This window comes from Triticum urartu, chromosome 1A, assembly GCF_056163025.1.
Source record: "Triticum urartu cultivar PI428250 chromosome 1A, HENAU_Tu73, whole genome shotgun sequence".
NCBI lineage: Eukaryota > Viridiplantae > Streptophyta > Magnoliopsida > Poales > Poaceae > Triticum > Triticum urartu.
This window is the reverse complement of record NC_141873.1, coordinates 163414284-163485611: the sequence shown is the minus strand read 5'-3', so window position 1 is coordinate 163485611 and position 71328 is coordinate 163414284. Positions and strand designations below refer to the sequence as shown.

At 49.3% G+C, this 71328-nt stretch overlaps 4 protein-coding genes and 1 pseudogene across 4 annotated transcripts in view; 1 reads left to right on the top strand and 4 right to left on the bottom strand.

The window, feature by feature from the left end:
• The window catches only part of LOC125526448 (uncharacterized), a 17778-nt gene extending 13604 nt beyond the window's left edge, over positions 1–4174 (top strand). The window contains exon 2 of the mRNA XM_087516594.1: positions 3306–4174. Within this exon, the coding sequence (XP_087372720.1) occupies positions 3306–3729 (424 nt within the window). The 3' untranslated portion in view covers positions 3730–4174. The remainder of the gene's footprint in view (positions 1–3305) is intronic.
• A 30679-nt stretch (positions 4175–34853) lies between these two features.
• LOC147990471 (putative F-box/LRR-repeat protein 22) lies at positions 34854–42775 on the bottom strand (annotated as a pseudogene).
• A 6302-nt stretch (positions 42776–49077) lies between these two features.
• On the bottom strand, positions 49078–49545 carry LOC147990470 (uncharacterized). Its single transcript, XM_087538240.1, has one exon. It carries the CDS (start codon positions 49543–49545, stop codon positions 49078–49080), a length of 468 nt encoding a protein of 155 aa, XP_087394366.1.
• A 75-nt stretch (positions 49546–49620) lies between these two features.
• LOC147990469 (uncharacterized) lies at positions 49621–51323 on the bottom strand. Its single transcript, XM_087538239.1, has 2 exons — positions 50450–51323; positions 49621–50297 (listed from the first exon to the last, which is right to left on the bottom strand). The coding sequence occupies exons 1-2, from the start codon at positions 51321–51323 to the stop codon at positions 49621–49623; spliced, it is 1551 nt and encodes a 516-aa protein (XP_087394365.1).
• Positions 51324–70390: 19067 nt separating this feature from the next.
• LOC147990468 (uncharacterized) lies at positions 70391–70891 on the bottom strand. Its single transcript, XM_087538238.1, has one exon. It carries the CDS (start codon positions 70889–70891, stop codon positions 70391–70393), a length of 501 nt encoding a protein of 166 aa, XP_087394364.1.
• Between the last annotated feature and the right edge of the window lie 437 nt (positions 70892–71328).

Below are 71328 nucleotides of genomic sequence, written 5' to 3'. Positions count from 1 at the left end.
AGAGGAGATCTTGATGATATCCTAGACGGATCTTCCCGTGAGGGGCCTTGATGATATCCCGCAGGATCTTCTCACATGGAGGTCTTGAACTCCATGGGAGTAGTAGTCTCTCTCTCTCTCAAGAGTAGAGGTAGGTAGGAGCAAAGCTCATACAAATGAGCTATCATATTTGCTAACCCTAGAAAGGAGGTGGAGGTGGTCTATTTATAGCCTAAGCCACGGAAGGGTAAGCGGCTGTGCACACGCAGTGTCGGACGTCCGGTCGCTCGCGGGGGTCCGGACGTCCGAAGGACGTCGGACTTCCGATGATTCTTCTATGGACAGGTGACACCGAATATCCGTTGGGTGTCGGACGTTCGGTGACTGGGACTTGTCAGACATCCGGTGGGTGTCGGTCGTCCGGCCGCTGTAGCACGCGCCAGCTGTAGTTCTTCTGGCCGTCTGGGATGCGTCAGGTACCGGATATCTGATGGTTGTAGCTTGCAGCAGCTCCGTTTCTTCCGTCTCCGCTTCCATGCTTCCCTCGCGGATGGTGTAGGTGATCCTTGGCGCTTTCACTCCTCCTCCTCGTCCGTGAAGCTCCGACAATACCTATGCATGCACACGAGAGGAATGTCAAGTAGTATACCATCCTCGAAGGGGTCAAGTGAACACGTGTAAAGGAGATGATTCACCTTTATGTATGTGAAGTAGAGGTTGCGTGTGTCACTTGCCAAACGGACTCTTGACATGGTGATGTCTATAGGATGCTCCGCATCAGGAAGCACCGGCGCGGCGACACTCGTGGCGGCCTGGATCCGCGGGCCGAGCGCTGGGGATGGGCAGTGGGGAGCGGCGGCGGTCGGATCCGGTCATTATCGGTGGCGGTCCGGCGGCGGAGTATATGCGGGTAAGGGTGGGGGCGCGCTGACGTGGATTAGGTGGTGGTAAGTGAGGCGAAGTGGGTTGGGGGAGTTCTACTCCCTGACTACTCGGCCGAGTATATTTAAGCATCGCGGCCAGCTCAGAGTATTTTTTTTACTCCACTAACAATTTTTGGGCTCTGGTTAGTTCCGGTTTGGAGGAGGAAAACATGATTTATCCTCCTCTAAAGGTTTTTAGGGGATCAGTTAGAGATGCCCTCAGTCTATTATCCAGCCCTGGGTGCTGTTTGAACCTGTGCTATCTCCAGCCCTGGGTGCTGTTTGGACCTGTGCTGTCGTCCAGCCCTGGGCGCTGCTGTAATGCTTTTCTGGTTTCCTTTCTGGTACCTTTTCTTTTATCTTGCCAAGCTTTATTGATCAGCCTTAATGGACATTGGCATACATATGGGTTCATGCAGTTGCCCAAGCCACAAATGGTCCTTTCTGGTACCTGTTGGTTTGTCTGGTTTGCTGGAAACTGCACCCTCCGAAGATTTCGTTTCTGGACTCTGTACTCTGTTAGCAGTAGATGGTAGTTAAAACCCTCTTTACTTTTCTGTTTGAATCTTCCTGGAGGCTTTGTTCTGTTACCATGAGATAGTGGAACCCTGCCCAAGGGTTGTATGGAATAGTCTTAGCTTGGCTCTATATGAATAAGCCGAATAAAAGCCAGCTGTTTGGTTCGGCTGCTGGCTTGTAAGCATGGAAAACCAGCTAAAAGCCCAACCAAACACCTCCTACACTTGAATTCTGGGGTTCATGAATTTGGTAACTTATTAGTATTACTTATTTCTTGTAGAACGTACACTAGTCGATAAATGAAGCTCAATCTTTTAATAGCATCAACAGTTTCTATCTGGTGTAATATCTTAACTCTTAAACAGAGAATTCCTTGTTTGTTTGCTACTTCTTTGTTTGTGTAGTCCCATACTAACTTACGAACTTCCATGCAGAACTACAGATAAATCATGCAAAATCTAGACTAGTTTATTTGAAGTCATCTCTGTACATGCATGTGAGCACACAAATTCCTGTAATGATCTTATTCGGGACTCCACGCCTCTCTTGAACCAGATGGAACAGCGGCTTGCCTCCTATTCCTCATTTGTATGATTTGGTGTTAAGCTTAAAGTAGTTAAGTCGGTCCAAAGCTCTCTACTCACCTACTGTCCCGGCACCCTCAAGCTCCCGGACGGCGTTAAAGAGTATATCGGCGGAGCCCGACGCATATGCCTCTGGGGTAAATATGAGGCGACAGGATATTGCCAATCCCTGCAGCAGCATCGATCTATTCTGAATGAGGCTTCGCTGCTCAATTTTTTCCATCTACAGCAAAGACATTCCATGGGTCAAACTTACTTGGAGATATTACCAAAACTAGGAGCCGCATGCCACCGTCCCGATTGGTTTATTCTGGATCAGAAAAGCATAATGAAGCTCAACACTAGCTGCAGGAGCATTTACACTGGGAAGTCGCCCACGGGGATACCACCCTCCTATGGCACAACTGCCACGACTCCTGGAATAATGATCCACTGGCCTACAGCCTTGCGGGAGATCGTTCTTTCCCTCTTTATGATAGTATTTTGGTTGCTGAGGCCGCTGAAGCCTAAGAACTAGTTCTGTTCCCAGCCCATCTTACAGAAATGGCATTGGCAAAGGCTTGCCTAGGGAGGTGGAATTGATCTAGGAGGTAGAACAAAGTTGTCTTAGGAGTCCATCTTTCATGTATATTCTTGGCCCCTCGCTCTTGTAAACATATTCTCTTTTTGTATTATAATATACTGTCAGAGCCTCCCCTACAGTCTCCCCCCAGAAATGATCTTATTAGCCAAATCTTTGTTCTGTTTTTACCTTCCGGCTTCTATGGATCTTAATTATCATTGAACCACTTGAAAGACTTCCATCATTCTGCTCCAAAAAAAGGCTGGAACAATACTTGATACTATCTCTTTGCTATGAAGAAATTTGTTAGTCGAAACTGATAAAAGAAGACATGTAACTGTAAAATCTATACATCACAAAAACTTTACCAACTCCAGTTACGAGAAATTGCTTTCATATTACATCATTGGCTCTTGATAGCCACAGAACTGTCAGGCCTAATGCGCCAATAATTCGGGTAAAACTTAAATATAACTTTCTTTGTTTCTTGTGTGGAGAAGCTTGAAGCCTTGAACCATACCTTCGTGTGGAATGCAATCTAGTTTTGTATAGTATAGTACTTCTGCTTTTTGCTGGCGGCTTTCGAGGGCCTCAGCTTTTTGCACCATCTGTATGGTCTTGATATTATTTGTAGTGGGGTATACCGTCATGAGAATTATACTCCCATGGTATATTCATTTCTCAAGATTTATTCAACTCCTGTCTTCTTCTTTCTTAACCATATGCCACTATCTCCAGAGAAGATATTGTCTTCAAAGATCCTCTCAGTAAATTCGTGGGTATTGATAGCTATAAAAGGATATTCTGGGCGCTGCGCTTTACCGGTCAGATTTTCTTCAAGGCCTTGTGGATTGACATTGCTACTATATGGCAACCAGTCGACAATGTAATTATGGTCCGGTGGATCGTTCATGGCATCCCTAGATTCCCACAGGATGGTCGTAGCCGCTTTGATGGCATGTCAGAGTATAAGTTGGATAAGAATGGGAAGATTTACCAGCATAAGGTGGACAATGTTGCCATGAATTCTCAAAAGAAGTTCAAGATCTTGCCTGTCGAAGAGCTCATCAGATCACTCGGGTGCCCATCCACTCCAAAACCAACTTACTTCAAGATAACCTCACTCATGCCGTTTTGGTTGAGATGGACATGGATGAGGTAATAACTGTTGTCAGACCTTATGCTGGCAAATTGAGCGAAATGCTGATGTTTCCAACCCGATGCCCCCTAAGTGTTTGCCTTTCAGCTTTTCGGCTGTGTACCTACTTACCACTGAGCAGTGGCCTCGCTATAACCGCTGTATTTGTGTACAGCTGTAAGTTTTGATTCAAAGAACACAGTTGTAGATGTTCATCCTTATTTTGTTGTTGTTGAGGGATATATGTTCCTCAGTGCCTGGTTATAACCACTGTATTTGTGTACAGCTGTAAGTTTTGATTCAAAGAACATAATTGTAGATGTTCCTCCTTGTTTTGTTGTTGTTGAAGGATATATGTTCATCCTTGTATGATATACGGAAAGCTGTATTTGACTTTGCATGTTGACTTGACAGACCAGCAAGGATATACGTGCAATGTAGCCTGGTTCATGTATTGTGTTTTTGTTAACTTGTCAGATCAAGAGCCTTGATTCGAGATGGTGTGATGTTTTGTTTTAATAAAAATTGCTTGCTGTGATGCCCTTTTTTATTTCGAACCATGCAGGCTGCGCGTAATTTGTGCCATGCAAATCTGTCATTCAAGTTTCTGCAAAACCTGTGCCATGGTAATTTGCCAGCATAGAAACCAGTACCTCCCCACCATTGCATAGCATCTCCTTTTAAGTAAGTAATAGCAATTTCAGTTCTCTGTTCAAGAGGGATTCTAGCAGAGTCAAAATATTGCTCAATTGTCTGTATCCCATGAGTCTGCATCTTGCCCTGCAAATTCAGGGATGTTGAGCTTGGCAGGTTTAACAATTGTTTTCTGCTAGTTTCAGCTAACTGTTCAACAGGTTCTCTGTTAACCATTGTCTGAACAGCAATAGTGTGCTGCATGTTTGCTAAGTCTTCAGGTCTGGACTGGTGTTGGCCTTGACCAAAATGGGGGTGTCTGTAGGGCAATTTCTGTGTGCCATCCAGATTCACTTCCTTGCCAGTGTGATCTCTTAGAACTGCTGATCCAATGACAGCGGATTTACCCAGATCAGGCGGTGGTGTTATCACAGGAATATGAATTTTCATAGGTGTTCCTTGGTTGACACTGGGAGTTTCTTTCTTCTGAGAGTTAGGTGTTCCTGGAGGTAATTTGTTCTCCCAGCTTTTCCTGAATTGACATCAACTACTGCAAATAGCTTGGTCAAATCGCTCTGAATTGTGTCAAAATTCTCCTGAACACTGATAAAAACTCTTCGCAACAGTTGCGAAAAAGTCCCGCTCTTTTCTATCATCAGCTCTGAAATTTTTGCAACGCTTGAATGTCTAGTTGCAAAGATTTCAACTGTACTGTATCTTTGGATTCATCCATTCTCCAGCTCCCAATTGCATTGCATTGCATGCCATACGAGATGCTGAACGGCCACCTGATGAGCAGCAGCCGATGGGCGGATCATATCATATACGGCGAGACATGGCGTGGTTGTGGAGTATCATCTTGGGATGCAAGTGGACTGGGCCGGGGGCGAAGATTACGCACCTGTCCATCATGATTCTTTTTTGCTTCGACTGTGCACGAACCTGCAATTTCCAGCGTGTTTGCCCAGGTAACAATGGCATTGGAGACACTGAAGCCACATCAGATGGAGCAGGCGGTGGTAAACAGGAGGCAGCAGGCAGGTAGTGCCTAGTTTCCTGTGCCTGACATCTGTTGAGAGAAAAAAGTGTTGTAAGTATTCACGTATGGATGCACAAGCTAATTTGGCTAATTCTGGATGAGCAAACAAAAGAGCAACGGGCAATACGATGAGATAAACATATAATAATGCAGATATGTACTGTAGATTGTGTTGTTGTGATAACTGCAGACAGAGATCCAGTTGAGTTTGAATTCGAAGCTGTTGGCGGGAAGCTCCTAGTACCGTTCATCTGCGATATGACGCTTCTCCGACGCCCGTACCGGTCTGCGGTTTCTTAAAGCTCTGGATCACGTCCATCCCGCATCGGATGGCTGAAGATCACGCGCGTCGCTGTTTACCTCTCCGGCAAAGAGAACAGTGTCTACCAGTTTTTACTTTCTTACCTTTTTCTTCATTTTGTATTTTGTAAGGCTATAAAGCCCAGTTTCTGGATTGATGGAGAACCATCTCTTGTATCCCCTTAGCGCCAGTGTTCCTGCCTGGCCTTAGGTTCCTCTTAATTTGAAGCAAAAGTGCTCTCCATTTCTTCCAATAAAATTGGCTAGTTCAAGTTAAATTCAGTTTCAGTTTCTGAATTCTGTTCTTCAGACCAACTCGGATCTGACAAGTGGTAATCAGAGCTTGGTTCATCTCCTCGGCGGCGTGAGATCTGGTGCCGAAGTGGAGTTGGAGGAGCCGTAAAATCCTTCACTTCTCACCGGAGCAGTTGGCGGTAGTGTTCCCCGGTGGCATGCGGCGGCGGTGGCAGTTCGGTACAGGTCTGGAGCTGGGAAGTCGTTGCATAAACACGCCATCTCGGCAATAAAATCCCACCTGCTGGAGTATAAGGTGATAAAAAACTACTTAATGCTGATGGCACAATTCTTCTAGAAGCAGATAAGTTGCTATAAAGGAAACTCATCCCAAGAGCTAAAAGTCACATTCACATTCCTGTTGTGCGTTGGCTCATCAAGTGGAGTAACATGGACGATGTGGATCCCACTTGAGAAGACGCAACATTCATACAAAAGGTTTTTCCAAAGTTCCAGTATTGAGGACATGTCTGGAGTTGTTGGGGGGGGGGGGGGGGGGGGGGGGGGTTGTCAGGATCTAACACCGAGCATCTAAAGGTTTAGAACACTGCAGACAGAGATTCTGTTAAGTTTGAATTTGAAGTTGTTCGCGCGAACTCCCAGTACCATCCATTTGCGGTATGACACTTGTCTGACGCCCATACCGCTTCGCGGCTTCTTAAAGCTCTAGATCGTGTCCATCCCTTAGCGGAAGGCTGAAGATCGCGTGTGCGTTGTTGTTTACCTTCCCGGCAAAGAGACGGTGTCTACCAGCTTCAATTTTTTTACTTTCTTACTTTTTCCTTCATCCTGTATTTTGTAAGGCTATAAAGCTCAATTTCTGGATCGATGGTGTCGTGGTATTCTCACGGCAGATGTCATGCGTAGGATTATCGAGTGTGTTTGGGGCTAAAGGACGCCAGTGGGTTCGGGAAGCGAGATTGGGGACAAGCGGTGCGAGACACATGATGTACCCAGGTTCGGGGTCCTCCAAGGGAGGTAACACCCCTAGTCCTGTCGGATCGTCTATGAGGATCACAAGAACTACAATGTTGCTTCTTGAGCTGTATGAGTGGAAGAGGAAGAAGGAACTAGCTCTCCTCTTCTTCTTGCATGTGAGTGGGTGTGTGTGTGGAATGAGGCCGACTCCCTCCTCAGGGGGACAGGGGGCTCCTGGGAGGTCTTATAGCCTGGCCTCCCAGGTTACAAGTGATAAAATAAGGTGGGCGGGGCCCTGGTGTCATTGTCTCTATCTTCCACTGAGGCCCATTGGGTGTGGGAGCCACCGGCAGCTCGCCACTATGGCACGTCGTCCTTCGCACAGCGGGGCAGTTGGCACAGTGCCGGGCCGTGTTGATATCGATCGCCCCGGTCAGCGGAGCCGCGCGCACTGTAGCCACGCCTCCCCAGGTCAGCGGGAGGGGTGGACTATTGCCACGCTCTCTCCGTCGTGGGGAGCAGTCTTGCCATATGGTTGGATGGGACTGCCACTGACCTGCCGCTTGCTGACTCATGGTCGGCCGGCCAGAGCCGTCGCGTCGTGCCCGGCCGGCCCGGAGCCGGACTGCTAGGGCACTCGTCGGGAATGAGCGTGACAAAGATGCGCAGCTCGCCGAAGGGGACAGCGGAGCCGCCTGCAAGGCAGGCGGCACCCGCGTCAAGCGTCGCACCTAAGCCGGCTCCACCGGGCAGGCTGATCAGACCGTGCGATGCGCTCGCCAGAGGGAGCGAAGGGTCTCATCCGAAACTTGACTCCGGCTGACGTCGTGGACCGTCTCACGGTGGGCGCCAACTGTCGTGGTGTTCTTACGGCAGATGCCATGGGTAGGCTTATCGAGTGTGGTTGGGGCCAAAGGACATCGCTGGGTTCCGAAAGTGAGATTGGGGACAAGCGGTGCGAGACACGGTCTACCTAGGTTTGGGGCTTCCAAGGAAGGTAACACCCCTAGTCCTGCCGGATCATCTGTGAGGATCACAAGAACTACCAATGTTTCTCCTTGAGCTGTATGAGTGGATGAGGAGGAAGGAACTAGCTCTCGTCTTCTCCTTGCATGTGTGTGTGTGTGTGTAGAATGAGGCCGGCCCCCTCCTCACGGGGGCTCCTGGGAGGTCTTATAGCCTGGCCTCCTAGGTTACAAGTGATAAAAAAGACGGACGGGGCCCTAGTGTCATTATCTCTGTCTTCCAGTGGGGCTCGCCGACTGCTGGGGCCCGCCGGCTGTGGCACCCACTAGTAGCTCGCCACTATGGCACGTTGTCCTCCGCGTTACGAGGCAGTTGGCATAGCATCGGGCCGCGCTGATGTCGGCTGCCCCGGTCAGCGGAGCCGCGCGCACTATAGCCACGCCTCCCCTGGTCAGCGATGAGGGGTGGACTGTTGCCACATTCTCTCCGTCGTGGGGAGCGGTCTTGTCATACGGTCGGTGTAACACCCCCAGTGTCATGCTACAGTAACCCTCTATGATTAAACTAATCATTTTCCAAACAGTTCTTAATCACCTTTGTTCAATACCCCATTTGGAAATTCCAGTCAATTCAAATTCAAGTGAAGTTTGAAGTTTCCCAAAAGTTGATGGAAAAATGTTCATCATTTGTCAAAAATTCCATAACATTTATTTGTTAAGAAACACAACATCACTTTTGTGCAAAGATGAGCATTAGTAATTAAAACAACACCAATTCAGCATTTTTAAATGCTATCCTATTTATGGAAAATACCAAATGAATTCTTGTGGTCTCCAGAATATTTTTGGCACTGTCTATAATCACCGGGGATTTAATGGGACACCTCCCAAATTTTTGCTAAGTGAAATAGTTGACCAAATATTTTCCTTTCTATCTATGTTAAATAAAAAAAAGATTTTATTAAAAAAATGAAAGAGCACATGCCACTGTGCACTGGGCCAAGTGCACAGTGCCTGGCCCGAGCCAACTGGCCCAGCTGGCCACCGCGCCCCCCTTGGGCCTCAGCCCACCTGGCCGACCCAGGCCGCCCATCTCCCCCTCCCGCGTCGTCTTCACTATGCGGGCGACCGAGCGCCTGTGCCCGCGGTCGCCGCCCGACCGGCTCGCCGCCGCACGCCGCGGCAATGCCGGGGATGAAGACAAGCCCTCCCCCCTCGACCGCGTCCTCGTCAGCCCCCTCCCCGCGCAGATATTTTTCCTCTCCCCCCCAGATCTTGCCCACTCTCCACCTTGCGCGCTCCGTCTCGCCTGAGCGTCGTGTCGCCGCCGTCTGACACCACCGCGGCGAGCGCCACCCCCTCTTCCCTCCGACGTGCCCTTCCGCTTCGCCGGCCTCCGCTGCATCTTCTCCGACCGCACGCTCGAGCCGGACGCCCCCGTGGCGACGTCCCCGCCACCGGCTTCTTCCTTGGCTCCGACACACTCTGTCGACGAATCCGGCCACCTCGAGCCTCCATCGAGCCCGCTGCCATCCCCTACGGCTCCACGGTGAGCTCCCGCGTGTAACCCCTCATCGCCTCGTTCGTTTCCATGCGCGTAACCGCCGTCGCCGTAGCTCCCGTAGGCCACCGCCGCCTTGCTCCATCGCCGCCATGGCCACCGCTTGTTCCGAGCTAGCCGAGCACGAGCACATGCTGAGGGCCTCGCGGTGAAGCCGTCCGTGCCCTCCGCTTGTCCTCCCATGTCCCCTTGCACCGGTTTCGTCTGTGCCTGACTCCGGCCGGCGCGTCGCTCATCACCGCCGTCCCCACGGGCCTCCCCGCAGCCTCCCGCTACCTCCATCGGACGCGCGCGAGCACCAGCTGCTCGTAGGCCCTCTCCGCGTGCCGACCCGTGCCCTGCATCGCCGAATCCGCCATCGCCCGAGCGCGTTGCCGCCAACGAGCTCGGCTCGTGGCCATGGTCGCCTTCACATGTGGCCGAGCGCCGCATCGTGCTCCTGGGGTTCCCAGGGGCCCAACGTGTGCGTCCGCTGCTCTCACCGAGCCTCATAGCCCGATCCCCGCCAACGCCCGTTCCGGCCGTCCGCCCCGCTCGACGCCATCGTCATTGCAGCTCGCCCCCGCTCGAGCTAAGGTCGCAGTTGGATGCGCCGCTTCTCCCGCGCCCGAATGAGCCCGGCCGCGCTCGAAACGCCCCCCTATGGCGCTTTTCCGGCGAAGTCCCGAGCCGCGCCGCCGCGATCTGCATCGCCGGAGCTTCACTGCCGGCCACGCCGACGTGGCTGGCCTGGCCCCACCTTTGGGCCACTGCCAGTGGGCCCCGCGGGCCCCGTTGCATGCTGACTAGGCAGCCCAGTGTCATTGACATGCGGGCCCCATAGTTTTTTTGTGAATTAAAACATTTTTATAACTAAAATTAATTAGTTAATCTATTTAGTCATTGACATGTGGGGCCCAACCACTAATTAACTCTGTTTAGCTAAATTAAATTGCTATTAGCCCCACTGTCTATGACAGGTGGGACCCAGCTGCCAGGTTTGACCTGAACAACCGCGGTTGACCTGTTGACCTCAGCTGACATCATGCTGATGTCATATTCCATTTCTGTTAATCTGAATAATTCCATAAAATACTTTATTCTTTAAAAATTTATAGAAATTAATCCGTAACTCGGATTAAAATGTTTTCTACATGAAAGTTGTTCAGAAAAACGAGGCGAACCCGAATACGCTACCCACATACCTGTCAGATGCCTCTAACTACCTGAACATGGAACATTCCCCCTCCGATCATCTGTCTGACATAGGTCTGGAACCGGGAATACCTTCCCGGTTGAATTCCCCCTTGACCTATATCGTGCAGCACTACGTTAGAACACTCCTAGCACTGCGTATTGCCATGTTATGCCTTGTGATGCTTTGTTTGCTCTGTATTTATTATTTCTTCCCCCTCTTCTCTCCGGTAGACCCCGAGACCGATGCCGCCCCTGTGATCGACTACGTTGACGACGACACTTCTTCCTTTTAGCAGAGCTTCCAGGCAAGCCCCCCCTTTGATCATCCCGATATCGCCCATTTCATTCTCTCATGCTTGCATTAGATTTTGCTATTGTTATTGTCTGATCCTATTCTGATGCATAGCCTGCTTTTGTAACCTGCTTATTGTTACCTTACCTGCTTATCCTAAACTGCTTAGTATAGGATGGTTAGTGATCCATCAGTGACCCCCACCTTGTCCTTGTTGCCCCTGCTTCATCATCGAAGACCCGTTCAACGGGATTGAAGACCAGAGCCCGACACCTCACATCACTTCACGCCCCTTTTGTTGCTCGACTCTACAGAGTTACCATCGAGTGCAGAGGGTGGAACCTCATACATCACTCCTGATGAGATCTTTGTAGTGTAGCTATCCGGTCGTGGTCATCGAGGGTAATTTCCTCCTTAACCACTTCCGATACGGCTCTGTCGTGCAACCACTCAAATGTGAACCTCGAGGGTGGATCCTCTTACGTTCACCTTGATGATTACATCGAGTGGAATTCACCAGGGGTGATTCCTCGGGTTTTCCCCTTGGTTTTAGACATACGGTTACTATGGTTACTATGACTTTACACTGAACCATGTTACTAAAGACGGGTCGGCCCTGAGGGGTACCCGCGCGAGCTTAAATTGCGAGTGATGAGGAGTCGGGTTGACCTGGAAGGTGCCCGCGAGATTCTTACGAGGCGTGGCCGGGCATTCTTAGCCCTTGTCGCAAGTCCTCGAGATGGGGCGACGGGGTCACATCTTTCATGAGTCTTTGCTTGTTGCCGCGCGTTCCTAATCCACTACGATTTGGATATTTGATCCGAGGGGCCTCTGGCCTGATAGCACTAACCATCACGTGGGCATTGTATGGGCATTCTGCGTCGTATGCATCAGCCGAAGCTTATTAGACATCAGTGACTGAGCGACGTGCGCCGGGTTGGACTGGTAAGCACCTGCCTTTTTGAAGGAGGTAGCTAGGTCTGCTCACCGACCGTGTTCACAATGTGCAGGATTTCCCGGGGCGATGGCCCATGACCCCTGGGGGCATAGGTTTAGTCCAGCGTGCTGACCTCTCTATTAAGCCTAGGTCGGGTTGTGGCGTATTGTTTGGCCGAGGCCGGGCATGACCCAGGAAAGTGTGTCCGGCCGGAATTAATCAAGCGTGGTGGGTAAGTTGGTGCACCCCTGCAGGGAAGAAAACATCTATCGATAGCCTGTCCTATGGTAACAGACACTTGGAGTTGTATCCCGATCGATACAATTAGAACTGGATACTTGAGATGAGACATGGATATGAGAAATGGACAGTATGGCTCTGGGATTGGTTTCTCGCAGGGAGTCGAGAAAGGATCTCTGGCCGAGGTTGATAACACACTACTACCACTTTACTTTATGCTACTCTACTCCCTCCTGTTGCTGCAAGATGGTGGTTTCCAGAAGATGCTAGTCATCGATAGGACTAGGCCTTTTCTCTATTCTGGCATTTCTGTAGCCCAGTCCACATATACAACCCTTCCTTTGATACTGTTGCATATTTTAGTGTAGATCCTTGCTTGCGAGTACTTTGGATGAGTACTCACAGTTGCTTTGCTCCCTCTTTTCCCCCTTTTCCTTTATTCCCGGATGTTGCAACCAGTTGATGGAGTCCAGGATCCAGACGACACCACCGACGACTACTACTACCCCGAGGGTGCCTACTACTACGTGGAGGCCGCCGACGACCAGGAGTAGTTAGGAGGCTCCCAGGCAGGAGGCCTTGCCTTTTCGATCGTTGTTGATTTTGTGCTAGCCTTCTTAAGGCAAACTTGTCTGACTTATTTCTATACTCAGATATTGTTGCTTCCACTGACTCTTATGTATTCAAGCCCTCGAGTCCCCTGACTTGTAATATAAAGCTTGTATTTTTTATTTGGTGTCTAGAGTTGTGTTGTGATATCTTCCCGTGAGTCCCTAATCTTGATCGTACACATTTGCGTGTATGATTAGTGTACGGTTGAATCGGGGGCGTCACAAGTTGGTATCAGAGATGACTGCCTGTAGGATCCCCCTTTCCAACTCCTTGGCCGAAGTTGAGTCTAGAAACCAAAAACCGTTTTACTAACTTGGCTGCGTGTCTTACGGGCCCACGTCACAAATTGAGTAGTATTAGGATCTTTTATGCCTCGTCTATACTCTGGGACTCTGATCTCTCTTCCATTCAGGTTAAACGATTTTGCTAACTCTAACATTAGGATCTCGTAACTACTTCCTCCCGGAGAGCCCCTTATTACAGATGATCGCCTGTAGCACCAGAAGATTCCGAAGATACCCTACGATGTTCTCTTGAGACTTTGTGCCTGTTGCCTTTGCAATTCCGTACCACCGAAATATCCTTATGGATAACTACACACACTTGCCAATCTTACATTCTATCCCATTGATCTTGTTATTACAAGATGCCCTGAACTACTCTCCTTTGTTCCAAGAATACTTTGAGCTTACTGCCTTGCAGTTCCTTGTCACCTGAATACCCCTACGGATAACTTTGTGCACCTATCGAGTATCCGCTCATCCTCAGTTGATTCATGTACTTCACAAAAGTCTTCGTAATACCATTCGTTCTTGTGAAAATCCTCAATAGCCTATTGTTCTTGAATTTCTTGCTTGCTTGCATTATGGTTAATACCATAAGTCTAGTAATCTTATTGTCATCCTTTTTCATTACCATTTTGAGTCCGTTGATACAATATGTTGCGAATGCTCGCAATCCTCAATCAGATCCTAGAATTCATCCTTCCGGATCAGGCGTCATTTTAACATGTGCTGGATCTCGACCAATCAAATCGCCATCGATTGTACCCCTAAGGCTATTCTACGTATCCATCCCTAATCAGAGCATTGCTTCTGATCCCTTGTCTTGGAATTCTTAATTCCTTTGCAATTGAGCTTTGAGTTAGTCAGTTGTTTATATAATCTGATCTCCTTGCATTCTTTCTTCCTCTGGTTGAATATTGATGCTCACATCAGATCCCTTGTAGACCACCAGACCCCTTTTTCGGATTTTATCCGACAACGTCCTTCATATTCAATAAGCTTGTGAGCCGTTCCTCGGATACATAATGCTTTTGGTAAATTGTATCCTCTGCTTTCTCAAGCATGCTCTACTACCGAGCTTGTGTTATTTATTCTTGAAATTTATGATATATGTTCCTAAGATGCCCCGATGGGTTACACCTATGCCTTCCCTAATCTGTGTGAACTCGAAAGTTATGCGGATTATAGTCTACTGTCTTTTGTCAGATAAAATTTCAATACTATAGCTTCATCAAGAGCGAGAAGTAAAATGAAAGGTTATGCATTGTAAAAGTGGGAGTCGACCCTGAACCTTTGTGTTCATGCCCACGGACACGGTGTGGAACTTATCATGAAAGCTTCTTGCAAGGATATTTAATCATTTGAATAATTCTGCCGGTATCGTAAATTGGATCCCTTGCAGTTATGGTCCCGGCCATATTTCCTCCTTGATCCCATTTACTAGGTAAGTTAAAATTACTTATCCTCTACAAATCATTTCCCCCATCCAACCTCTACTCCGATTTACCTTCTGGAATTACACCTAGTACATGATACTGGGAAGCTTTATACCCCATCACATCATTCCTATCCTGATCAGCTATATTTTTATCGTGTCAACTTTTAACTGTGCTACTGGTCCTTATGCCCGGAGCAACTTCCGACGATGAGCTAAGCTTACGTCGATCTTCCTCATCTTATCTTTTCGCCTTGAACAGCAAGCTTAATTTCGAGTTTGTGTCGTACCCATGGTTCCAATAACCTTTCGCTTCATCATTCCTTTGACTGGATGTCATCGCCGATCGATTACATCTTCATGAAATCTCTCGCCAAATGTGTCGTGATCATCATCAACATTCTGAGCTTTTCCAGGATATCAATCGAATTCATGATGAGAAATACAATCCTTCCCCTCGATGATTTATGTTATCATCGACAACATTCTTGCCTTCCCCAACACAAACTGGTTCATATAATTTTGGAAATACATCCTTTTTGGCATGTCGATGGATTGTGGCTGAGCCCGTCGGCCACACCCTCATCTTTTCCCTGCTAAAATTGTATGACTTGTTTTCTAAGTTGTTTCCGATGGATCCTTGGTGTATCGAAAGTCTGACCTTTGCTTGAAATCATGTCAATGCTATCTCGAAGCATGTCTGTGGTAATCCAATCTCCAATAAGAACATTTGAAGCACGATACTAAATTTTCTTTATCAATTATCTAAACACCATTGTATGGGTAATGTCATGAAATTTCTTTCCCCTTACCTAAATGGTTTTATACTTCTATCATGTCATGGATATCATGCTCTGCTTATCCTTGGGAAGGATATACCCCCGAAATATGTGTTTAAACACATTTTCCTTTCCATTGTTCTGTTTAATCTAACAATTACATTTTCCTTTCCATTGGTTTGTTTAAACCTTATTGTGATCTATATTATATAAGCAGCAATATTTCCCTGCTTATGTAAACACCTCGTTGTATCACTTTGTCAGTAAGACCATGTTACTATTGTTGATGACATTCCGGTAGCCACCGATGGACGAGAACTTTGCCTAATGGCCCGCCTCGTTCAACGAGCAGGGACATGGTTCTCTTCGTCCCTCGCCCTTGGTACCGACATTGTTGCCGACATAACTGACAGGCTACCCTCTGACATGCCTTGCTATCATGACCGTGTAAGATGTCATCGCTCCTTCTTTTTTAACCCACATGGTGGGCCCATAACCCAAAGTTCCATAGGATCGGAACCTGACTCTCCTGTACATCCTTTATTCCGAAGTATCATTTGCTCTTGGCTATGTGTGTTGTCACGAGCCACCGTCCGAGAGATGATCTATTCCCGATGCTCTGGACCCCCTTCTCACACTCTGTTCAGGTATCGATCGTTTGTCCATTCGCTTGAAACTTCCTATTGTACCTTCATATTTTTCTCTCGATGTTTTCTTAAGTTTCATCTCGAGAGACACTTCTGCCACATTCCCTGAATTGTTCACCGGATAATTAACCCTATAAGGGTCAGTTCTTCCGAAGTTACTCTTTACTTCCGCACTTAAATCTCGGGATGAGATTTCTTGTAGTGGAGGAGATTTGTAACACCCCCAGTATCATGCTACAGTAACCCTCTGTGATTAAACTAATCATTTTCAAACATTTCTTAATCACCTTTGTTCAATACCCCATTTGGAAATTCCAGTCAATTCAAATTCAAGTGAAGTTTGAAGTTGCCCAAAAGTTGCTGGAAAAATGTTCATCATTTGTCAAAAATTCCATAACAATTATTTGTTAAGGAACACAACATCACTTTTGTGCAAATGAGCATTAGTAATTAAAACAGCACCAATTCAACATTTTTAAATTCTATCCTATTTATGGAAAATACCAAATGAATTCTTATGGTCTCCAAAATATTTTTGGAACTGTCAATAATCACTAGGGATTTAATGGGACACCTCCCAAATTTTTGCTAAGTGAAATAGTTGACCACATATTTCCCTTTCTATCTCTGTTAAATAAACAAAAGATTTTATTAAAAAAATGAAAGAGCACAGGCCATTGTGCACTGGGCCAAGTGCACAATGCCTGGCCTGAGCCAACTGGCCCAGCTGGCCACTGCGCCCCCCTTGGGCCACCGCCCACCTGGCCGACCCAAGCCGCCCATCTTCCCCTCCCGCGTCGTCTTTACTGTGCGGGCGACCGAGCGCCCGTGCCCGCGGTCGCCGCCCGACCGGCTCGCCGCGGCAACGTCGGGGATGAAGACAAGCCCTCCCCCCTCGACCTCGTCCTCGTCAGCCCCCTCCCACGCAGATATTTTTCCTCTCCCCCCAGATCTCGCCCACTCTCCACCTCGCGCGCTCCGTCTCGCCTGAGCGCCGCATCGCCGCCGTCTGACACCACTGCGGCGAGCGCTGCCCCCTCTTCCCTCCGACGTGCCCTTCCGCTTCATCGGCCTCCGCTGCATCTTCTCCGACCGCACGCTCGAGCCGGACGCACCCGCGGCGACGTCCCCGCCACCGGCTTCTTCCTCGGCTCCGACACACTCCGTCGACGAATCCGACCACCTCGAGCCTCCATCGAGCCCGCTGCCATCCCCTACGGCTCCACGTTGATCTCCCGCATGTAACCCCTCACCGCCCCGTCCGTTTCCATGCGCATAATCGCCATCGCCACAGCACCCGTAGGCCACCGCCGCCTTGCTCCATCGTCGCCATGGCCACCGCTCGTTCCGAGCTAGCCGAGCACGAGCACGTGTTGAGGGCCTCGCGGTGAAGCCGCCCGTGCCCTCCGCTTGTCCTCCCATGTCCCCTTGCATCGGTTCCGTCTGTGCCCATGTAACGACCCAACACAAAATCGGTCAAGTCTCTATGTAGCTGTACCATCCCAAGATCATGCTGGCACACACAGTACATTGATGAAAAGATCCAGAGTTCAATCACACCTAAATTTATTACACGATTCTCATATCGAGTCTTTATTACATCATAATAAATTTGGCCGAAGGCCAACTCATGAGAAATAAACTAAATAAAGCTGCGGAAGCGTAGACGAATAGCGAGTCCATCCGACTCCATAGTGCAATCGCCAAGCGTAGATCGTAGCCTCACTCCTGGTCGGAAAACTCCTCTCCAACATGAGACGTTGCAGTCGTGTAGGTCAGCATTTTGAATATGTTGGCAAGTCATAGAGATAACAACAATAATAATGCTAACACTATATGCAATTTGGCTGTGGGGCTCTAAGTTTTATGTTTTTGCGAGAAAGCCGTTTTTTTCCTACAACAAAGGACTTGCTTACAATTACTACAAAATGTTGGTAGTTATTGAGATGGTTCCGCCAACCAATGTCTCATTCCCAATTATTAATTAACCCCTCAATTAATTTATTTGTTCGGTGTTGAGATTTCTGAAATACTCTAGTTTCCAGAGGCTCGTTTTTCGTAATCGGGGACACGACTAATCGATTAGGTTGTTGCTCTGCAGAGTCTTGTGCACTTTACCCGCAAGAATCGTTCCCTCCTTTATGTCCTCGCACTGCCTGGTGTTTGAAGACGGGATGAACGAAACAGGGTCTTCCGTAGAGTTTCTCTGGGCACTGCCGGTGCCCATCCATGTCCTACCGTTCTTCTACATTTGCTGGCACCGTCCGTCCAGAGTCACGCCTAAGGTTAACCCAGCCAGAGCCCATAATGGCTTGCGACTGCACAGGTAAGCTTTCGGTCAAGGGGTATCCATCCGTCTCTTCGTGGCTGGGTGAAGCTTTCCGCAAGATGTCATGGCGCTTCTCCATGCATCCCGGCCATCCGCTGGTTCCTCCAGGGTGCCCGCCAACCGTCCTCCACCCAATAGTGAATTTGAAGTCCATCTTGAGCTTGAAGTCATGGGGTTGTCATCATCTTGACTCTCACATCTCCCTTATGAATCTCTCAACCAACCCCGTCTACGAGCATAACAAGATAAACTACATCATCTCGGGCAATAGTAGCAAAGGGAATTGGGTTCATCCTACCTCATGATACTACTCAAGACATAACTTAAAATTCTCCTACTGCATGCATGGTGGGGAGGAATAATTCTAATGCAACAAAATCACAGGTATTGTAAAACATGATCAAATGACTTGCCTGGCTGACGGTCTTCAAATGCTAGTGACTCGAGATAGCAAGCTTCGCACTCCGGAAATTCTATCGAGTCAAACAATAGCACAAATAAGTATTCCACTAAATAACATAACAGCAAGCTAAAGGAAATCAGACAAGCACTCAAACCAAAACCAAAGAAAACTCGAGGAAAACAAAATCAAGGTTTTCATCACTTCAAGCAACAACAAAGAAATAGTTTTATCCTACTAACACTTTCCTTAATAGAACCAAAACAAGGGTTTTGCTAACTAACATAAAGGAAAACAACATATAAACTAGGTGCAAAAAGAATCACATCAATATCTATTATAGAACTCCTGTTATGCCTAAAACAAAACTAATAAGAAAATAAAATAAAACGTTTTATTTTGCTGTAAATAAATGTTCACCCTCTGTAACTACAGAAACTAATCTAAAATAAATTATAATAGGGGTAAATTAAAATTCTATAATAACTAGAACAGCAGGAAGCAGCAGCAAGCTAAATAAAACTAGAAAAGCTTGATTTCGACTAAAACTAATTTTAATACAATCTACAAATACCCCAACAAGTTCCTACTGCTAGGCTAGGTCAAAACTAAGCAGTGGCAAAAAGAATGACCTAAAAATATTAATTCTAGCTCAAATTATAGTAGAAATACTAATCTGACTAAAACTAATATAAAACAATTTTTTAAAAACTAAAACATGGCTGAAACTATTTTCTACAGAAACTATAGGAAATTTGCAAACTAGAGCAAAAAGAATCAACTAAAAATCATAAATAACCTAAAAGTTATAGATTTTACAAGAACAGAACTACTCTGTTTTAAAAACAGAAACTAAAATTAAAACTAAAAACAAAACAGGCGCTACTGGGCCTATCTAACGCTCAGGCGAAAACTAAATAAAACGCGCCCACGGCTAAATAGAATAACCGACCGTTTCGATCAATTGGAATAAACCGTAACTAAACCGAGAAAGACCGAACTAAAACCGATCTAAACAAATAAACCTAACCCTTCGTGTGATCTAATCTATGCCGTACATGCGCGATCCAACGGTGGTGGGGGGTTCCGGCGGCTTACGGCAAACTCGACGACGACGACGGACGACGGCGGCTCGGGCGGCAACGGCGCAGCGGCTCCGGTGGTCCGAGGCGACGACGGAGACGTCTAGGCGAGGCGGCGGAGTGTTGCGGAGGCGGTGGTGGTCTCAGCGGCGGTCGAGGGTGACGGTAGCGAGCGGCACGAGCTCGACAGAGCTCCTGGTGAGCTCCAACTCCGGCGACGGGCGATGATGCTCAAGGCGGCGACTCCGGTGTTCCCTGGGCGAAGAAAGGATGTCAAAGAGGTGCGTACTGAAGAGGGCGTTCGCGTGGATGGAAAGAGGGGTCGAGGTGATGCTCACCGGCGTCGGGTGGAGCGGATGAACGGCGGTGGCGGAGCGAGATCGGTTCGGATGGTGGCGGAGCTGTGGTGGGTTTTGGAGTAGGGTTTTAGGGGGATTCGAGGGAGGAAGGGCGTAGGTATTTATAGTACATCAACTTGGAGGAGGGGAAGGCTTCGGAGCATGATCCCGGGAAGATCGCGACGACGGGCGTGCTCCGGTTGTGCTCCGGCTTGGCAAGGCGTGGAGGAGGGGAAAGAATAGGGGCGGGTCCCGCTGTCAGTGAGAGAGAGGAGGGGGAGAAGCGAGCGGGCGACCGAAGCGGAGGCAGCTCGGGCATGCGGCGCGCTGTGCGGGGCTGGCGGCTCGGCGCTGGCTGGGCTGCGGCTTCGCTGGCTAGGCCATCGGCCTGGCCAGTTCGGAGGGCTACTTTTTTTTGAAATAAGGCAAAGGAAAAAAAAGAAAAAACTAAAATAAGATAAATCTACAATATTTTTATATAGTACATATATATACTAATAAAATCAGAAGCATTAATCCTACAACGTGGACATTTTTTCAGAGGCAAAACAGAAACTAAAAAACATTTTCTACAAACTCCAAAGAAATTCAAATTTGAATTCAGACTTTTTGGCAATATTTTTTTCTGACATTTTTATTTTGGAGTGTCATGTGTACTCCTCTCATACTTTTGCTCAAGTATTTGTCAGGTATTTTTGAAATAAAATTTCAAATGCCAATCAAGTCCAAATTCAAGAAAAAAAACTCAACTGCCTCTGAAATTTCAAATGCCACTCAGTTTCAAACAACATGCATAGATGCTTAGCTAATAATTGTAAAACATTCCAAATTGAAAATTTGGGATGTTACAAACCTACCCACCTTAAGATGAATCTCGCCCTCGAGATTCGGGTTGGCTAGCAAATAGGTGCGGGTGGTCACGACGGAGATCTTCTTCTCGCTCCCAGGTGGCTTCCTCCTCGGAGTGGTGGCTCCACAGAACCTTGCAGAACTTGATGATCTTGCTCCGGGTAACTCTGTTTGCAATCTCAAGAATTCTGACAGGTTTCTCCTCATAGGTCAGATCACTGGCAAGCTGTATAGCCTCTAGGGGCACTGTGTCTCTCAAAGGAATATCGGCCATCTTAGCATGGCATTTCTTCAATCGGGGAACATGGAAGACATCGTGAACTCCTGACAATCCTTCCAGCAATTCCAGCTTGTATGCAACTTCTCCTCTACGTTCGAGGATTAATTATGGGCCGATGAACCTGGGTGCTAATTTCCTTTAACCCCAAATCTCTTGATTCCACGAAGTGGGGACACACGGAGATATGCTCGATCTCCAACTTCATACGTTATCTCCTTGCGTTTACTGTCGGCATAACTCTTCTGTCTCGACTGGGCTATCTTGAGTCTATCTCGAATCAGCTTGACTTTCTCTTCGAAGTATCTGATAAGATCGGGACCAAAAAGTTTTCGGTCTCCGACACCATCCCACAGCAGTGGTGTTCTGCACCTCCTTCCGTATAGAGCTTCGAAAGGGGCCATCTTCAGACTGGTCTGATAGCTATTGTTGTACGAGAACTCTGCGTATGGCAAATTGTCATCCCAGCTAGACCCGTAGTCTAGCGCACAGGCTCTCAACATGTCCTCCAGAATCTGGTTGATTCTCTCGGTCTGTCCATCTGTCTACGGATGAAAAGTTGTACTGAACTCTAGCCTCGTACCCAAAGTTTCATGCAATTGATTCCAAAACTTTGAGGTAAATTGTGTTCGTCTATCTGACATGATACTCCTCGGAACTCCATGCAGACATACGATCCTGGTCATGTATATCTTGGCTAACTTAGCGCTGGTATATGTAGTCTTCACGGGAATGCAATGAGCTACCTTGGTCAAGCGATCAACTACTACCCAGATAGAATCATAACCTGAACAGGTCCTAGGTAATCCTGTGATAAAATCCATTCCAAGTTTTTCCCATTTCCACTTGGGAATCAGCAGTGGTTGAAGTAACCCTGCTGGCTTCTGATGTTCTGCCTTTACTCGCTGACAAACATCGCATACTGCTACGTACTCGGCAATATCCTTCTTCATACCTGTCCACCAGAAACTTTCCTTCAAATCCAGATACATCTTGGTGTTGCCTGGGTGAATCGAGTACGGTGAATCATGGGCCTCCTGAAGAATTAACTTCCTGACCTCTGGGTCATTGGGCACATAGATACGATCCTCAAACCATAAAGTTCCGTGTTCATCCTCACGAAAACCTTTAGCCTTTCCGTTACTCATCTTTTCCTTTATCTCTGCAATTTCCTTGTCCGTCTTCTGTGCTTCACGGATCCTTTCGGTCAAAGTGGATTGAATATCCAAGGTGGCGACAAATCGTCTTGGTACTATCTCCAATCGGAGATCTCTGAGATCGTCGGCTAATTACTGAGGTAATCCTCCAGCTATGAGGGTGTTCACACGGCTTTTATGGCTCAAGGCATCTGCTACAACATTTGCTTTCCCTGGGTGATAATGCAATCTCATGTCATAGTCCTTGATCAATTCAAGCCATCTCCTTTGTCTGAGGTTCAACTCCTTCTGCATGAAAATGTACTTCAAGCTCTTATGATCCGTGTAAACATCACAACTATTTCCGACAAGGAAATGTCTCCATGTCTTGAGTGCGTGCACTACGGCTGCTAACTCCAAATCGTGTGTGGCATAATTCATCTCGTGAGGTCGTAGTTGTCTGGAGGTGTAAGCTACAACTTTTCCTTCCTGCATGAGCACTCCTCCGAGTCCTTGACGAGAAGCATCACAATACACCTGGTAATCCTTTTGTATGTCCGGCAAAATGAGTACTGGGGCTGTAACTAGACGTTTCTTCAACTCCTAAAAACTGGCTTCACAATCCTCGGTCCAAATGTACTTGGTTTCCTTCTTCAGCAGCTCGGTCATGGGTTTAGCAATCTTGGAGAAATTCTCAATAAACCTCCGATAATATCCTGCAAGTCCGAGAAAACTGCGGATCTCCTTGAATGAGGTGGGGGATTGCCAGTTGGTGACCGATTCAACCTTGGTGGGCTCGACTGCTATTCCTTCTCCTGAAATAACATGTCCGAGGAATCTGACTTCCTTCAACCAAAATTCACATTTGCTGAACTTGGCATATAACTGATGTTCTCGGAGTTTCTCCAGAACTAGACGCAGATGTTCCTTGTGCTCTTCCTCGCTCTTGGAGAAAACCAATATGTCATCGATGAACACCACGACAAACTTGTCCAGATATTCCATAAATACCTTGTTCATCATGCTCATGAAATACGCAGGGGCATTAGTCAATCCGAATGACATGACGGTATACTCATATAAACCATACCTGGTGGTGAAAGCTGTTTTGGGTATATCCTATTCACGAATCTTCAGCTGATGATACCCTGATCGAAGATCGATCTTGGAAAATACTTTGGCTCCGACTAGCTGATCAAATAAATCATTAATCATCGGCAGAGGGTACTTATTCTTGATGGTCACGTCGTTCAATGAATTATAATCTACAACCATTCTCAGGGTTCCATCCTTCTTCTCTACCAACAGAACCGGAGCTCCCCAAGGTGACGAACTTGGGCGAATATATCCTTTCTCCAATAATTCCTTGATCTGCTGCTTGATCTCTTCCAAATCATTCAGGGGCATCCAATAATGTCTCTTGGATATTGGGGCTGTGCCAGGTAATAACTCGATCAGAAATTCTATTTCTCTGTCCGGTGGCATTCCTGGTAATTCCTCCAGAAATACATCCGGAAAATCTTGTACTACAGGCACTTCCTCCTGAACCACTCCCGTGAGGGAATTCACCTGCTTCTTTATTGGTGTGCGTCTGGATACATACTTGATCCTCTTCTACTCCGGGGTGGTGAGCAAAATTGTCTTGCGGGCACAGTCGATGTTCCCTTCAAACTTCGTCAACCAGTCCATGCCTAGGATCACGTCCAATCCCTGGGATTCTAAGACTATGAGGTCTACGCGAAAATCATGATTTCCGATGCTGAGGGTTGAATAACAGCCTAAGCCTGCCATCATCTCTCCTCCTGGGGAAGTGACCTGAAGCGGGGTTCTAAGGGTCCTAGTGGGCAAACCATACTTTTCCACAACTACCCTTGATATGAATGAATGCGTAGCACCGGAATGAAAGAGTACCAATACTGGATGTGAATTTAATAAAAACTTACCAACCACAGTGTCTGGCTGATCATAGACGTCCTCCACGTCAATGTGATTCACCTGAGCACGAGAAAAAGGGTTGGGATTCTTTGCTGAGCTTCCATTGCCATTGCCGTTTCCATTCCTCTGCTTGGCCTCCAGACAATCGGTGGCATAGTGTCCTGTCTTCTGGCACTTGAAATAGGTGATATGACTCAGATCCTTCTGTGTCGGAGCAGGACGGTGCTGGTTGCCATTGCCTCCATTGCCTGACTTGGAGTTGTTTTCGTGGTTGCGATTGTTCCCATTCCCTCCATGGTTATGTCCTCCATGATTATGTCCTCCATGGGTGTGATGGGTATGTCCTCCCGAGTATGGGGCATAACGGGGCTTCTGCTGAGCTCCAGAGTTGTACTTTCCCTGGCCATATTTCCGCTTGCGGCTTTCAATCTGCTGCTGCTTGCCTTCAAGTATAGTGGCCTTGTCTACCAGCTCCTGATAGTTGTTGAAGGTAGCCACCATTAGCTGCATTCCCAGCTCATCATTGAGTCCCTCAAGAAACTTCTCCTGTTTTGCAGCATCTGTGGCCACATCATTTGGGGCATAGCGAGATAATTTGCCGAACTCATCCACATATTGCCTCACAGTACGGTTCCCCTGGCGTAAGTTGCGGAACTCACGCTTCTTCAGACTCATGGCTCCAGCTGAGACATGAGCGGTGCGGAAAGCCTGCTGGAACTGATCCCATGTCATGGTGGCGACCGGATAAGTAGCGGTGTAATTCTCCCACCAAGAGGCTGCAGGTACATTCAGTTGATGTGCGGCAAAATGCACCTTCTCAGCATCTGTGCATCCAGTAGTTGTTAGATCCCTTCCGATCTTGCGGAGCCAATCGTCAGCTACAATCGGCTCGATGCTACTAGAGAACACCGACGGATTCAGCCTTAGGAACCGGGCCAGGTTATCAACGGGGGGTGGTGGCGGTGGGTTGTTGTTGTTGCCTTGGTTTTGGATAAGCATTTGCATTAAGGCATTCTGTTTTTGAATCAGCTGGGTGAGCTCCGGCGGGAAAGTGAAACCGGGGTCACGGCTCGGAGGCATCTGGTGTTATGGACTGGATGAGAAATTAGAATAGAACAAGGGTCTAATGAGAAAATATCACTACCCAAATGAATGCACAAACATAATCACACCAATCATTTATTCATTCATCTCAAACAAGGTTCAATCTCGGATTACAAAATCTCACGACTAATCAAAAATAACGGCCTAACTAATCGACGAAAATAAAATAACATGGCGGTCGACTAAATGTCTTCATCAATTATCCTTGCGTCCTCTGGTGCGGCATCCTCTAGTGCGATGCCTCCTCTTGCGGCTTCCTTCGGTGGAGCTCTCTTCATAATCCTCATCATTGCTCACGAGGGGTCCATCATCTCCACTCGGAAAAAGGTCTTCTCCCAGATCCATCTTCTCCTCCAGTGTGGCAATATATTTCTCCCGGTCCTCGAGTTTATCCATAAAATCCTTGACTTCTTCTTCATGCTCATAGTGAGCTTCACGTGCTGCATCCTCCAGTTCCATTTCACAAAGATGCAACTTTTGGACCGTCTTCAAGCTCCTGTGCATCTGAATCTCTAGAGCCCTGATGTGAGCCTCCAAGTCTTGGGCATATGAGCGAATGGAGTCATCATCAATAGTGCAGATGAGCTCTCCATCTGCAGTCCTGCGAGAAATCATGGTGTGATCTGATCCAACGAGCTCGGCCCTGTATTCCTCCTGGATGCGTCCAAGTGCAGTATGAACTATTATGTCTCTCTCGAGTATCCAAGTGGGAGCAGTGAACCTGAAGTCAACAGGCACCGAGAGACTTCCAAAAGTCCTCCCTGGTATGTGTACCTTAATCCTATAGCGAGGGTCTTTTGGAAATGCCATGATAGGGGTCCCGATGATAGACAGCAGAGCAATCTTCAATTCCTTGATGATCTGGACCAGCCTCCTGCCGAAAAGCATTGTCTCATCTGGCTGGCAAAACTCCGGGAGCAGAACTGGGATGAACTTGACGGCCATCTAGAATGTTGAAATCGGAGAGAAGTCAGAAATGAACAGGGGAGAATTACGGAATGATAAGAACATAAAATAAAATAGTTTCTTCCTATGGCTTTCCAATCCTAGGGGTTACCTCCTACGGTCAGCGTGTGCTTTGAATACCATCTCTGTAACGACCCGACCCAAAATCGGTCAAGTCTCTGTGTAGCTGTACCATCCCAAGATCATGCTGGCACACACAGTACATTGATGAAAAGATTCAGAGTTCAATTACACCTGAATTTATTACACGATTCTCATATCGAGTCTTTATTACATCATAATAAATTCGGCCGAAGGCCAACTCATGAGAAATAAACTAAATAAAGCTGTGGAAGCATAGACGAATAGCGAGTCCATCCGACTCCATAGGGCAATCGCCAAGCATAGATCGTAGCCTCACTCCTGGTTGGAAAACTCCCCTACAACATGAGACGTTGCAGCCGTATAGGTCAGCATTTTGAATATGACGGCAAGTCATAGAGAGAACAACAATAATAATGCTAACACTATATGTAATTTGGCTATGGGGCTCTAAGTTTTATGTTTTTGCGAGAAAGCCAGTTTTTCCCTACACCAAAGGACTTGCTTACAATTACTACAAAATGTTGGTAGTTATTGAGATGGTTCCACCAACCAATGTCTCATTCCCAATTATTAATTAACCCCTCAATTAATTTATTTGTTCGGTGTTGAGATTTACGAAATACTCCAGTTTCCAGAGGCTCATTTGTCCGTAACCGGGGACACGACTAATTGATTAGGTTGTTACTCTGCAGAATCTTGTGCACTTTACCCGCAAGAATCGTTCCCTCCTTTATGTCATCGCATTGCCTGGTGTTTGAAGACGGGATGAACGAAACAGGGTCTTCCGTAGAGTTTCTATGGGCACTGCCGGTGCCCATCCATGTCCTACCATTCTTCTACATCTGCTGGCACCGTCCGTCCAGAGTCACGCCTAAGGTTAACCCAGCCAGAGCCCATAATGGCTTGCGGCTGCACAGGTAAGCTTCCGGTCAAGGGGTATCCATCCATCTCTTCAAGGCTGGGTGAATCTTTCCGCAAGATGTCATGGCGCTTCTCCATGCATCCCGGACATCCGCTGGTTCCTCCAGGGTGCCTGTCAACCGTCCTCCACCCAGTAGTGAATTTGAAGTCCATCTTGAGCTTGAAGTCATGGGGTTGTCATCATCTTGACTCTCACATCTCCCTTATGAATCTCTCAACCAACCCCGTCTACGAGCATAACAAGATAAACTACATCATCTCGGGCAATAGTAGCAAAGGGAATTGGGTTCATCCTACCTCATGATACTACTCAAGACATAACTTAAAATTCTCCTACTGCATGCATGGTGGGGAGGAATAATTCTAATGCAACAAAATCATAGGTATTGTAAAACATGATCAAATGACTTGCCTGGCTGACGGTCTTCAAACGCTAGTGACTCGAGATAGCAAGCTTCGCACTCCGGAAATTCTATCGAGTCAAACAATAGCACAAATAAGTATTCCACTAAATAACATAACAGCAAGCTAAAGGAAATCACACAAGCACTCAAACCAAAACCAAAGAAAACTCGAGGAAAACAAAATCAAGGTTTTCATCACTTCAAGCAACAACAAAGAAATAGTTTTATCCTACTAACACTTTCCTTAATAGAACCAAAACAAGGGTTTTGCTAACTAACATAAAGGAAAACAACATATAAACTAGGTGCAAAAAGAATCACATCAATATCTATTATAGAACTCCTGTTATGCCTAAAACAAAACTAATAAGAAAATAAAATAAAACTTTTTATTTTGCTGTAAATAAATGTTCATCCTCTGTAACTACAGAAACTAATCTAAAATAAATTATAATAGGGGTAAATTAAAATTCTATAATAACTAGAACAGCAGGAAGCAGCAGCAAGCTAAATAAAACTAGAAAAGCTTGATTTCGACTAAAACTAATTTTAATACAATCTACAAATACCCCAACAAGTTCCTACTGCTAGGCTAGGTCAAAACTAAGCAGCGGCAAAAAGAATCACCTAAAAATATTAATTCTAGCTCAAATTATAGTAGAAATACTAATCTGACTAAAACTAATATAAAACAATTTTTTAAAAACTAAAACATGGCTGAAACTATTTTCTACAGAAACTATAGGAAATTTGCAAACTAGAGCAAAAAGAATCAACTAAAAATCATAAATAACCTAAAAGTTATAGATTTTACAAGAACAGAACTAATGTTTTAAAAAGAGAAACTAAAATTAAAACTAAAAACAAAACAGGCGCTACTGGGCCTATCTAACGCTCACGCGAAAACTAAATAAAACGCACCCACGGCTAAACAGAATAACCGACCGGTTCGATCAATTGGAATAAATCGTAACTAAGCCGGGAAAAGACCGAACTAAAACCGATCTAAACAAATAAACCTAACCCTTCGTGTGATCTAATCTATGCCATACATGCGTGATCCAACGGTGGTGGGGGGTTCCGGCGGCTTACGACAAACTCGACGGCGACGACGGATGACAGTGGCTCGGGCGGCGACGGCGCAACGGCTCCGGTGGTCCGGGGCGACGACGGAGACGTCGGGGCGAGGCGGCGGAGTGTTGCGGAGGTGGTGGTGGTCTCAGCGGCGGTCGAGGGTGACGGTAGCGAGCGGCACGAGCTCGACAGAGCTCCTGGTGAGCTCCAACTCCGGCGACGTGCGGTGATGCTCAAGGCGGCGACTCCGGTGTTCCCTGGGCGAAGAGAGGATGTCAAAGAGGTGCGTACTGAAGAGGGCATTCACGTGGATGGAAAGATGGGTCGAGGTGATGCTCACCGGCGTCGGGTGGGGCGGATGAACGACAGTGGCGGAGCGAGATCAGTCTGGATGGTGGCGGAGCTGTGGTGGGTTTTGGAGTAGGGTTTTAGGGGGATTCGAGGGAGGAAGGGCGTAGGTATTTATAGTACATCAACTTGGAGGAGGGGAAGGCTTCGGAGCGTGATCCCGGGAAGATCGCGGCGACGGGCGTGCTCCGGTTGTGCTCCGGCTTGGCAAGGCGTGGAGGAGGGGAAAGAATAGGGGCGGGTCCCGCTGTCAGTGAGAGAGAGGAGGGGGAGAAGCGAGCGGGCGACCGAAGTGGAGGCAGCTCGGGCGTGCGGCGCGCTGCGCTGGGCTGGCGGCTCGGCGCTGGCTGGGCTGCGGCTTCACTGGTTGGGCCGTCGGCCTGGCCAGTTCGGAGGGCTACTCTTTTTGTTTGAAATAAGGCTGAGGAAAAAAAGAAAAAACTAAAATAAGATAAATCTATAATATTTTTATATAGTACATATATATACTAATAAAATCAGAAGAATTAATCCTACAACGTGGACATTTTTCCAGAGGGAAAACAGAAACTAAAAAAACATTTTGTGCAAACTCCAAAGAAATTCAAATTTGAATTCAGACTTTTTGGCAATATTTTTTCTGACATTTTTCTTTTGGAGTGTCATGTTTACTCCTCTCATACTTTTGCTCAAGTATTTTTGAGGTATTTTTGAAATAAAATTTCAAATGCCAATCAAGTCCAAATTCAAGAAGAAAAAAAACTCAACTGCCTCTGAAATTTCAAATGCCACTCAGTTTCAAACAACATGCATAGATGCTTAGCTAATAATTGTAAAACATTCCAAATTGAAAATTTGGGATGTTACAGCCCGACTCCGGCCGGCGCGCCGCTCATCACCGTCGTCCCCACGGGCCTCCCCGCAGCCTCCCGCTACCTCCATCGGACGCGCGCGAGCGCCAGCTACTCGTAGGCCCTCTCCGCACGCCGCATGCCCTGCATCGCTGAATCCGCCATCGCCCGGGCGCGTTGCCGCCGACGAGCTCGGTGCCCTGTCCATGGTCGCCATCACATGCGGCTGAGCGCCACATCGTGCTCCTGGGGTTCCCAGGGGCCCAACGCGCGCGTCCGCTGCACTCGTCGAGCCTCGTAGCCCAATCCCCGCCAACGCTTGTTTCGACTGTCCGCCCCACTCGACGCCGTCATCGTTGCAGCCTGCCCCCGCCCGAGCTAAGGTGCAGTTGGATGCGTCGCTTCTCCCGCGTCCGAACGAGCCCGGCCGCGCTCGAAACGGCCCCCTGTGGTGCTTTTTCGACGAAGTCCCGAGCCGCGCCGCCGCTATCTGCGTCGCCAGAGCTTCACTGCCGGCCATGCCGACGTGGCTGACCTGGCCCCACCTCTGGGCCACTGCCAGTGGGCCCCGCGGGCCCCGTTGACTGGGTTGACCCAGTCAACATGCTGACTGGGCAGCCCAGTTTCATTGACATGCGGGCCCCACGGTTTTTCTATTAATTAAAATGTTTTTATAACTAAAATTAATTAGTTAATCTATTTAGTCATTGACATGTGGGGCCCAACCACTAATTAACTCTGTTTAGCTAAATTAAACTGCTGTTAGCCCCACTATCTATGACAGGTGGGGCCCAGCTGCCAGGTTTGACCTAAACAGCCGCGGTTGACCTGTTGACCTCAGCTGACATCATGCTGGCGTCATATTCCATTTCTGTTAATCTGAATAATTCCAGAAAATACTTTAATCTTTAAAAATTCATAGAAATTAATCCATAACTCGGATGAAAATGTTTTCTACATGAAAGCTGCTCAGAAAAACGAGGCGAACCCAAATACGCTACCCACATACCTGTCAGATGCCTCTAACTATCTAAACATGGAACATTCCCCCTCCGGTCATCTGTCTGACACAGGTCCGGAACCGGGAATACCTTCCCGGTTGAATTCCCCCTTCACCTGTATCGTGCAGCACTACGTTAGAACACTCCTAGCACTGCGTATTGCCATGTTATGCCTTGTGATGCTTTGTTTGCTCTGTATTTATTATTTCTTCCCTCTCTTCTCTCCGGTAGACCCCGAGACTGATGTCGCCCCTGTGATCGACTACGTCGACGACTACACTTCTTCCTTTCAGCAGAGCTTCCAGGCAAGCCCCCCTTTTGATCATCCCGATATCGCCCATTTCATTCTCTCATGCTTGCATTAGATTTTGCCATTGTTATTGTTTGCTCCTATTCTGATGCATAGCCTGCTTTTGTAACCTGCTTATTGTTACCTTACCTGCTTATCCTAAACTACTTAGTATAGGCTGGTTAGTGATCCATCGGTGACCCCCACCTTGTCCTTGTTGCCCCTGCTTCATCATCGAAGACCCGTTCAACGGGATCGAAGACCAGAGCCCGACACCTCACATCACTTCATGCCCCTTTTGTTGCTTCACTCTACAGAGTTACCATCGAGCGCCGAGGGTGGAACCTCATACATCACTCCTGATGAGAACTCTGTAGTGTAGCTATCTGGTCATGGTCATCGAGGGTGATTTCCTCCTTAACCACTTCCGATACAGCTCTGTCGTGCAACCCCTCAAGTGTGAACCTCGAGGGTGTATCCTCTTACGTTCACCTTGATGATTACATCGAGTGGAATTCACCGGGGGTGATTCCTCGGGTTTTCCCCTTGGTGTTAGACACACGGTTACTATGGTTACTATGAATTTACACTAAACCATGTTACTAAAGACGGGTCGGCCCTGAGGGGTACCCGCACGAGCTTAAATTGCGAGTGATGAGGAGTCGGGTTGACCTGGAAGGTGCCCGCGAGATTCTTACGAGGCGTAGTCGGGCATTCTTAGCCCTTGCCGCAAGTCCTCAAGACGGGGCAACGGGGTCACATCTTTCATGAGTCTCTGCTTGTTACCACGCGTTCCTAATCCACTACGATTTGGATATTTGATCCGAGGGGCCTCTGGCCTGATAGCACTAACCATCACGTGGGCATTGTATGGGCGTTCTGCGTCGTATGCATCAGCCGAAGCTTATTAGACATCAGCGACTGAGCAGCACGCGCCGGGTTGGACTGAGTGGCACGCTCCTTTTCAAAGGAGGTAGCTAGGTCTGCTCACCGGCCGCGTTCGCAATGTGCAGGAGTTCCCGGGGCAATGGCCGATGACCCCTGGGGGCATAGGTTTAGTCTGGCGTGCTGACCTCTCTATTAATCCTAGGTCGGGTTGCGGCGTATTGTTTGGCCGAGGCCGGGCATGACCCAGGAAAGTGTGTCCGGCCGGAGTTAATCGAGCGTGGTGGGTAAGTTGGTGCACCCCTGCAGGGAAGAAAACATCTATCGATAGCCTGTCCTATGGTAACGGACTCTTGGAGTTGTATCCCGATCGATACAATTAGAACTGGATACTTGAGATGAGACATGGATATGAAAAATGGATGGTATGGCTCTGGGATTGCTTTCTCGCAGGGAGTCGAGAAAGGATCTCTGGCCGAGGTTGATAACACACTACTACTACTTTACTTTATGCTACTCTACTCCCTCCTGTTGCTGCAAGATGGTGGTTTCCAGAAGATGCTAGTCATCGGTAGGACTAGGCCTTTTCTCTATTCTGGCATTTCTGCAGCCCAATCCACATATACAACCCTTCCTTTGATACTGTTGCATATTTTAGTGTAGATCCTTGCTTGTGAGTACTTTGGATGAGTACTCACGGTTGCTTTGATCCCTCTTTTTCCCCTTTTCCTTTATTTCCGGATGTTGCAACCAGTTGATGGAGCCCAGGATCCAGACGTCACCATCGATGACTACTACTACCCCGAGGGTGCCTACTACTACGTGGAGGCCGCCGACGACCAGGAGTAGTTAGGAGGCTCCTAGGTAGGAGGCCTTGCCTTTTCGATCGTTGTTGATTTTGTGCTAGCCTTCTTAAGGCAAACTTGTCTAACTTATGTCTGTACTCAGATATTGTTGCTTCCGCTAACTCTTATGTATTCAAGCTTATGTATTCGAGCCCTCAAGGCCCCTGGCTTGTAATATAAAGCTTGTATTTTTTTATTTGGTGTCTAGAGTTGTGTTGTGATATCTTCCCGTGAGTCCCTGATCTTGATCGTACACATTTGCGTGTATGATTAGTGTACGATTGAATCAGCGGCGTCACAATTGGATGGGACAGGATCTGACCCGCCGCTTGCTGGCTCATGCCCGGTCGACCAAAGGGCTAGCCGGACTGAGGGGTGCTTGCTGCCTCAATGTTCTAAAAATTGCTCAGTGTTTGGCGCGCCTATCCCGGGGGTTATCCTCCCGACAGATGGAGAACCATCTCTTGTGTTAGGGTTCCCCTCTTAGCCACCAGTGTTTCTGGCAGCCTTAGGTTCCTCTTAATTTGCAGCAAAACTCCCGATTTCTTCCAATAAAGTTGACTAGTTCGAGTTAAATCCGATTTCTATTTTTCAGACCAATTCGAGTCTGACAATTATGTTGCTTGATTTAACTAATTATGTTGCTTGATTTTACTATGTGTGAGAAGAAGACTAGGTTATAACTATTTAAATATCTTTCCTCCTCCCCAAGAAAAGTCTCCTTCCTCCTATCGTTGGCGTCGTCGCGGATCCGTCCTGCCTCCAATGGCCTTTGGCATGTGGAGGTGCGGAGGATCTCGGCCTCCCGCCGGTGGGAGGGACCCTGCTCTTGTTTTTGCTAGGTTGACCAGGCTGTGTGGCGTCGGCGATGTCCCTCGATAGCAATAATTCTCCCACGTCCTATCCCCATCCCGATGGTGCGAATAGCATTGTCAGAGGATGTGTGGAGGTGTGTCTCCGTCGGATCTCATGGGATTCGGTCGGTGCTGGTCTTCGGTGGATCTATTTGGATCCTGCTTTTGTTCGTCTTCATTTGTGTGGTTCCAGGTTTGATCTTTCCAATCTACGACTCTCTTCATCAGCGATGATTGTTGCTCCAGTGTGGTGGTTCTTTGGGGCCTTAGCATGACGACTTCCCGACTATCTACTATAACAAGGTTTGCCCGGCTCCTGTGATGGAGGGGCGATGACGGCGGCGCGCCTTCGGCTCGCTCCAGTGCTTGTAGTCGTCGCTAGGTGGTCCATAGACCTGGTTGTAATTTTTATTACCTCTTGTGTTCTCTGTGCTGCCATGATTGATGAATAGATTGGAAATTTCTCTCGCAAAAAAAACTATGTGTGAGAAGGCAGTACTTTATGCAAATGTGAGGCATTTCATTGATATTTCAAGTCTACATATGCAACATCTAAAATATGGGTTTTTTCTTTTCCAAATTGGTCATTGATGCGGTAATTAATTTACAGATCAGTGTTTTATGATGAATTAGCATATAGTCAAGCCCTCAGGGACGTTACATACAATTCCTACCAAACCCACAGTTTCGGTTGCTCCAACCAAACAAGTTCCAGCTTTTCCCCAGCTCACAGCTGCTGCTTTCCCACAGATCGTAGTAGCCTTTTCATAATCTACAGATAAACCAGGCACAGCCTAAGCCGGTTTGGGCAAGGGTAGATTTCCCTTTAACTAATCATGCTTACTTAGGTTATAACACATGGAAAGTGCCCCAGCTCCTGGGGGCAGTCTTCCATATTCGCATGTTCATGTTAGTACACAATAGATGATACAGGTAGGTCATCGTTGCCTTCATATTTCACAGTGATTATTGACAGCAGGCTGCAAGCATTTGATGTTAAACTCCTAACTGCACCAAGAAAAAACAGTACTCTTGTAGCCTCAACCCGAAAGCTGGCATGAAAGAAGTCAAGTTTCAGATTTCCATCAGACGTATGGTTTGTAATCTCACCTAGGTTTCCTTGCACATGTTCGAACTGGGTTTTCAATCTGGAACTCATAGTCATCAGTTGAGTCATGAGGAAGCCTCATCGTCTTTATTCTAGCACACTTTGCACGCAGGGTGATGTCCATGTGGATATTGAAACAATGGCGAATGTCCAAATACTCAAGGTGAGGGCAGTTATCAAGGATTGTTGCCAATCCTACGTTGGTGAGTTCACTGCCAAACAGTTGAAGGGAGCGTAGCACAAACATTGTTGCAATCCCCAGAGCTTCCTCATCCTTGTTATACTCGATATCTTCGATGTTATAGAAGCAAGGATAGTTGACCTTCAAACATTTGAGGCGTGGACAGGCTATGCCAATACCCTCGTATACCTTTCCGAAAACATGTTTGCAAAGTGAAAGCTCAAGCTCCTCAAGCACATGAAACTTATTAAGTGCCTCCAACAACCCTTCATTAGTGATGTACTTAGAAGATATGAAGCGAAGGCTCTTTAGAGATGGTGCCCTGGAAACAGAGAGCTTTGATGTTAATAACCCATATCCATTGTACTGTCCTGGAAGAACATCTAGCTAATAGAAGGAACGAAATAGATCAAACTTGCCGGAAAAAACATAAAGCTGCTATGTAAGCTAAGGACATACTGACTGAAGTGGGGCTAAGTGATGGTATCTGTTGAAGCAAAGAATAAAAGGCAGTTTGCTACTTCTGTTTCCAGAGATAAGAGCAGCAAGCTAGCAACATGAAAGCATACAGCCAATCTAGGCAAACTTCTTTCACAAGACGATTGGCTCTTTTTTGTTTCTTCTGCAATAATGATTATTCTCTATGTCAAACAGTATAGTTCAATTATGGTACTTAAGTGCATCTTAGTTTTATTTTATATACTGATGAAGGAATCCATTTGGTTTCTGCAAGCCACTTCCAAGGGGTTCAATGGTTCTAAATTCATTTCTTGTTATATAATAGCAGTTTCTCTTTAAACTTGAATGAAAATTTCTTGTTATATAGAGCGGATTCTCTTTAAACTTGAATGCGAATCAAAGCCAGGTTTGCTTGCATCAAAGGTGGCCCTCTTGTTCGATCCGGCGAGGATACTCTCCACCAAACAGCAAGAGGTGGGGAAGGTCTCGTGCTCATGTGCTTGCCAGACTCGGCGGTGAGCGTGATACGGTGAGGCGGGAACGTGATGCTTCAGACGAAAGCCTTGTGTCGACCTTGTCGGCAACAATGACGGCGACACCTATGGGCCACATTTTTTCCTCGAAGGTGTCATTGAGAAGCTTCCATCTTTGTTCCATGGTATGCTCCGGGCAAAAGCCTTAGATCCATATTGGATCCAACGAAAAGATGCCATCGATGTCGTTTTCCCCTTGGGGCGTCGTCTTCGAGACGTTGATTTGCGGTCGGTCGTTAGGGGTCCCAGTTGGTTTGCTGGCACTTCTTGAGGCGTCTAGGGTGCCTTGGTCATCCTGGTGTTGTTGGTCGACCTCCTCTCATGAGTGCTCGTGACGTTGGTGATGTCTCAAAGTTCAGTGACCTTCGATCGCACTTGAGGTTTCGTTGCCTTGCATAGGGATCTAGTTCACTATTTGTGATGGTGGCCATGGGGTGGCCAAGAGGAGGTGCAGGGGCTGTCTCGGCGGATCATTGCCTCTCTTTGTCACAACGTGGCTAGGTGGTGGGAAGCCCTTCGACAATGGATGTGACACTCTCTCATGTCTTGAAGGTGAAGAGTGATCCCAGGGCTAGACAATGACTTCTTCTCTACGTCTTCTCGGTGTCAGATTTCCTTTCCACTGATACAACTATGCTAGTTTCTGCTTCTTCTCGGTCTGATCTAATGGTGATGGGTGCTAAGCTCTTGGTGGTGGCTGTTTGTTGTAGCTTGTTTCTAGTTCTCATTTCAGTTCTCTTCCTCTGCTTCCATGTGCCTTCTTGTGTGTCGTGTGCTACGTCCTGTAGCCGTCGTGTGGCTTTGCCCGCCGTAGCAGCTTAAGAAAAATGCACGCGACTAAATCATAAGCTGCGCTAATGATCTACTCCCTTCGTCCTGAAAAGTAAGACATTTATACCCTAATTGCGGAATAAGGAAAAGCGAAGCCAGACATGAAGCCCAATCTTTACTCATGAGGGGAGGGGAGAAATAAAGAACGCAAATCTCACTGCTCGGCGAGGAATAGGAGGAAGTGGTCGGTGGCGTCTTCGCCACAGAAGGACTCACACTGTCCCGACCCCCGCGGACGGCTTCCTTCGCCATGCCTTCGTCAATCCGGTAGTTATGATCTTTGTGGATGCACATGTCAATGCGGCACCAGATGTTAGCAGCCCTGTAGCCGCTGTCCCTGAAGAAAGAGCGCCAAGCCCTATAGTTGATCCAGCGGTTGCCAGCAACAGCGATCCAGAGCGCGTCATGGACCAGAGGCCCAAGTCTACACGGGCCAAGAGACCACCCCAGTGGCTTGCTAGCCCAAACCGGGCCTGTTAAGTGGGTGTAATAGTATATAAACCAATCCTGGTTACTTGTGGAGTTTGGCTAGGATTTGGAAGGCTGCGGCCGTGGCTCGGTTGTAACAGATAGAGGTGCGGGTGGCTGGAAGGAATCCTCATCCAAAAATCAAATCCATTAGCTCGAATCCCCATGAAATTCTCAGATCCATGGCTTAGTAAGAGAGAACCTCTCATCTGGTAATCAGAGCCTTCATCCTGGAGCTGCCCCCTCACCGCCACCCGACGCGTCTCGGCGACCGGCGGCGACGTCAAGCGATGGAAGGGCTGAGCGACGAGGGCCGCTCCGTCTACGAGCTCCTTTGCCATGAATTCGCCAACGACTTGGATGAGAAGCTTCGAACACATGGTGAGTCGCTTCTCAAATCAATGAGCAAGATGATGGAGAGGAAAAATACGATGCTCGATGGGCTGATGTCGGCAAGGGACAACGGCATCCGGGAAGAGCTCGCCATCGACCTCGAGCAGATCAGATCCGACCTGTACAAGATGGAGTCTCAAGAGCACGACCCCAAGTTCGACGCCCCCACGTATTCGCGCAACGCTGGGCTGGGTCGTGGTGCTACCGCGACCAGCGCCCTTGGCTTTGACAACGAACACCGAGGGAAGGCGCATAACATTTATGTCCCTCCTCCGGTTAGAGGTGCGCGCGATTCTGGTTTCTCCCCTAGAAATTTTTCTCCTCGGGATTATCCGTCAGTTGATACTGCTGAGCACAATTCGTTTTCCCTGCATTTGGAACTTCCCAAATTTGATGGAACAAATCCGCGACTATGGCAAAATCGCTGCGAGGATCAATTCAAACTCTGGGGCACGCCCGCTAGCCGTTGGCTTTCCTTGGCAACTGCTCAGTTCGAGGGGGCCGCAGCGTGTTGGCTTGAGTCGATTCAGAGGCGTATGCCTAACTCCAGCTGGACTGAATTTTGTGAAGCTCTGCAGAATCATTTTGGCCAAAATCAACATCAAACTCTGCTCAGAAGGTTGTTCAGGATTGCTCAGACTACTACAGTTAAAGACTATGTCGAACGGTTTGCTGAATTGTATGATCAGCTGACAGCATATGAAGAAGCGCCAAATTCCTTGCACTACATCACTCGATTTCTAGATGGGCTAAAACTTGGAGTTCAAATGGTTGTGGCCCTGCAGAAACCCAAAGATCTCGATGCACCTTATGAGTTAGCTCTGCTCCATGAGGAGCTGGGAGAAGTGTACAATCCAACCAGTTTTGCAGCTACTAGGAGAACAGCACCTTCCACAAGTATCACGAACTCCAAGCCATCGAAACCTGACGAAAGGAAGGCGGAATCTGTTAGCAGTACAAGCCAAGATGATAAATGGATAGCTCTAAGAAACTATCAGAAATCTAAGGGTTTATGCTTTGTGTGTGGAGAAAAGTGGGCCAAAGACCATGTGTGCAAATCCACTGTCTAATTGCATTTCGTCCAAGAATTGATTGATCAGTTACAAACTCAGTCAGTTGAAAGTTCAGACTCTGACAGTGAACAGCAAACCCAGTCTTCAGTCTATTCTATCAGGTTATCTGCTGCTGCAATGGGGAAGGAACCTGAAGCTCCTGTACTTCAATTGGAGATTGAACTACAAGGGCACAAACTCCAGTTTCTGGTCGACTCTGGCAGCACCCATTCTTTCCTGGATGCATAGTACAAGTACTTAGAAGGGGTTAGCTCAATCAAAGCTCTCACTGTCACAGTAGCTGGAGGTACAACAATACAGTGCCAGCAACAAATTGAGGAATGATTCTGGAAATGCAATGGAACCACATTTTCTTCTGATTTCAAGCTGTTGCCCTTACATACTTATGATGGAATTTTAGGGCTGGATTGGCTTGCCCAAGATATCCCCATGTACATCGATTGGGTGCTAAAATGGCTCTCCTTCACTAAGGCAGGACAAATAGTTACCTTGCATGAGTTTGGAGCTGAGGACTGCACCTACACCTGTATAGCCATTTCTGCAGTGCAAATGGATGAGCACGATGAAATCCCTCCAGAAATTCAATCTATTTTAGATGCATTTGCTGATGGTTTTGAAACTCCTACCCAGTTACCTCCCAGGAGAAGTTGTGACCACAAAATTCCTCTAATTCCAGGGGCTAGGCCAGTTGCTGTGAGACCATATAGAGTAGTTCCTCAATTAAAGGATGAGCTTGAAAAACAAATTGCATAGTTACTGAAGTCAGGTATAATCAGACCTAGTAAGAGTCCTTTTTCATCTCCTGTGTTTCTAGTAAAGAAAAAGGAGAATGGAGGCTAGTGGTCGATTACAGGATGTTAAATGCTATCACTATTAAATGGAAATTTCCAGTGCCAGTGATTGATGAACTTCTAGATGAACTTGCTGGTGCTGCTTGCTTCACTAAGTTAGACCTTAGAGCAGGCTACCATCAAATCAGGTTAGCTACTGGGGAGGAGTATAAGACTCCTTTCCAAACTCACCTAGGCCATTATGAGTTCTTGGTGGTGGCCATGGGACTCAGTGAAGCTCCAGGCACTTTCCAAGGAGCAATGAACACCACACTTGCTCCAGTTAACAGGAAAAATGCTTTGGTTTTCTTTGATGATATATTGATTTTCAGCAAGTCATATCAGGAGCATTTGGAACATGTTAGAGAAGTGTTGGCCCTACTCAGAGCTGATCAGTGGAAGGTAAAAATGTCCAAATGTGCTTTTGCTCAACAACAAATTGGGTATTTAGGCCACACCATCAGTTCTGCAAGAGTCTCTACTGATTCTAGCAAAATTTAGACAGTGGAACAGTGGCCTACCCCAACCAATGTCAAGGAAGTGAGAGGGTTCCTTGGACTGAGTGGTTATTACAGGAGGTTCATAAAGCATTATGGTCTGATCAGTAAACCTCTCACTAAGCTGCTTAAGAAGGGAGTGCCATTTTCCTGGACTACAGTGACTGAAACTGCATTCACAACTCTCAAGAAGGCCCTGGTGGAAGCCCCAGTATTGGCTCTGCCACAATTTGACAAACCTTTTGTCATTGGAACTGATGCTTGTGATTCAGGAATTGATGTTGTACTCATGCAAGAAGGTCATCCTCTAGCTTATGTTAGCAAAGCATTGGGCCCCAAGAATAGGGCCCTCTTAGTTTATGAAAAGGAGTACCTAGCTATTTTGCTAGCTATGGACCAGTGGAGACCATACCTACAGTTCAAGCAGTTCACCATCAGAACTGATCAGAAGAGTTTAATACATTTGCAAGACCAAAAGTTACACACTGTGTGGCAACAAAAATCTCTCACCAAACTTATGGGTTTGAACTATACTATAGTCTACAAAAAGGGAGTGGAAAATTCTGCTGCTGATGCACTATCTAGAAGACCATCGCATTCCCAGGTTTTCCACATATCTAAATCACAACCTGTGTGGATGGAAGAAATTGTGGCCAGTTACTCTCAAGATAACAAGGCTAAGGAGTTATTGTAAGAGCTTGCTGTCAAACCATCTGCTAATTCTCAGTATCAATTAGTGCAAGGATTGCTGAGGTACAAGGGTTGCATCTGGATTGGTACCAATTTGGAAATACAGGAAAAAATCTTCTCTGCCTTTCATGATAGCCCTCTAGGAGGACACTCTGGGTTCCCTGTCACATACCATCGAATCCATTCCTTATTCAGATGGACAGGCATGAAGAAGTTTATTAAGGACATGGTGCAATCTTGTTCAGTCTGTCAGCAAGCTAAACTTGAATGAGTTAAGTATCCAGGGTTGCTTTCTCCTTTACCAGTTCCAAACAAGGCCTGGGGAACTGTGACCATGAATTTTATTACTGGATTACCTCCTTCCTGTCCGTTTGATTGCATCTTTGTGGTCATTGACAAGTTTACAAAATATGGCCATTTCATGGCCCTCAAACACCCCTTCTCTGCACAGAAAGTTGTTGAAGTGTTCTCGGACAATATTTACAAATTGCATGGAATGCCAGAGTACATTGTATCGGACAGAGATCCTGTGTTTACTAGCAATTTTTTGCAAGCCCTTGTTCACAGGACTGGAACTTAGCTTAACATGAGTACTACATATCACCCTGCAACTGATGGTCAGACTGAGAGAGTCAACCAGCAAATTGAATGCTATCTCAAAAGTTTTATCAGTTCTCATCCTTCCAAATGGAGCAAATGGCTGTCCTTGTGTGAGTTTTGGTATAATACAAATTAGCATTTAGCTGTGGGAAAGTCTCCCTTTGAGGTAATATATGGACATTCCCCTAGATACTTTGGAATTGCTGCCAGTGATACTGTTTCCCCTGTGGACATTCTTCAGTGGCTGCAAGACAAGGAGGTTGTGGTAGCTTCTGTTAAACAACATCTACTCCGAGCTCAACAGAGAATGAAGCACATGGCTGATAAAAACATGACCGAGAGATCTTTCGATGTTGGAGAGCAAGTTTTCTTGAAACTGCAACCGTATGTGCAATCCTCAGTTGCGCACAGAGCGAACCACAAGCTGGCCTTCAAATACTTTGGACCCTACACCATCCTTGACAAGATTGGGGAAGTGGCTTACAAATTGGAATTTCTTCCGGACAACAGAATCCATCCAGTCTTCCATGTGTCTCAGCTCAAAAAGGTAGTGTTTCCCAATTGCGCTGTTCTTTGCAAACTGCCATCCTCTTTTTCTTCTCTTCAGGTACCACTTCACGTGCTTCAGCAATGAGTACGGCAGCAAGGCAAACATACGATCGCTCAAGGCTTGATCCAGTGGAGTGGGTCTTTGCCAGACGAAGAAACTTGGGAAGACTTGGACTCACTACGTCAGCAATTTCCTCGTGCCATGGCTTGGGGGCATGCCGTTTCTCAACGGAGGGGGATGTCAGCAGCCCTGTAGCCGTTGTCCTTGAAGAAAGAGCGCCAAGCCCTGTAGCTGATCCAGCGGTTGCCGGCAACAGCGATCCAGAGCGCGTCATGGACCAGAGGCCCAAGTCTACACGGGCCAAGAGACCACCCCAGTGGCGTGCTAGCCCAAACAGGGCCCGTTAAGCGGGTGTAATAGTATATAAACCAATCCTGGTTACTTGTGGAGTTTGGCTAGGATTTGGAAGGCTGCGGTCACGACTCGGTTGTAACGGATAGAGGTGCGGGTGGCTGGGAGGAATCCTCATCCGAAATTCAAATCCCTTAGCTCGAATCCCCGTGAAATTCTCAGATCCATGGGTTAGTAAGAGAGAACCTCACACTAGAGCTCGGGTTCATTGTGTATGGCCCGGCGCCAGGAGCGGCATACTCGCCCTGCTCCGCCCACCATGAGCTCGATGGTCTCCGGGTTTTGGAGCACCGACAGTAGCGCGTCTATAGGCAGATCTGCCCAATCGCGGACAGTCGCACCTCGCCGCACAGGCGGTGATGGCGGGAGGGGCAGGAGGACATCGCGTGGGGCGTGGGCCTATGTTTTTCTTTAGGGGTGGGGCATGGGCCTATGTTTTTTTGAGGGGTGGGGCGTGGGCCTATGTTTTTCTTTAGGGATGGGGCGTGGAGCGTGCGCTAGTGTCAAGCCGTCGCTATAAATGGGCTAGCCTAGGTAGGTTGCAGGTAAGTTATTCTTTTGAATTCCCTCACGTTAGGGTTTCCTTCCTCCTGGAGGCGATTCTCACGCCGCCGTCAAGACCTTCCCTCCCCTCGCCTAATCTCACCTTTGGAACGACTCGGGCTGATCAAGGGATGATCTTGCATCACCGCCCGGCCTTGGTTGATCTCCATAGGTAGGGTTCGGGTTGTAGGGTTCTCACCAATACCTGGTTGGCTCTATAGATCGGGTTAGGGTTTTGAGTATGGCAGCGAGTAGTTCAACGTCGGCAAAGACGTCCGGAGCTGACCCCGCTGCTGAGATGGAGAGAATGATGGTGGCGCTTGGGCTGCATGAAGAGGACCTAGACGAAGTGATCTACGACAAGAAGGAGGCGCCACCAGATTCAACCAGGTGGATCGCAGTGGCACGGGTGCATATCAAGAAACCTTATTGTCGTGGTGGGCGCACGGCAGATGCCAAGGGATGGCTAAAGAGAGGAGGAGGCTCGAGGGCGCTGGTGGGCTCCAGAGGCGAGGTTGGCATGAGCGGGCGCGGGACGCCGGACAAACCCAGGTTCGGGGCTCTTCGGAGCGATAATACCCCTAGTCCTGCCGAGTGTTGTTGGATGATCGATAGTACAATGTCGCTCCTGGAGCTGTATGGAAGAGGAAGGAAACTGGCCAAGGCTTAGGCAGTTCCCTCTCCTTGGGTGTTACTAACTTGGCGAGTGTGATGGAATGAGTTCTCTGGTGAGCGACCCGGCCAAGCGCGTGCCGGTATTGAGGGGCAGTACTGGCCCCGTTGTTTTTGAAGAAGATCCGGGTTCTGTTGCCTACCTGGGGTCCATCCCCCCGACAGTAGTCCCCAAAGCTGTGAAGGTCCGCTGTCTTCGGAAGAGTGGGCCTTCGCATTTTCCCCTTTAGCAAGGTAGATTTTGTGAGCGCCGGGTCCGGCAACACCCATTGTGTGCCAGGTTTCTCGGAAACCGGATCGCGACATCCCGGCCGTGGCGGGGACCGAGAAGTTCGCCGAATCTTGGGGCAATCCCTTGGGCTTCGCGCGGTCGCCGCGTGGTGCTCGGAAGCTGGAGGGGCCTGACAGGCCACACACGTGACGGGACCAGGCGACAGGCCGGGGCCCACCGCCGCGCGCCCTCAGCCCAAGTGCATGGATTTATTGCAGCGTCCGGGGCCGGTTGCTCTTCCCCGGTCAGTTATTGCGCATGGGCGTGTGCACTTATTGCGGGGTAGTGGAACGGGTGCGTGCGGACGATCCCACTTCCCCCACTTCCCCACGTTCAAACCGAGGGTTATAAATTGGGGGGCAAGGGGGCGGCGAACTTTATTCTCGCTCGCACCTGCCTGTCCCCCTGCTCTCGCTCTGCCTCTTGCAACCGACGCACTGCGGTGCCCGCTGCTCGAGCAGAACTCCTTCGCCGTCCGTCTTCCTTCTTCTCCTTCTTCCTTCGATCATGTCGCTGCCATCGGGCTCCTGGATGGGCTCAAACGTCACCTCCGAGGACATCACTCGTCTCTGGGCATCACGGCGCCTGTCGCGGGAGACGGACGTTAGCGTCCGCCTGCCACGGGGCGAGCAGAGGCCTCAGCCCGAGGGGCAGGAGCGCGTGGTCTTCCTCACGCATTTTGAGCGCGGATTCGGGCTGCCGGTGAGCACCTTCTTCCATGCGTTCTTGGAGTTCTTCGGGCTCCAGCCGCATCATCTTGGTGCCGGCGCCATCGTCCAGCTCTTCGGCTTCTTCACCCCTGCGAGGGGTACCTGGGGGTCGAGCCTACGATCGACCTCTGGGCGCGCTTCTTCTCCTTGAAGCAGCAGGGCCCGTCGGCCGTGGAGTTCGCCGACTGCGGCGCCGCCGTCATCTTGAAGCGGTCGGGGCAGACTTCCCCAAGATCCCGCTGGAGGATTCTACGAAGAAGTGGCAGAACTCCTTCTTCTACGTCCGCAACCTTGGCGCGGACCGCATCAACCTTTTAACCTTCGCCATCGCACCGCTGTGGGCGAAGACGAACTGGGGGTACTCGCCCCGGCGCCCGTCGCAGGACATCATCAATCTCTGCGAGCGGGTGATGGTGATGAGGACGCGGGAGGGGCTCACCGGCACCGACCTCCTCGCCGCATTCATCAAGTGCCAGGTTCTTCTGTTTCAGGGGTGCTCCTGCCTCATCGGCGAGATGGTCAGCCTTCAAGACCCCAACCACATGGGGTCGACGCGGCTGTCCGCGGCGCAGATCGCGCGCGGAGTGAACGATATCTCCAAGGCCAACCTTGGGGAGGACTGGGAGTTCTGCAAGGCGCCGTACAGCCGGTCGAACCGGGCGCCGCAGGTGAGCGTCTGGTCTTCTTATTTTGCCGCCGTGCACCTTCTCGTCCGTCCCGGCGCGACGCGGGTGGTACTCCTGAACGCGATTCGGCATCCTTACGCCTGGGCCTCGTCGCAGGTGGCGCCGGTGGTGCCAGAGGAGCCCGCGACTCGAGGCAGGGAGGAGGAGGCCGAGTCCAATGCCGGCGCTGGGCGTCGTGCGGGTAAGTCTCATTTCTTCCTCATGTGTCTTGAACTGCTGATCGCGGCTCGGAATGGTCGATGCTGACGTCAGTTGTTGGCGTAGCGGCATTGGGCGGGGGAGGCGGCGACGTGGGCGGAGCCGGATCCTCGCATGGGGCGGCGCCGAGCTGCCCGCATGGGAAAGATAGCATCGCGCCGCGGCCCCAGGCCCCGAAGCGTGCGACGGACCCGACCGGGGCCGGGAGGCCGCCCAAGAGGAAGCGCGGCGGCGGCGGCCAACCCCGGTCCCTTCTTGGCGGGGTAAGCCTCATCTCTTGTTTGCGCTTGGCTTTTCTTTTCTTGAGTTGGTCTTGTTTCTTTTCTTCTTATTCCATCTTCTTCTTCAGGTCGCCAATCGCGTTGGCGAGGGTGGCCGCGGAAGCCGCGGCCGCCGAAGGGGCCGAGTTCCGCATGAGCCGGTCCGACCTCGCCGACCAGGCCGAGGTGGAGGAACAGGCCAACTCGGACCTCGGCCTGGATCCGAACAACGCCGAAGCCGTGGCTTGGCGGGACAGGAACCGGGCCGAGGCGGAGCTGAAGGCGACGTCGGTCCGCGCTTGGACCGACGCGGCGGCGGCATGGGCGCGAGGTGGCATGGAGCCGGCCTGGCGCGAGATGCCGGAGGGTACGATGGTGGCGGCCATGGTCTTTGAGCCGTCGCAGGTGAGGGAGCGCGGCCGTGGAGGCTGGGCTGCGGTGGCTACCCCCGACCGGGCGGTCATGGAACTGGCGGACGACTCCCCGCCGTGGGCCGACGTGGTCGAGCGGGTGGGGTCCGATGGTGGTGGAAGCGGCGCCGTTCCGGAGGAGACGCCGCGGGCGATGGTGCCGGAGGCCACCCCGGCAGCTAGGCCGGAGCCGGCGACACAAGGCGTCCCGACATCTGGGTTGGAGATGGCGACGCAGGGTGTGCCGGCGTCTGGGTCATCGTTGGCGCCGCGAGGGGCGTGGGAGGAGGTGCTGGCCGCGTCGCAAGCGGCCAGCGGGGAGCACGCCTTGGTGCCCCGGCAGGGAGGGCGCCGAGTTGCCGTGCTGCAGCCGGCGCGGAGCAGGAGCGCCGTTGTCTTCGGGCCCCAGACCCAGGAGGAGGCGGCGATGGACGCCGTCAGTCGCCGCCTGCGAGGCCGGACAAAACGGCTCGAGGCCGAGGTGGAGCGGTCACGCGACCTGGAGCACGCCGTTTTGGTAAGCTTTCTTGTAATTTCTTCTTTGTGGGGGCGCGCCAGCGCACCCACTGGGTGTAGCCCCCGAGGTTTGGGCCAACTACGTAGTAGTTGGGTCGAATCTTTGAGTGTTGGCCTTGTTCTGACTTCTGCTTTTTTTAGCATCTCAACGCTTTCCGGGTCGCTGCCTTCAATCGTCTCCTGGGCAAGCACCGCGAGCTCAAGGAGTAGCTCGCCGCTAAGGAGGAGGAGCTCCGCGTCGCCGCAGGTACTTCTTGTGCTTTTTTCTAGTGGGGGCGCGCTAGCGCACCCATTGGGTGTAGCCCCCAAGATTCGGGCCAACTATGTAGTAGTTGGGCCAAATCTTAAGTCTTGATTTTATCTCTTCTTCTGCTGAGTCCTTCTTCTTCGCAGCCGAGGTGTTGTCCTAGCGGACTCGTCTACTCCGGGCTGGTCATCACTACGACCGGCTCATCGCCGACACCGGCCGTCTTGGCGTTGAGGCGGCGCAGGCGAGGGTGGAAGCGGACGCGGCTCGGCGGTCTCTCAACGAGGCCAGCCGGCTGCATGAGCAGTTGGCGGGTCAAAAGAGTAGCCTCGAGGCCGAGGTGGAGCTCCTCAAGGCGGAGGCCGCAAAGGCGGCAGAGGCGCAGCGGGCCCTGGTGGAGGCGGACCTGCAGCGTGGCCAGCTGGCCGATGACAAGGGACGGCTCCAGGCCAAGGTGGACCGCCTGCGGGAGCAGGTTGCCACGGCTGAGGGGGCTCGTCAAGACGAGGCCTGTCGCTGCGAGGCGGCTGAGAAGGCGGTCGAGGACAAGGGCGCCGAGCTGAAGGCGGCCCTTGCCAAGGCGGCCGATCTAGAGAAGGCGCTCAAGGAGCGCGATCGCGCCATCGAACGGGAGCGGCGCGGTATGTTGCTTGAAGCGCAGCACCTGGAAGAGTCCTTCTCCAGTAAGTGCTTTTTTCTTGTTGTTCGCCGGGTCGAGATTCGGCCTTTCTTCCTTGTTGTTCTTTTTCTGACTTGCTTCTTCTTTTGCGGCAGGGGCCTTCCCGGAGACGCAGCGGCTGGCGGAGGAAGCCATCCGCCATCAGCGCGACCCGACCGACGTGGTTGGGTCCGGGACGGATCCGCAGGTGCCCTGGACCTTCCCGGAGATCATCGCCGCCGCCGAGGCCCGCCTGGAGGCCCTAGGGACGCAGTTGGGGTGGTTGTCCCAGGCCGGCACTACGATGACGGCGGCCCTATGGCCGGGCTCCATCCAGCCGAGCAGCTTCTCGCGCCTGGCACGTTGGTTGGAGATGGGGCTGGACCGGCTTGGCGAGTGGCGCGTCTCCGCCGCTCGCGCTGGTGCTGAGATGGCGCTCCGGTTCGCACTGTCCTCGCATCCGGACCTGTAGCTGGACGCGTTGATGGGCCAGCGGGCCGGCTCGGAGCAGCACTTGCAGGAGCAAGCTGGCCGGATCGCCTCCCGGGCCAGCTACATCGCCGAGTTCGCCTTCCACGACGACTTACATCCGGAGCGGACAGAAGACGGCATGGCCGTGGACGGCAACGACTACGGCTTGCTCCTCCATGATCCAGAGGGGAGCTCGGAGGAGACGGGCGTCTACCGTGACGCGGGTGCTCAGGAGGATACCGGTGCCACGGCGGATCCGGAGGCCGCCAGGGGAGAGCCGTCGACGTCGCGACGCGGCGCTGGAGATGCCTGAGACACTTTGTAGAATTTGTTAAATAGCAGGTCCACCCACCCGCTGGGGGTTTCTAGGGTGTAATGAACTCGGGCCGTGGGCCTTTATTTAAATATTTGTGTGGATGTTGTGGGTGCTTCTGCTTTTTTGCCTTCCGTTTTTTGGACCGACTTCATGCGTTTTTCCTTCCTCAAACCTCCCCCCCGCGAGTCAGACGGCCGAGGCTCCGGTGCGTGACAAGGAGCTTGGTTCTTTGAGAGGAGCGCGCAAGACTTGGGTCCCTCGATACGTTTGAGCACGAGCGAAACACCCACTTGGCCGGCTGGCGGCAATTCGGCGAAGCCGGTTGGCGAGCAGCCGGTCGTGCGGTTGTTCATTTGATGAATGGTGGGCCGGGTTGATCGACCCGACAGCCTTTGACTTAGTGTATGAAGTGTAAAGGAGCTTTGGCCCGTTGTGCTTGCCAGCCGACAGCCAAAGCTAGATATGTGGCTTTAGGGCGAAGTGGAGGACCGCGGCATCCTAACTTTATCAGGAATCACCAAGTAAGGCGGCGGGGTGGCGACCGAGCCGCCCAGCCCCCGAGCCCCCGGGTCAAGCGAGTCGGACCGGTGGTCGGGTTCAGTGGTATAGTGATGCAAGGAAACATGGACACAATAAATTGGTCGGCAAAAGGCAGCCCCCGAGACTCGTTCGGGAACCCCGTAGTTTCATGCGTTTACAAAAGGCGGTGATACATACGCTCGTGGGGCTAACTGTAAAACGGGCGGAGGAGTTCTGCGTTCCATGGCCGGGTCGTTTCTTCGCCAGCGGTGTCCTTCTTGTGCTTCCTTGACTTGCGCGCGTCATTGAGGTAGTAGGCGTTGCGGTCGCGCAAGGCCTTGCTAACAATGAAAGGGCCCTCCCATAGAGGGGACAACTTGTGCTGTCCTACCTGCTCTTGGATGAGTCGGAGGACGAGGTTGCCCTCGTGGAAAGCGAGGGGCTTGATCTTCTTGCTGTGGTAGTGCCTCATGCCTTGCTGATAGATGGCCGAGCGACTAAGCGCCAGGAGGCCTGCTTCTTCGAGCAGGTCGATGCCATCTTCGCGGGCTTCTCTGACTTTGGCTTCGGTGTACATCGCGACGCGCGGCGAGTCGAACTCGACGTCGGTTGGGATGACAGCCTCGGCTCCGTAGACGAGGAAGAACGGGGTGAACCCGGTCGACCGATTCGGCATGGTGCGTAGACTCCAGAGGACGGCTGGCAACTCGTCGAGCTAGCTACCGAGTGAGCGGTTGAGTGGCTCGACGAGTCACGGCTTGATGCCGGACATGATGAGTCCATTGGCCCGCTCGACCTGCCCGTTGGAGTGCGGATGCACAACGGAGGCCAGGTCGAGGCAGATGCTGGAGATGGAGCAGTATTGTTCGAGCGCGCCCTTGGCGAAGTTGGTGCCGTTGCCGGTGATGATGCTCTTTGGCATGCCATAGCGCACCGCTATGTCTTTGATGAACCGGACGGCTGTTGTCCCGTCCAGTTTCTTGATTGATCTTGCCTCGATCCATTTGGTAAATTTGTCCACTGCCACCAGCAAGTGCGTCATGCCGCCTCGAGTGGTTTTGAAGGGTCCCACCATGTCGAGTCCCCAGACCGCGAAGGGCCAGGCGATCGGTATGGTGCGGAGTGCTGACGTCGGCTGGTGGCTGTGTTTGCTGAAGCGCTGGCATCCCTCGCACCTGAGGACGAGCAACTCGGCATCATCGATGGCCGTGGGCCAGTAGAAACCATGGCGGAACGCCTTGGCCACCAGGGATCGTGATGCGGCATGGTGCCCGCACTCGCCCTGATGTATGTCGCGGAGGATGTCGATGCCCCGTTCCTGCTCGACGCAGCGCTGGAACACGCCGGTGGAGCTGCGCTTGACGAGCTCGTTGTTGATGATGCTGTAGGCGGACGCCCGACACTGCACTTGCCGAGCTTCGGTCTCGTCTATGGGGAGAACCCCGTTCTCCAAAAATTCCGATATCGGCAGGGCCCAAGATGGAGCAGTAACCACGGCGAAGACGGCCACCAGGGTGGGTTCCGAGTCGGCAGCCCCCGAGCCGGGTTGTGCAGCCCCCGGGTCGGGTGTGGCAACGGACGGGTCTGGGACGATGGTGGCCGGGTCGAGCGGAGCAGCCCCCGGGTCGGGTGTGGCAATGGCCGGGTCTGGGACGATGGTGGCCGGGTCGAGCGGAGCAGCCCCGGGCCGGGTTCAGCAGTCCCCGGGCCGGGTTGAGGTGCGGCCGGGTCGTCTGGGACGTGGATGGACTCGGAGTCCGACGATGGCTTGCGCAGGTGCTCGGGGGAGACGCCGGACGGGATGGCTTGCCGTGACGAGGCGATCTTGGCGAGCGTGTCGGCTGCTTCGTTCTCCGCGCACGGGACGTGGAGGAACTTGCAGCCCTCGAAAGATCCAGACAGCTTCTGGATGAGGAAACGGTAGCTTGCCATGTTGGGGTCGCGGGCGTCCCACTCGCCGGAGCACTGTTGCACCACCAGGTCCGAGTCGCTGTAGCACAGGATGCGCCGGATGCCGAGTTCCTTTGCAAGCCGAAGGCCGTGCACAAGGGCTTCATACTCGGCGACGTTGTTGGAGGCGGCGAACTGATTCTGGAGCATGTAGCAGAGTCGGTCGCCCTTCGGGGACGATAGTACGATGCCCGTCCCCAGGCCGAGTCGCATCTTGGACCCATCGAAGTGCATGCTCCAATGCGTCGAGTCGGGAGGCGACGACAAGTACTGGGTCTCGGTCCAGTCGACGAGGAAGTCGGCCAGGGCTTGAAACTTGATCGAGGTGCAGGGCTCGTAGAGGATGGTGTGGCCGGCTAGCTGGATCGCCCACTTGGCAACCCGGCCAGAGGCATCCCGGCACCCGATGATTTCTCCAATAGGCGCCATGCTGACCACGGTGACAACGTGCTCTTGGAAATACTTCTTCAGCTTCTTGGCAGTGAGGTACACGCCGTAGCACATCTTCTGGTAGTGCGGGTAGTTCTGCTTGGAGTTGGAGAGCACCTCGCTCAGGTAGTAGACTAGGCGCTGGACGACTTGGATCTTGCCCTTCTCTGGTCGCTCGACCACCAGCACCGTGCTGACCGCCCGCGAAGTCGTGGCTATGTAGAGCAGCAGCGGCTCCTTATCGGTCGGCGCGGCCAGGACTGGTGCGGTGGAGAGCATGCGCTTGAGGTCTTGGAAGGCCTCGTCTACCTTGTTGTTCCATTCGAACGGGCTCGTCTTCTTCATCAGCTGGTACAGGGGCAGCGCCCTCTCGCCCAGCCGGCTTAGGAACCGGCTGACCGAGGCCAAGCACCCGGTGAACTTCTGGACATCACGCAGCCGAGCCGTCTTGCGCATGCGCTCGATGGCCTTGATCTTATCCGGGTTCGCCTCAATGCCGCACTCTGAGACGAGGAAGCCGAGTAGCTTTCCGGCCGGAACACCGAAGACGCATTTTTCCGGGTTAAGCTTGACCTTGTATTCGCGGAGGGTTGGTGAATATTTCCTTCAAATTGTCGAGGAGCATGAGGTGTTGCTTTGTCTTCACCACGATGTCGTCCATGTACACGTGGATATTGCAGCCGAGTTGCGGCAGCAGGCATTTCTGCATGCAGCGTTGGAAGGTGGCGTCGGCGTTCTCCAAGCCGAATGACATGGTGACGTAGCAATACGCCCCAAAGGGCGTGATGAAGGACGTCTTCAGGGCATCGGCCGGGTCCAGCTTGATCTGGTGGTAGCCGGAGTAAGAGTCCAGGAAGGACAGGAGCTCGCACCCGGCCGTCGAGTCAATGACTTGGTCGATTTGCGGGAGGGCGAACGGATCCTTGGGACAGGCCTTGTTGAGGCTGGTGTAGTCGATACACATGCGCCAGGTCTTGTTATTCTTTAGGACAAGGACTGGGTTGGCCAGCCACTCGGGGTGAAATACTTCCATTATGAAGCCGGCCACCAGGAGCTTGGCGACCTCTTCACCAATGGTTCTTCTCTTCTCTTCGGAAAATCATCGTAGAGGTTGACGGACGGGCTTGGCGTCGTTGCGGATGTGAAGTTTGTGCTCGGCATACTTCCTCGGGATTCCCGGCATGTCCTTGGGGGTCCATGCGAAGATATCCCGATTCTCACGGAGGAAGTCGACGAGCTCCCCTTCCTATTTGCTGTCGAGGCGGGCGGCTACGACAACGTACTTGCTGCAGCTGGGGTCTTCTGGGTTGAGCTTCACTTTCTTGATCTCCTTGGAGGGTTTGAAGGCGGCCTCGTTGGTCGGGTCCGAGGTCGGAAACGACGCGGTGGAGGCCTCGCCTGCCAGGGCGACGATCCGGTCGAGCTGGCGCCGCTCCTCGGCAATGACCAGTGACTCGGCCAACTTGGCGCCGTCTCGGGCGCACTCCAGGGACTTACGGTAATCGCTGGTGATGGTGATGAGGCCCTTGGACCCGGCATCTTCATCTTCAGGGACGCGTAGTGGGGAACCGCCATGAATTTGGCGAGCACGGGTCGGCCCAGCAACGCGTGATATGCACTAGACAGGTTCACCACTTCGAACTAGATCGGTTCGCGTCGGAAGTGGCTGCTGTCACCGAACAGGACGTCTAGCCGGACCCCGCCAATGGGAGGGCAGGAGAGGCCGGGCACGATGCCGTGAAAGATCATCCAGGTCAGCTCTAGGTCCTTGGCCTTGAGGCCGAGCTTGGTCATCGTGTCGCGGTAGAGGATGTTGATGTTGCTGCCGCCGTCGATGAGGACTCGAGAGAACTTGCATGTGCGCCGCGCGATGATGGTGGGTTTGAGGACGAGGGCGTAACCACCCGGACTTGGCATGAGAGCCGGGTGATCCTCCCGGGTCCAGGTGATCGGGCGATCCGACCAATGCATGAACTCTGGCTTGGCCGAGACGGCGGTGTTCACCTCCTGCCGAAGGAGGCGCTCGCTGCGCTTGTCGTCGCCAAGGCTGGTGAACACGACGTAGGCCGCGTTCTGGTCTGGGTAGGCGTCGTTGCGCATCGCGCCGCCAGCTGGAGGCGGCGGTGGAGTAGGTGGCGGCTGTCCAGCGCCCGGAGCCGGAGCCGGAGGGGGCGGGACGTTGCCCCTCATGATGCTCTTGGTGATAGCGCACTGTCGAAGCGTGTGCGTGGAGGGTCTTGCGCTGCTGTGGTGCTTGCAAGGGGTGTCGAGCATCTACTCGAAGCTCATGGCGGGTTGCCATGCCGTCTTGCCGGTTTGCCGGTGCTTCGCCGCTGGGTCCGCCGCGGGCTCGGTGGCCGCGATGAGCCGGTTGTCGCGACACGGCGCCGGCTGGTCGGCCTTGCGCTTGTTGTTCTGGTGATGCTGCTGTTGGCTGCTTTCGCCAGCTGGTTTCGGAGGGGGAACCGGCTTCGCCTTGCCGGCTTCATCCAGCGCCACCTGGATCTTCATGGCGGAGTCGGCGTTGGCGTACTTGTCCGCTGTCACCATGAGCACGACCATGGTGGTTGGCTCAGAGTGTAAGAGCTTGTGCTTGAGGAGGGTGCTGTCTCGGCACCCATTGACGAAGTACTGGATCGCCTGGACTTCATGGACGCCCTCACAACTGTTTCGGAGCTCAGTCCAGCGTGCGAGGTAATCGCGGCCGGTCTCCGTAGGCCCTTGCACGCACATGGCGAGCTGGCTAGGGCGGCCGGGTCGCTTGTAGGTCCCCGTGAAGTTGCGGATGAAGGCTTCCTCAAAGTCCACCCACGTGTTGATGCTGCCCGTCGGTAGACTGTTCAACCATCTGCGGGCCGACCCTTGGAGCATGAGCGGCGCGTAGCGCACAGCGAGACGATGATTGGCACCGGTGATGCCGATGGCCGTGGTGTAATCGGTGAGCCAGTCTTCTGGCTTCAGCATCCCGTTGTACTTGGGGTGTCGCGGGGGAGCATGAATCCTTTGGGAAAAGGCTCCTCCCAGATGCGGGGTCTGAAGCACGCCGGCCTGATAGCGCCGCTCTCCTCCATCTCCAGGGAGTGAGCGAACCGATCGAGGCGGTGGCGAGCGTCGGCGTCGTCGATGGCGCGCGGGCCAAGTCAACTTGCGGCCAGGCCACGGGGGCCGGGTCGGTTGGAGCCGGACGCCGGCCGTGCTGGCCGGGTCCGCGCTGGATCTCTAGGATGGGCTCGTCGCCCAATCCATCAGCGGTTGTAGCGGCCGGGTCGCGCCGAGTCCGGGTTCGGCTGGAGTGCGTCTCGCCGGGTGGCGAGGAAGTGGTGTGCAGATGTTCGCCGGACCCGCCAAGGCGGGCGGAGCCGGATCCCATCGGCTTGGCGAGCTGGTTGAGGCGGTCCTGTTGGGCGTTGGCGGCGTGGAGGAGTTCGCGCATCCACCCGATGCGCTCTTTCAGCTCCTCACCCACGAGCTGGGCTAGGCCGGCTGAGGCTGCCTGGGCAGCGCGCATGTTCTTCGCTGGGGTCTCGTAGGCGATTGGGACGGCGCCGAGGGCCCGGCCGATCGCTCCTCCCCGGGCACGCACATCGGCGACCCGGCTTGGGCCGGCCGCGGTGGGCGTGAATCTGTAGGCGGCATTGCACTCCAGTTGAGAGGCATCCAGGCGACGCTGAGTGGCGGCGAGCGTCTCAGACAGGTCCAACATCTGCTGACGCCTTTCCTCGAGCTGGGTTCGGGCCTCGGCAACATTGGTGGCGTCGACGTCGGTGCTGATGGAGATGCGGAGGCTCCGCATTGCAGCGTGCAACGGATCAGACGTCTCGATCCGTTCCGCCGCGGCCTTGGCTTCGGCGGCCTTCCTCATCTCGCTCGATGAGGAGGAGACGCCGTCGCCGGTGGCGAAGACATCCACATGAACCTCCGCTGCCCCGACGGGGACGCCGCCGCCGAGGGAGAGGGGAGAGTCGGAGTAGCTGACCACCTCGCTGGGGTACTCATCGGCCGCGAATGCATCGGAGATGTGCAACGCGGCGAAGGAGGCGGCGAGCACGCCGATGACGTCGTCCGCCAGCGCGACGGACTTGCCGGTGTAGGAAAAGGGCCCTGTCTGAAGCATGCTCCTGGCCAGCTCCTCGAGCTGCCCCACGGTGGGCGCCAACTGTCGTGGTGGGCGCACGACAGATGCCAAGGGATGGCTAAAGAGAGGAGGAGGCTCGAGAGCGCTGGTGGGCTCTAGAGGCGAGGTTGGCATGAGCGGGTGCGGGACGCCGGATATACCCAGGTTCGGGGCTCTCCGGAGAGATAATACCCCTAGTCCTGCCGAGTGTTGTTGGATGATTGATAGTACAATGTCGCTCCTGGAGCTGTATGGAAGAGGAAGGAAACTGGCCAAGGCTTAGGCAGTTCCCTCTCCTTGGGTGTTACTAACTTGGCGAGTGTGATGGAATGAGTTCTCTGGTGTGTCTATCTCTCTCCTTTTTCTCCCCCTCTGCATGAGGGCTCCTGGGGGGGGGGGGTTTATAGGTCAACCCCCCAGGGGTACAATGGTAATGCTACAAGTTGGTGGGTCCATAGTGTTAGCATCCGGGGACCCGGGCTGGGTCCCGCTGAGGGCTTGTGGTTCACCGGGTTCCCCTAGGTGCGGGCCCCGCGTGCCTAGGGGGACTGTGTGACGTCTTGTCAATCATCAGGGTGTGGCCGAGTCGAGTCGTGTACAATGCTCTCCGTCAAGTCGCCGCTTGCTGTTGTCAGCAGCGGGGGCGGGGAACTGTAGCCACACCGGCCTTGGTCAGCGGGTAGGTGAGGAGCTCTGTTGCTACGTACCCGCTGACCAGAGGCATGGGCGAGGCAGTGTCGCCTCGGTCATCATTGATTGAAGCCTTGTCCCATCACACGACCTGGATGGGACGGGTGCCGACCCGTGGCTGGATTGCGTAGCACACCACGGGTGGTGCCGTCTTGTTGAGGAAGCTTTGGTCGTGCCGGGTTCGGCTGTCTTGTGCTATTTGTTGAGGCCGAGTTGACGTGTCTTGCCGAGTCGGTTAGTCTGGCCGTCTTGCGGGGCTTGGCCGGGTCGAGCGACCCGGCCAAGCGCATGCCGGTATTGAGGGGCAGTGCTGACCCCGTTGTTTTTGAAGAAGATCCGGGTTTCGTTGCCTGCCCAGGGTCCATCCCCCCGACACTTATAGTCAGGATTGGTTCTATAAGAACATGCGCGCTGCGTGGGATCTTGCTCAAGATTGCAAGTTCTGCCCTTTGGAGGATAATCTCTATACGGTGCAGTTCTTCTGTCCGGGAGACTGGGAACGAGTCATGCAGGACGGCCCTTGGAACTTCCATGGGAACGCAGTCATCCTAGCACCGTACGATGGCATTACATAGCCTTCTATGGTTCCTTTGGACACGCTTGATATATGGATCCAGATCCATGACGTTCCTGACAAATATGCACATCTGGTTGATGCTCTCGCTAGCAGGGTGGGTGAAGTCCTCTTCTCAGAGAAGCTATCCCAAGATTTTGTTGGTAATTTTGACCGTGTATGGGTTAGGATTAATGTTCTGAAACCCTTGAAGAATGCTGTCACAATGGTGCGGGATGGTGCATGTCAGATTTGTAGAGTCCGCTATGAAAAACTATCGGACTGGTGTGCAGTTTGTGGGCATCTTGGCCATGTTTTTAAGGAGCATGGTGATGGAGTTCACCCACTGTCAGCCATGTACTTCAAAGATCTCCGCGCTACATGGGCGATGCGGACTTGAACTGGCCCTGGTGGGGGTCGTGGACGCAGGGGAGGTAGAGGCGCTCGAGGTGGACGGGCAGATGCTGGGGATGGAAGGCAGTCCAAGCCGATGGATATGGAAACTGCAATCACTGACTAGACTGTTGTGGATGCGGACATTGACATGGCTGAGGCAAACAGGAAGAGAGGTGAAAGGGAAGACACCGGCCAGGGCAGTGGTATTCAACAGCAACTCAAAATCTTTGACAACCCACTAGCGATTGTGCCGTCGATTTCAAACCCTACCAGTACCCCCCCCCCCCCCAAGAGGGACCCGAAGAGAGTCAAAGCTTCATAGGAAAGCGAAGGAAGCAATGTAGTAGCTAAACAAAGTGAGGCGTGCACCACTAACGGGCGCCGCAGGGCCCAATGAGTATCCTCGTGTGCAACTCTCGTGGTGCTGGAAAACCAGCGACAGTTCGAGAATTTCGCAATATGGCGAAGCAGTTTGCCCCCTCTATTGTATGCATTGTTGAGACTCAATTAGAGGGTAGTCGTGTAGAAAATTTAGCTGAAACACTTGGTTAAAATAAAGGTTTTGCTGTTAGTAGCTCTGGCAGGAGTGGTGGCTTAGATGTGTTTTGGAATGATTCAATAAAGGTTGAAATTATCGGTTACTCGGAGTACCATGTGGATGTGGAGGTGGATTCCTTATTAGGTGTTCATGCAAGATTTACCTTTGTCTATGGAGAGGCCCTGGCAAACGAGTGATAACCCACAAGTATAGGGGGTCGCAACAGTTTTCGAGGGTAGAGTATTCAACCCAAATATTTTGATTCGACACAAGGGGAGCCAAAGAATATTCTCAAGTATTAGCAGCTGAGTTGTCAATTCAACCACACCTAGAAACTTAATATCTACAGCAAGGTATTTAGTAGCAAAGTAATATGATAGTAGTGGTAACAGTGGCAAAAGTAACGGTAGCAGGTTTGGTTTTATAGTGATTGTAATAGTAGCAACGGAAAAGTAAATAAGCGAAGAACAATATATGAAAAGCTCGTAGGCAATGGATCAGTGATGGATAATTATGTCGGATGCGATTCCTCATGCAATGGTTATAACATAGGGTGACACAGAACTAGCTCCAGTTCATCAATGTAATGTAGGCATGTATTCCGAATATAGTCATACGTGCTTATGGAAAAGAACTTGCATGACATCTTTTGTTCTACCCTCCCGTGGCAGTGGGGTCCTATTGGAAACTAAGGGATATTAAGGCCTCCTTTTAATAGACTACTGGACCAAAGCATTAACACATAGTGAATACATGAACTCCTCAAACTACGGTCATCACCGGTAAGTATCCCGATTATTGTCACTTCGGGGTTAACGGATCATAACACATAATAGGTGACTATAGACTTGCAAGATAGGATCAAGAACTCTCATATATTCATGAAAACATAATAGGTTCAGATCTGAAATCATGGCACTCGGGCCCTAGTGACAAGCATTAAGCATAGCAAAGTCATAGCAACATCAATCTCAGAACATAATGGATACTAGGGATCAAACCCTAACAAAACTAACTCGATTACATGATAAATATCATCCAACCCATCAGCGTCCAGCAAGCCTACGATGTAATTACTCACGCACGGCAGTGAGCATCATGAAATTTGTGATGGAGGAAGGTTGATGATGACGATGGTGACGGATTCCCCTCTCCTGAGCCCCGAACGGACTCCAGATCAGCCCTCCCGAGAGAGATTAGGGATTGGCGGCGGCTCCGTATTGTAAAATGCGACGATTCCTTCTCTCATGTTTTTTCTCCCCGGACACGAATATATAGAGTTGGAGTTGAGGTCGGAGGAGCACCAGGGGGCCCACGAGGCAGGGGGCATGCCTAGGGGGTAGGCGCGCCCCCACCCTCATGGACAGGGTGTGGGCCCCCTGGCCTTAATTCTTTCACCAGTATTTTTTATATATTCCAAAAATAATCTCCGTTGATTTTCAGGTCATTCCAAGAACTTTTATTTCTGCACAAAAATAACACCATGGCAATTCTGCCAAAAACAGCGCCAGTCCGGGTTAGTTCCATTCAAATCATGCAAGTTAGAGTCCAAAACAAGGGCAAAAGTGTTTGGAAAAGTAGATACGTTGGAGACGTATCAACTCGCCCAAGCTTAGACCTTTGCTTGTCCTCAAGCAATTCAGTTGCCAAACTGAAAGTGATAAAGAAAAACTTTTACAAACTTTGTTTGCTCTTGTTGTTGTAAATATGTAAAGCTAGCATTCAAGTTTTCTGCAAAGATTATGAACTATCCATATTCACAATAACATTTAGGTCTCATGTTTACTCATATCAATGGCATAATCAACTAACGAACAATAATAATAAATCTCGGATGACAACACTTTCTCAAAACAATCATAATATGATATAACAAGATGCTATCTCGCTAGCCCTTTCTGAGACCGCAAAACATAAATGCGGAGCACCTCTGAAGATCAAAGGCTGACTGGAAATTGTAATTCATGGTAAAAGAGATCCAGTCACAGTCATACTCAATGTAAACTAACAATAATACATGCAAATGGCATCGGTGCTCTCCAACTGGTGCTTTTTAATAAGAGGATGATGACTCAACATAAAAGTAAATGGATAGGCCCTTCGTAGAGGGAAGCAGGGATTTGTAGAGGTGCCAGAGCTCGATTTTGAAATAGAGATGAATAATATTTTGAGTGGTATACTTTCATTGTCAACATAACAAATGAGAGATCTCGATATCTTCCATGCTACACACATTATAGGCGGTTCCCAAGCATAATGGTAAAGTTTATACTCCCCCACCACCAACAAGCATCAATCCATGGCTTGCCCGAAACAACGGGTGCCTCCAACTAACAACAATCCTGGGGGAGTTTTGTTTGCAATTATTTTGATTTTATTTGAGCATGGGACTGGGCATCCCGGTGACCAACCATTTTCTCGTGAGTGAGGAGCGGAGTCCACTCCTCTTGAGAATAACCCGTCTAGCATGGAAGATACAGATGTTAGGGAATGTAGTAATTTCAAAAAAAAATCTACGCACACGCAAGATCATGGTGATGCACAACAACGAGAGGGGAGAGTATTGTCTACGTACCCTCGTAGACCATAAGTGGAAGCGTTATGAGAACGCGGTTGATGTAGTCGAACATCTTCACGATCCGACCAATCCAAGTACCGAACGCACGGCACCTCCGAGTTCAGCACACGTTCAACTCGATGACGTCCCACGAACTCCAATCCTGCAGAGCTTCACGGGAGAGTTCCGTCAGCACGACGGCGTGATGATGGTGATGATGATGCTACCGACGCGGGGCTTCGCCTAAGCACCGCTATGATATGATCGAGGTGGATTATGGTGGAGGGGGGCACCGCACACGGCTTGGAACAATCAACTTGTGTGTTCTAGGGTGCCCCTGCCCCCGTATATAAAGGAGCAAGGGGGAGGCCAGTCGGGCCCTGTAGGGTGCACCAGGAGGAGGAGTCCTCCTCCTAGTAGGACTAGGACTCCCATTTCCTACTCCTACTAGGAGGAGGAAAGGAAGGGGGAAGGGGAGAAGGAAGGAGAGGGAGGAAAGGAGGAAAGGGGGGCGGCCCCCTAGTCCAATTCGGTTTGGGCTAGGGGGGCGCGCACCCTGCCTCCTCTCTTCCACCACTTGGCCCATGAGGCCCAATACTTCTTCCCCGTATTCCCTTAACTCCCAGGTACTCCGAAAAATACCCGAATCACTCGGAACATTTCCGATGTCCGAATATAGTCGTCCAATATATCGATATTTACGTCTCTACCATTTCGAGGCTCCTCGTCATGTCCCCGATCTCATCCGGGACTCCAAACTACCTTCGGTACATCCAATCACATAAACTCAAAATACCTATCGTCAACGAACGTTAAGCGTGCGGACCCTACGGGTTTGAGAACTATGCAGACATGACCGAGACACGTCTCCAGTCAATAACCAATAGTGGAACGTGGATGTTCATATTGGCTCCTACATATTCAACGAAGATCTTTATCAGTCAAACCGCATAACAACATACGTTGTTCCCTTTGTCATCGGTATGTTACTTGCCCGAGATTCGATCGTCGGTATCTCAATACCTAGTTCAATCTCGTTACCGGCAAGTCTCTTTACTCATTTCCTTAATGCATCATCCCGCAAATAACTTATTAGTTGCATTGCTTGCAAGGCTTACAGTGATGTGCATTACCAAGAGGGCCCAGAGATACCTCTCCGACAATCGGAGTGACAAGTCCTATTCTCGATCTATGCCAACTCAACAAGTACCATCGGAGACACCTGTAGAGCACCTTTATAATCACCCAGTTACGTTGTGATGTTTGGTAGCACACAAAGTGTTCCTTCGGTAATCAGGAGTTGCATAATCTCATAGTCATAGGAACATGTAAAAGTCATGAAGAAAGCAATAGCAGTAAACTAAAACGATCAAGTGCTAAGCTAACGGAATGGGTCAAGTCAATCACATCATTCTCCTAATGATGTGATCCCATTTATCAAATGACAACTCATGTCCATGGTTAGGAAACATAACCATCTTTGATCAACGAGCTAGTCAAGTAGAGGCATACTAGTGACACTTTGTTTGTCTTTGTATTCACACATGTATTATGTTTCCGGTTAATACAATTCTAGCATGATAAACATTTATCATGAAATAAGGAAATAAATAATAACTTTATTATTGCCTCTAGGGCATATTTCCTTCAGTCTCCCACTTGCACTAGAGTGAATAATCTAGTTCACATCTTTATGTGATTAGTTCACATCTCCATGTGACTAATACCCAAAGGGTTTACTAGAGTCAATAATCTAGTTCACATCGCTATGTGATTAACACCCAAAGAGTGATCATGTTTTTCTTGTGAGAGAAGTTTAGTCTACGGGTCTGCAACATTCAGTTCCGCATGTATTTCACAAATTTCTATGTCTACAATGCTCTGCATGGAGCTACTCTAGCTAATTGCTTCCACTTTCAATATGTATCTAGATCGAGACTTAGAGTCATCTAGATCGATGTAAAAAGCTTGCATCGATGTAACTCTTTACAATGAACTCTTTTATCACATCCATAACCGAGAAATATTTCCTTAGTCCTCTAAGGATAATTTTTTATCACTGTCCAGTGATCTACTCCTAGATCACTATTGTACTTCCTTGCCAGAATCATCCTAAGGTATACAATAGGACTGGTAAACAGCATAGCATACTTTACAGAACCTATGACCGAGGCATAGGGAATGACTTTTCATTCTCTTTCTATTTTCTGCTGTGGTCGGGTTTTGAGTCTTTACTCAACTTCACACCTTACAACACAGGCAAGAACTCCTTCTTTGACTTTTCCATTTTTAACTACTTCAAAATCTTGTCAAGGTACGTACTCATTGAAAATATATCAAGCGTCTTGATCTATCTCTATAGATCTTGATGCTCAATATGTAAGTAGCTTCATCGAGGTCTTTCTTTGAAAAACTTTTTTCAAACACTCCTTTATACTTTCCAGAAAATTCTACATTATTTCTGATCAACAATATGTGATTCACATATACTTATCAGAAATGTTGTAGTGCCCCCACTCACTTTCTTGTAAATACAGGCTTCACCGCAAGTCTGTATAAAACATATGCTTTGATCACTTCATCAAAGCATATATTCCAACTCCGAGATGCTTGCACCAGTCCATAGTTGGATCGCTGGAGCTTGCTCACTTTGTTAGCACCTTTAGGATCGACAAAACCTTCTGGTTGCATCATATACAACTTTTCTTTTAAGAAATCCATGAAGGAATACAGTTTTGACATCCATTTGCCAGATTTCATAAAATGCGGCAACTGCTAACATGATCCAGACAGACTTTTAAGCATCGATACGGGTGAGAAAATCTCATCGTAGTCAACACCTTGATCTTGTCGAAAACATTTTGCGACAATTCGAGCTTTGTAGATAGTAACACTACTATCATTGTCCGTCTTCCTCTTGAAGATCCATTTATTCTCAATGACTCACTGATCATCGAGCAAGTCAATCAAAGTCCATACTTTGTTCTCATACATGGATCCCATCTCAGATTTCATGGCATCAAGCCATTTCATGGAATCTGGGCTCATCATCGCTTCCTCATAGTTCGTAGGTTCGTCATGGTCAAGTAACATGACATCCAGAATAGGATTACTGTACCACTCTGGTGTGGATGTCACTGTGGTTGACCTACGAGGTTCGGTAGTAACTTGATCTGAAGCTACATGATCATCATCATTAGCTTCCTCACTAATTGGTGTAGGAGTCACAGGAACAGATTTCTGTGATGAACTACTTTCCAACAAGGGAGAAGGTACAGTTACCTCATCAAGTTCTACTTTCCTCCCACTCACTTCTTTCGAGAGAAACTTCTTCTCTAGAAAGGATCCACTCTTAGCAGCAAAAATCTTGCCTTTCGGATCTGTGATAGAAGGTGTACCCAACAGTTGCTTTTGGGTATCCTATGAAGACGCACTTCTCCTATTTGGGTTTGAGCTTATCAGGCTAAAACTTTTACACATAAGCATCACAACCCCAAACTTTAAGAAACGACAGCTTAGGTTTTTAGCCAAACCATAGTTCATATGGTGTCGTCTCAATGGATTTAGATGGTGCCCTATTTAACGTGAATGCAGCTGTCTCTAATGCATAATCCCAAAATGATAGTGGTAAATCGGTAAGAGACATCATAGATTGCACCATATCTAATAAAGTACGGTTACGATGTTCGGACACACCATTACGTTGTGGTGTTCCAGGTGCGAAACTATTCCGCATTGTTTCAAATGAAGACCAAACTCGTAATTCAAATATTCTCCTCCACGGTCAGATCGTAGAAACTTTATTTTCTTGTTACGATGATTTTCCACTTCACTCTGAAATTATATGAACTTTTTCAAATGTTTCAGACTCATGTTTCATCAAGTAGATATACCCATATCTGCTCAAATCATCTGTGAAGGTTAGAAAATAACGATACCCGCCGCGAGCCTCAACATTCATCGGATCGCATACATCAGTATGTATTATTTCCAATAAGTCAGTTGCTCGCTCCATTGTTCCGGAGAACGGAATCTTAGTCATCTTGCCCATAGGGCATGGTTCACAAGCATCAAGTGATTCCAAAATCCCATCAGCATGGAGTTTCTTCATGCGCTTCACACCAATATGACCTAAACGGCAGTGCCACAAATAAGTTGCACTATCATTATTAACTTTGCATCTTTTGGCTTCAATATTATGAATATGTGTATCACTATGATCAAGATCCAACAAACCATTTTCATTGGGTGTATGACCATTGAAGGTTTTATTCATGTAAATAGAACAACAATTAATCTCTAACTAAAATGAATAACCGTATTGCAATAAACATGATCAAATCATATTCATGCTCAACGCAAACACCAAATAACACTTATTTAGGTTCAACACTAATCCCGAAAGTATAGGGAGTGTGCGAAGATGATCATATCAATCTTAGAACTACTTCCAACACACATCGTCACCTCGCCCTTAACTAGTTTCTGTTCATTCTGCAACTCTCGTTTCGAGTTACTACTCTTAGCAACTGAACCAGTATCAAATGCTGAGGGGGTTGCTATAAACACTAGTAAAGTACACATCAATAACATGTATATCAAATATACCATTGTTCACTTTTCCATCCTTCTTATTCGCCAAGTATCTAGGGCAGTTCCACTTCCAGTGACTATTTCCTTTGCAGTAGAAGCACTCAGTTTCAGGCTTGGGTCTAGCTTTGGGCTTCTTCACGGCAATGGCAACTTGCTTGCCATTCTTCTTGAAGTTCCCTTTCTTTCTCTTGCCCTTTTACTTGAAACAAGTGGTCTTGCCAACCATCAACACTTGATGATTTTTCTTGATTTCTACCTTCACCGATTTCAGCATCGCGAAGAGTGATACGTCTCCAACATACCTATAATTTTTGATTGCTCCATGCTATATTATCTTCTGTTTTGGACATTATTGGGCTTTATTATCCACTTTTATATTATTTTTGGGACTAACCTATTAACCGGAGGCCCAGCCCAGAATTGCTGTTTTTTTGCCTATTTTAGGGTTTCGAAGAAAAGGAATATCAAACGGAGTCCAAACGGAATGAAACCTTCGGGAACGTGATTTTTGGAACGAACAAGGCCCAGGAGACTTGGACCCTACGTCAAGCAACCAACAGGGAGGCCATGAGGTAGGGGGCACACCTACCCCCCCAGGCGCGCCCTCCACCCTCGTGGGCTCCCTGTTGCTCCATCGACGTGCTTCTTCCTCCTATATATACCTACGTACCCCCAAACGATCAGATACGGAGCCAAAACCCTAATTCCACCGCCGTAACTTTCTGTATCCACGAGATCCCATCTTGGGGCCTGTTCCGGAGCTCTGCCAGAGGGGGCATCGATCACGGAGGGCTTCTACATCAACACCATAGCCTCTCCGATGAAGTGTGAGTAGTTTCCTCAGACCTTCGGTTCCATAGTTATTAGCTAGATGGCTTCTTCTCTCTTTTTGGATCTCAATACAAAGTTCTCCCCCTCTCTTGTGGAGATCTATTTGATGTAATCTTATTTTGCGGTGTGTTTGTTGAGACCGATGAATTGTGGGTTTATGATCAAGTTTATCTATGAACAATATTTGAATCTTCTCTGAATTCTTTTATGTATGATTGGTTATCTTTGCAAGTCTCTTCGAATTATAAGTTTGGTTTGGCCTACTAGATTGATCTTTCTTGCAATGGGAGAAGTGCTTAGCTTTGGATTCAATCTTGCGGTGTCCTTTCCCAGTGACAGTAGGGGCAGCAAGGCACGTATTGTATTGTTGCCATTGAGGATAACAAGATGGGGTTTTCATCATATTGCATGAGTTTATCCCTCTACATCATGTCATCTTGCTTAAGGCGTTACTCTGTTCTTGTGAACTTAATACTCTAGATGCATGCTGGATAGCGGTCGATGTGTGGAGTAATAGTAGTAGATGTAGGCAGGAGTCGGTCTACTTGTCTCGGACGTGATGCCTATATACATGATCATACCTAGATATTCTCATAACTATGCTCAATTCTGTCAATTGCTCAACAGTAATTTGTTCACCCACCGTAAAATACCTATGCTCTTGAGAGAAGCCACTAGTGAAACCTATGGCCCCCGGGTCTATCTTCATCATGTTAATCTTCCAATACTTAGTTATTTACTTTGCTTTTATTTTACTTTGCATCTTTATCATAAAAATACCAAAAATATTATCTTATCATATCTATCAGATCTCACTCTCGTAAGTGACCGTGTAGGGATTGACAACCCCTTATCGCGTTGGTTGCGAGGATTTATTTGTTTTGTGTAGGTCCGAGGGACTCGCGCGTAGCGTCCTACTGGACTGATACCTTGGTTCTCAAAAACTGAGGGAAATACTAACGCTACTTTGCTGCACCACCCTTTCCTCTTCAAGGGAAAGCCAACGCAAGTGCTCAAGAGGTAGCAAGAAGGATTTCTGGCGCCGTTGCCGGGGAGGTCTACGCAAAAGTCAACATACCAAGTACCCATCACAAACCTTTATCTCCCGCATTACATTATTTGCCTCTCGTTTTCCTCTCCCCCACTTCACCCTTGTCGTTTTATTCGCCCTCTCTCTCTCTCTATCCTCCCTCTCTTTCTCTATTTGCCTCTTTTTGCTCTTTTGCTTGTGTGTTGGATTGCTTACTTGTCATGATGGCTCAAGATAACACTAAATTGCGTGACTTTACCAATAACAACAATAATGATTTTATTAGCACTCCGATTCCTCCTCTTACCGATGCTGAATCTTGTGAAATTAATGCTGCCTTGCTGAATCTTGTCATGAAAGATCCGTTTTCCGGCCTTCCTAGTGAAGATGCTGCTACCCATCTAAATAGCTTCGTTGATTTGTGTGATATTCAAAAGAAGAAAGATGTGGATAATTATATTGTTAAATTGAAGCTATTTCTTTTTTCGCTTAGAGATCGTGCTAAAGCTTGGTTTTCCTCTTTGCCTAAAAATAGTATTGACTCTTGGAATAAGTGGAAAGATGCTTTTATCTCTAAGTTTTTTCCTCCCGCTAAGATTATCTCTCTTAGAAACGATATTATGAATTTTAAGCAACTTGATCATGAACATGTTGCACAAGCTTGGGATAGGATGAAATTAATGATACGTAATTGCCCAACACATGGTTTAAATTTGTGGATGATTATACACAAAAATTTATGCCGGATTGAATTTTGCTTCTAGAAATCTTTTAGATTCGGCCGCGGGAGGCACTTTTATGGAAATCACTTTAGGATAAGCTACTAAACTCCTAGATAATATTATGGTTAATTATTCTCAATGACACACTGAAAGATCTACTAATAAGAAAGAGCATGCGATAGAAGAAATTAATGTTTTGAGTGGAAAGATGGATGAACTTATGAAATTATTTACTAATAAAAGTGTTTCTTCTGATCCTAATGATATGCCTTTGTCTACTTTGATTGAGAATAATAATGAATCTATGGATGTGAATTTTGTTGGTAGGAACAATTTTGGTAACAACGCGTATAGAGGAAACTTTAATCCTAGGCCTTATCCTAGTAATTCCTCCAATAATTATGGTAATTCCTACAACAATTCTTATGGAAATTATAATAAGATGCCCTCTTATTTTGAATCTAATATTAAAGAATTTATTACTTTGCAAAAGAATTTCAATGCTTTGATTGAAGAAAAATTGCTTAAGATTGATGAGTTGGCTAGGAACGTTGATAGAATTTCTCTTGATGTTGATTCTTTGAAACTTAGATCTATTCCACCTAAGCATGATATCAATGTGTCTCTCAAAGCCATGAGAATTTCCATTGATGAGTGCAAACAAAGAACCGCTAGGATACGTGCTAAGAAAGATTCCTTTATAAGAGCGTGTTCTTATAGTTTCCATGATAATAAAGATGAAGATCTAAAAGTTATTGATGTGTCCCCTATTAAATCTTTGTTTTGCAATATGAATCTTGATAATGATGGGACTGAATATGATCCACCTTTACCTAGAAGGCGTTCCAAAAATTTGGAGTTTTTAGATCTTGATGCTAAATTTGGTAAAAGTGGGATTGAAGAGATCAAAACTCTAGATGTTAATGAACCTACTATTTTGGATTTCAAGGAATTTAATTATGATAATTGCTCTTTGATAGATTGTATTTCCTTGTTGCAATCCGTGCTAAATTCTCCTCATGCTTATAGTCAAAATAAAGCTTTTACCAAACATATCGTTGATGCTTTGATGCAATCTTATGAAGAAAAACTTGAGTTGGAAGTTTCAATCCCTAGAAAACTTTATGATGAGTGGGAACCAACTATTAAAATTAAAATTAAAGATCATGAATGCTATGCTTTGTGTGATTTGGGTGCTAGTGTTTCCACGATTCCAAAGACTTTGTGTGATTTGTTAGGTTTCCGTGATTTTGATGATTGCTCTTTAAACTTGCACCTTGCGGATTCCACTATTAAGAAACGTATGGGAAGAATTAATGATGTTCTTATTGTTTCAAATAGGAATTATGTTCCCGTAGATTTTATCGTTCTTGATATAGATTGCAATCCTTCATGTCCTATTATTCTTGTTAGACCTTTTCTTAGAACGATTGGTGCAATTATTGATATGAAGGAAGTAAATATTAGTTCCAATTTCCGTTAAGGAAAGGCATGGAACAATTTCCTAGAAAGAAAATTAAATTACCTTATGAATCTATTATGAGAGCCACTTATGGATTACCTACCAAAGATGGCAATACCTAGATCTATCCTTGCTTTTTATGCCTAGCTAGGGGCGTTAAACGATAGCGCTTGTTGGGAGGCAACCCAATTTTATTTTTATTCCTTGATTTTTGATATTCAATAATTTATTTAGCCTATTTTTTGGTTGTGTTTTTTGTGTTTAATTAATGTTTGTGCCAAGTAGAACCGTTGGGAAGACTTGGGGAAAGTCTTGTTAATCCTGCTGTAAAAAACAGAAACTTTAGCGCTCACGAGAACTGCTGCCATTTTTATTTGGAAAGTGCTATTTAGTTAATTATTTTTTCAGATGATTAATAGATAAATCCTCACGTCCAGCACTTTATTTTAGAATTTTTGGGGTTCCAGATCTTGCGCTAGCTACAGATTACTACAGACTGTTCTGTTTTTGACAGATTCTGTTTTTCGTGTGTTGTTTGCTTATTTTGATGAATCTAAGCTAGTAAAATAGTTTATAAACCATAGATAAGTTGGAATACAGTAGGTTTAACACCAATATAAATAAATAATGAGTTCATTACAGTACCTTGAAGTGTTCTTTTGTTTTCTTTCGCTAACAGAGCTCATGAGATTTTCTACTTTAAGTTTTGTGTTGTGAAGTTTTCAAGTTTTGGGCAAAGATTTGATGGATTATGGAACAAGGAGTGGCAAGAGCCTAAGCTTGGGAATGCCCATGGCACCCCCAAGATAATCTAAGGACACCTAAAAGCCAAAGCTTGGGGATGCCCCGGAAGGCATCCCCTCTTTCGTCTACTTCTATCGGTAACTTTACTTGGAGCTATATTTTTATTCACCACATGATATGTGTTTTGCTTGGAGAGTCTTTTATGATTTGAGTCTTTGCTTTTTAGTTTACCACAATCATCCTTGTTGTACACACCTTTTGAGAGAGACACACATGATTCGGAAAGTATTAGAATACTCTATGTGCTTCACTTATATCTTTTGAGTTATATTGTTTTGCTCTAGTGCTTCACTTATATCTTTTAGAGCACGGTGGTGGATTTGTTTTATAGAAACTATTGATCTCTCATGCTTTTTTCGCGAATACGCAAAAGGCTTGCATATCATTGCATTGATAGGTAGAGAGTGGCAATTGTACAAGAGTTAGAAAGAGGAAAAAGGACTGTCGGGCATGAACACATCGATGGCATAACACGGCATCCTCGGCGCAACGAGAAGGTGGGTGAGCCAGCCACAGGGCCCTAGGCTACAGCTCTGGCATGATCAGCGCGAGACCTGTGGCGCCCGCACGAGCCTAGAGTCTTGCCTCCTCTCGAATCTCATTGACGGCGCGGCAGACAGAGGGGTGGTGGCCGTCGAAGATGCATCCGTTCCGGTGCTTCCAGAGCCACCCGGCTGTGAGGATGGCAATGGAGGCGAGCCCACGGCAAAGGCAGCGCGGGGTAGCGGCAAGGGCGGAGTGGAGCCAGGTGGGGAAGTCGTCATCTTGTCCCGGTGGCGCAACCGTGGAGCGGCACCAAGAGAGGATATCATGCCAAACTTGGCGGGAGAAGGAGCAGCCGGAGAGGAGGTGCTACATCATCTCCGGTTCCTGGTCACACAGGATGCATGTAGGCTCGTGAGGTAAGTCGTGGCGCGCGAGGCAGTCGGCGGTCCAGCATCTGCCGAGGAGTGCGAGCCAGACGAAGAATTTGATGCGCAGCGGCGCCCACGGTCGCCAAGTGATGCACCAGTGGGGGTCTTCCGTGGAGCCGAGGAATAGAGACTGGTAGCTAGAGAGCGCGGTGTAGCAGCCGGAGGTGGACCAGCGCCAGGTTAGCCTGTCTGGTGTGTCGTCGAGGTCGAAGTGTTGGAGGCGTTGCCAGAGGGATACGTACTGGATGGTCGTCTCAGTGCCGAGCGCACCCTGAATGTCCGCGATCCAGGCGCGGTTGTGCAGGGCATCGCGCACCGAGAGTGTCTTGCGCCGTCGCTTGGGGACCTTGGCGTAGATGAGAGGCGCGACCTTGGCGATGGAGTGGCCGTCGAGCCAGTGGTCCTCCCAGCACCTGCAAATGCGCCCGTCGCCGATCATCCAGGAGGTGGAGGCCCGAAAGAAGGCTTGGACGTCAGGGCAATGTGGGATGTGCATGTGCTACCATGGGCGGGAGGGCTCTGTTCTTTGGAGCCATAGCCAGTGGGTGCGGAGAGAAGTGCCCATGCACTGGAGATCGGGGATGCCCAGGCCGCCTAGAGCGATGGGCTGGCATGCGCGACGCCAGCTGACAAGGCAGTGGCCGCCGCTCGCGTCCTTGCACCCATACCATAGGAAACTTCGAAGCATGCGGTTGATTTGCTTGTGGACGGGGGGTTGATCGCCAGCGCGATGAGAGTAAGAACGGGCTTTATGGACAAGACGTGGCGGCAAAGGGTGAGCCGGTCGCCGCGCGACATCATGGATGCCCACCATGGCGAGAGCCGACGCTCGAGCTTGTTGAGGAGTGGTTGAAGGGCTGTAGCGTTGACCTTCCG

Coding starts and splice junctions, on each gene's coding strand:
- LOC147990470 (XM_087538240.1), bottom strand. CDS start 49,545: ATGCCGAATCGGTCGACCGGGTTCACCCCGTTCTTCCTCGTCTACGGA.
- LOC147990469 (XM_087538239.1), bottom strand. CDS start 51,323: ATGTGCTACGGCGTGTACCTCACTGCCAAGAAGCTGAAGAAGTATTTC. Junction 50,298..50,449: donor GCCACCATCGTCCCAGACCC/GTCCGTTGCCAC, acceptor TTCTCCCCATAG/ACGAGACCGAAGCTCGGCAA.
- LOC147990468 (XM_087538238.1), bottom strand. CDS start 70,891: ATGATCGGCGACGGGCGCATTTGCAGGTGCTGGGAGGACCACTGGCTC.